The 72089-nt window shown below is 41.7% G+C and overlaps 2 protein-coding genes and 1 long non-coding RNA gene across 9 annotated transcripts in view; 1 reads left to right on the plus strand and 2 right to left on the minus strand.

Annotated features, from left to right (window-relative positions):
- Window positions 1–9468: 9468 nt before the first annotated feature.
- Window positions 9469–48934, minus strand: MTNR1A (melatonin receptor 1A). Its single transcript, XM_042933832.1, has 2 exons — window positions 48709–48934; window positions 9469–10334 (listed from the first exon to the last, which is right to left on the minus strand). The coding sequence occupies exons 1-2, from the start codon at window positions 48932–48934 to the stop codon at window positions 9469–9471; spliced, it is 1092 nt and encodes a 363-aa protein (XP_042789766.1).
- A 20988-nt stretch (window positions 48935–69922) lies between these two features.
- The window catches only part of FAT1 (FAT atypical cadherin 1), a 134721-nt gene continuing 132554 nt past the window's right edge, over window positions 69923–72089 (minus strand). For all 3 annotated transcript variants that reach the window (XM_042934340.1, XM_042934339.1, XM_042934341.1), the window contains one exon: window positions 69923–71363. In XM_042934340.1, the coding sequence (XP_042790274.1) occupies window positions 70735–71363 (629 nt within the window). In that variant the 3' untranslated portion in view covers window positions 69923–70734. The remainder of the gene's footprint in view (window positions 71364–72089) is intronic.
- The window catches only part of LOC122217410, a 25644-nt gene continuing 24339 nt past the window's right edge, over window positions 70785–72089 (plus strand). For 4 of the 5 annotated variants that reach the window (XR_006201469.1, XR_006201470.1, XR_006201466.1 and 1 more), the window contains exons 1-3: window positions 70785–70909; window positions 71007–71147; window positions 72008–72089. The exon at window positions 72008–72089 is cut by the window's right edge and continues 103 nt beyond it. This is a non-coding gene — a long non-coding RNA (uncharacterized LOC122217410). The remainder of the gene's footprint in view (window positions 70910–71006; window positions 71148–72007) is intronic. The other variant, XR_006201467.1, reaches the window with a different exon arrangement.

Here is a 72089-nt window from a genome sequence, read left to right on the forward strand (position 1 = left end):
GTTAAAGTCCCCTACTGTTATTGGGTTATTATCGATTAGTTCCTTTATGTTTTTTTTATTAACTGTTGTATGTATTGGGGTGCTCCTATGTCAGGTGCATATTTGCAATTCTTTTTTTTTTTTTTTTTTTTTTTTTTGGATTGTTCCAGAGTATCCGTCTTTATCTCTGCTTACAGTCTTTGTTTTAAGGTCTATTTTGTCCAATACACGTATTGCTACTCTGGCCTTCTCTTGATAGCCATTTGCATGATATTTCCCCATTTCCTGACTTGGAATATGCAGGTATCTTTAGGTCTAAAATAGGTCTCTTGTAGGCAGTATATAGATGGGTCTTGTTTTTTAATCAAATTGCCATGCTCTGTTTTGATTGGAGCATTTAGTCCCTTTACATTCAAAATAATCATTGATAGATTTGTATTGCCATTGTATTACTTGTTTTCTGGTTGTTTCTAAAGATTTTCTCTGATCCTTTCTTCTCTTTGTCTCATGTTTGCCAAATTTTCTTTAATTATATATATGGATTTCTTTTTCTTTATCATGTTTATTAGTGGTTTTGATATACAGTTACCATTAGGTTGTGTATAACCCTTCTGCATACAGCAGTGTGTGTTAAGATGATGGTAATTTAAGTTTAAACCCATTCTTTTTTCCTCTCCTCCCCGCACTATAGGTATATATTGTTATATTTTATATCCTTTTTCATGAGTTCCTTGACTGATTTTTTTTTACAGAAATATTCACTTTTACTGCTTTTGTGTTTTCTCTATTTATACTGTCACTTTTGATCTCTCCTTTCCAATCATAGAATCTCCTTTAAGATTTCTTGCAGGGCTGGTTTAGTGGCCACAGGTTTAGTCTTCGTCTGGGAAACTCTTTATCCTTCCTTCTATTCTGAATGATAGCCTTCCTGGATAGAATATTCTTGGCTGCAGATTTTTCCCATTCAGCACTTTGAATATATCATGCCACTCCCTTCAGACTTGCTAAGTTTCTGTTGGAAAACCTCCAGCTAGCCTTACGGGTTTTCCCTTGTAAGGTAAGGACTTCTTTTGTCTTGCAACTTTTGAAATTTTCTCTTTTATCACTATATTATGTAATTTTATTTATAATACGTCTTGATGTATAATATGTCATATGTATAATACGAATATCTGCTTTTGTTGATTTTGCTGGGAGTTCTCTGTGCCTCCTGGAGCTGGATGTCTATTTCCTTCTCCAGATTAGGGAAGTTTAGAGCTACTTTTTCTTCAAATCACTTTTCTGCCCCTCGTTCTCTCTCTTTGTCTGAGACTCCTATGACATGAAAGTTACTACATTTGATGGAGTCACTGAGTTCCCTAAGTCTGTTCTTTTTTTTTTTCAATTTTTTTAAACATTTATTTATTTTTGAGAGACAGAAACAGAGCGTGAGCGGGGGAGGGGCAAGGAGAGAGAGGGAGACACAGAATCAGAAGCAGGCTCCAGGCTTGGAGCTGTCCGCTCAGAGCCCAACGCGGGGCTCGAACTCACAAACTGTGAGATCATGACCTGAGCCAAAGTCAGACACTTAACCGACTGAGCCACCCGGGCGCCCCTCTAAGTCTATTCTTGTTTTGCATAATTTATTTTCTCTCTTTTGGGGCTCCTGGATGGCTCAGTCTGTTAAGCATCTGACTCTTGATTTTGGCTCAGGCCATGATGTTACGATTTGTGAGATCAAGCCCCACTCTCAGCACAGAGCCTGCTGGGGATTTTCTCTCTCCCTCTTTCTCTCTGACCCTCCCCTGCTTGTGTGCTCACTCTCTCGCTCTCTCAGAAGATATATAAACTTAAAAAAAAATGTTTTTCTCTTCTGTTCAGCTTGATTACTTTCCATTGCCGGGTCTTCCAGGTCACTGATCAGTCTTCTACTTCTTTCCCCCTGCCGTTCGTTCTGTCAAGTGCGTTGCCCGTTTCATTTCGTGCATCCTTTATCTCGACTGCGTTACTCTTTCTCTGTTTTAAACGTCTCACTCATGTCTCCCACTCTTTTCCCAAGTCCCGATAGGTATCCTTATGATCGTTGCTTTAAAGTCCGTATTTATCAGGTCTGTTACTTATCTCTGTTTTGCTTAGATCTCCGGCCGTGGCCTCATCCTGTTCATTGATTCCGGATAAATGTCTCCGTTTCCTCATTTGGTCTGCCTCTCCGTGTCTATTTGTCCGTGTTAAGAAATGCACCTGTGTCTTCTGCTCTTGAAAGTAGTGGCATAATTAAGTCACTGCCCTGCACTGCACTGTCTCCTGTTCACCGGAACCTGGCCCTTCAGGAGAGTGTCCTGTGCGTGTCGCTTACGCCCTGCTCTTGTGTCTGGGTCACTTATCTTTTCGGTGAAGTCATCTGCGTTGACTCTCTGCCTGCCGCGGGCTGTGCTTGCTCCCTGTGGCATTCGTGGCACCAGCCCTTGGGGGGCATACCACTGGGGAACTTGGGAGCAGAGCAAACTGAGCGCTGGGACACTTGTCCTATGCCTTATCCCCTGAAGTGCTGCAGCGGCCGGCGGCTGCACACCAGTGCAGCCAGGGGTATGCGGCTCGGCATGGTGTGGTGATTTGGCTCGTATTCAGCTATTTTGAATCGTCTCCACGTTTATTCGCTAGCTCAGCGGTCACAGAGCCCGTGGTCACATAGCCCCTTGGCAAAAACACACAGGACTCAGTAGAGACTTGTCGAACTCATTATGGAATCAAAGTACAATTCATTTTTCCATTCCCAACGAAACTATTTTTCCACTCTGTGTTAACAAACCAGATACATTTGTATCACTCACTGGAAAGTAATGGTTGGATCAGAAATGAGAGTACCTGATTACCACCAGAAAAGGCAGATTCGGTAGGCAACGTCTAAAAGCAACAATAATCAATTGGTTTTGAAACAGGCATCTTCATCATTGACCTCCCGTAATCGAAACAGAAATGTGTCCTTGTAATAAATGGTTTCCTAGGGTGAGAGCATTATTACAAATAACAAAGCACAACATCTAAATAACCCTTTATTTTTTTTAAAGCTGCGGATGCTATTCTTATTCTTGAAAATCATCAACTTTAAAGATGAATCAGTTGGCTAAAACACACAATATGCACACGTACACACTCATACTCAAAAGCGTTCTCTGATGTTAACTCTTTAATGGTAAAAAAAAAAAAAGCAAAGTAATTGCTTTTATGAATTTAAAACGTTTCTGTTCTAGAAGTGGTAAATACAAAATATGAATAAAGCTTATGAGTCTAACATCATGATATATTCCTATATGTCGTATGATGTTCCATAGTTGAACTTAAATTCCTCTCTGTCACCTTAAACAGGGTGATTGCAAATGTGACTCCATTATCCTTCCGGTGGTAGACAAGCATGAGCTGACCCCAATTAGGATTTGCCCCAACATTTCAAGAATTTGACCCAGCTAAGATCATACTCCTCTAAACATTCTAATTACCAGATAATCTCTTGGTACCCACTCAATTTGTTACTGAATTCTTACCCTGTTTATTACTGTTACATTATATGTCCACGGAGATTTTGAGTACATTTTTCTCCATTTTGGCTTTGTCCTGTATTTTACAAATCCTGTTTACATTCAATCTTTGGTTGTTCTGTAGACCTCTGCTAAAATAAATACTTATCAACAACATAAATATTGAATAGGATTAAAACCAATACCACTTCTCCTCTAAATTTTCACCAACACACAGTTTTAGGAGTTTTACAAAAGTTGTGATCAATATAGGAAAGCTGATGTTACCATTGTGTAGAACATCGCACTTTTTGTACTGTACGAGATAATTTTTTTTCTTTCTAAATTTCTTTTTTTTTTTCAGTGTATGAAATTTATTGTCAGATTGGTTTCTATACAACACCCAGTGCTCATCCCAACAGGTGCCCTCCTCAATACCCACCTCCCACCCTCCCCTCCCTCCCACCCCCCAGCAACCCTCAGTTTGTTCTCAGTTTTTAACAGTCTCTTATGCTTTGGCTCTCTCCCACTCGAACCTCTGTTTTTTTCCTTCCCCTCCCCCATGGGTTTCTGTTAAGTTTCTCAGGATCCACATAAGAGTGAAAACATATGGTATCTCTCTTTCTCTGTATGGCTTATTTCACTTAGCATCACACTCTCCAGTTCCATCCACGTTGCTACAAAGGGCCATATTTCGTTCTTTCTCATTGCCACGTAGGACTCCATTGTGTATATAAACCACAATTTCTTTATCCATTCACCAGTTGATGGACATTTAGGCTCTTTCCATAATTTGGCTATTGTTGAGAGTGCTGCTATAAACATTGGGGTACAAGTGCCCCTATGCATCAGTACTCCTGTATCCGTTGGGTAAATTCCTAGCAGTGCTACTGCTGGGTCATAGGGTAGGTCTATTTTTAATTTTCAGAGGAACCTCCACACTGCTTTCCAGAGCGGCTGCACCAATTTGCATTCCCACCAACAGTGCAAGAGGGTTCCCGTTTCTCCACATCCTCCCCAGCATCTATAGTCTCCTGATTTGTTCATTTTGGCCACTCTGACTGACGTGAGGTGATATCTGAGTGTGGTTTTGATTTGTATTTCCCTGATGAGGAGGGACGTTGAGCATCTTTTCATGTGCCTGTTGGCCATCCGGATGTCTTCTTTAAAGAAGTGTCTATTCATGTTTTCTGCCCATTTCTTCACTGGGTTATTTGTTTTTTGGGGGTGGAGTTTGGTGAGCTCTTTATAGATTTTGGATACTAGCCCTTTGTCCGATAGGTCATTTGCAAATATCTTTTCCCATTCCGTTGGTTGCCTTTTAGTTTTGTTGGTTGTTTCCTTTGCTGTGCAGAAGCTTTTTATCTTCATAAGGTCCCAGTAGTTCATTTTTGCTTTTAATTCCCTTGCCTTTGGGGATGTGTCAAGTAAGAAATTGCTACGGCTGAGGTCAGAGAGGTCTTTTCCTGCTTTCTCCTCTAGGGTTTTGATGGTTACCTGTCTCACATTCAGGTCCTTTATCCATTTTGAGTTTATTTTTGTGAATGGTGTGAGAAAGTGGTCTAGTTTCAATCTTCTGCATGTTGCTGTCCAGTTCTCCCAGCACCATTTGTTAAAGAGACTGTCTTTTTTCCATTGGATGTTCTTTCCTGCTTTGTCAAAGATGAGTTGGCCATACGTTTGTGGGTCTAGTTCTGGGGTTTCTATTCTATTCCATTGGTCTATGTGTCTGTTTTTGTGCCAATACCATGCTGTCTTGATGATAACAGCTTTGTAGTAAAGGCTAAAGTCTGGGATTGTGATGCCTCCTGCTTTGGTCTTCTTCTTCAAAATTCTTTGGCTATTCGGGGCCTTTTGTGGTTCCATATGAACTTTAGGATTGCTTGTTCTAGCTTCGAGAAGAATGCTGGTGCAATTTTGATTGGGATTGCATTGAATGTGTAGATAGCTTTGGGTACTATTGACATTTTGACAATATTTATTCTTCCAATCCATGAGCAGGGAATGTCTTTCCATTTCTTTATATTTTCTTCCATTTCCTTCATAAGCTTTCTATAGTTTTCAGCATACAGATCTTTTACATCTTTGGTTAGATTTATCCCTAGGTATTTTATGCTTCTTGGTGCAATTGTGAATGGGATCAGTTTCTTTATTTGTCTTTCTGTTGCTTCATTGTTAGTGTATAAGAATGCAACTCATTTCTGTACATTGATTTTGTATCCTGCAACTTTGCTAAATTCATGTATCTGTTCTAGCAGACTTTTGGTGGAGTCTATCGGATTTTCCACGTATAATATCATGTCATCTGCAAAAATAATATCCTGTCATCTGCAAAAAGTGAAAGCTTGACTTCATCTTTGCCAATTTTGATGCCTTTGATTTCCTTTTGTTGTCTGATTGCTGATGCTAGAACTTCCAACACTATGTTAAACCACAGCGGTGAGAGCGGACATCCCTGTCATGTTCCTGATATACGAGATAATTTTTTAAAGGATATTCCTTAGAGAAAACTAAAAAGTGGGAAACAAATTATAAAAATTGTTTTTAAAAAGAAAAGCCTCCTGTATCCCTTGGGTAAATTCCTAGCAGTGCTATTGCTGGGTCATAGGGTAGGTCTATTTTTTATTTTCTGAGGAACCTCCACACTGTTTTCCAGAGCGGCTGCACCAGTTTGCATTCCCACCAACAGTGCAAGAGGGTTCCTGTTTCTCCACATCCTCGCCAGCGTCTGTAGTCTCCTGATTTGTTCATTGTAGCCACTCTGATGGGCATGAGCTGGTTTCTCAGTGTGGTTTTGATTTGTATTTCCCTGATGAGAAGTGACGTTGAGCATCTTTTCATGTGCCTGTTGGCCCTATGGATGTCTTCTTTAGAGAAGTGTCTATTCATATGTTTTCACTCTAATGCGGATCCTGAGAAACCTAACAGAAGTCTATGGGGAAGGGGAAGAAAAAAAAAAGAGGTTAGAGAGGGAGAGAGCCAAAGCATAAGATACTTTTAAAAACAGAACAAACTGAGGGTTGGTGGGGGTGGGAGGGAGGGGAGGGTGGTGATGGGTATTGAGGAGGGCACCTGTTGGGATGAGCACGAGGTGTTGTATGGAAACCAATTTGACAATAAATTTCATATTTAAAAAAAAAAAAGGCTGCTTATGCTCAGGCTATTTGCAAAAATAATAATTTAGTAATTTAAACTGACTTGAAATGTATCTAATTCCAAATGTGTCTGCTTATTCACAGTGAAATATTTGATGATGTATCAGAGACAGTCCAAAAAATGGTCAAAATTATTATTCATTACACAACATCCAGGCTGAATGTGTTCACTTAATGAGCAATTATCGATTTAATCTCTAAGATTGGTCATCCTCCGGTATTACTTGCCAGAATATTTAAAGTCAGGTAGTTCTGCTACTTTGTCAGAAAAAAAAAAGTCCTGTTTATACATGGAGATGGTTCCTACATAAATATTTGGTAATGAAATCTACAACAGAGTAGACAAACTGAAATTATTCCTCCCTCCCCCCATCTGCAGTATCTATTAGTTGTAACCAAATACAATCACATTTTCTGTGATCATGTAGCTTACATAACAATGTGTAGTCAGTATGTCCCAAACTCCTCTGTTGCAAACAGGTATAAGAAATAAAATAACATGTTTAAAAGTGACGTTCTCTAGGGGCCAGCAAGAATCCTATGTAATTTACATTTTTCATACGAGAATACAATTGAGGTGGTCATTCCACTGGTAATAGTCAAATGATTTACTTAAATTAGAATGGTCAAATTCTTTGGTCTATCCACTTCAACTGAGTATTAGGAACTTAAATAACATAATGTTAATAATTGCACACGATTCTGGCAGTTGATTTCAGAAGACAATGATAGATGTTTTGCTCTCCTTATTCCAAATCAAATGGTCTTGTGTAGATTTTACGTATCTAGAGTCTCAGAATCCACTGACTGTTTTTGAGAAAAAGACATCCCCCCCCACCCTGTTACGACATATGTACTGTTTTCAGCCTCACAAAGCCTCCAGCCTATACACAAGCTATACACAAATATTAATATATTTAGTTAAGGACTTCCTACTTATTAATTTTACAGTGAGGAAGCCACTGATAATATTTTGAATGTTTAAAGGACTTCTACAAGGAGATGCCATTAGAGGAAATCTGAGACTTTGCCTCTGATCTTGATGAGTTGCTTTCTTATTGTCAGTGTTTGAACGAGCTACTGTTCCTATGCAGTGAAGAAAAAACATTTCAAGACTTTAAAGTTACACACCTCATTTTCTGGTGAGATACTCTACTTGGCAGACAATTTTTAAAGGGCACAGTTTCTAGTCAGCATTTTTGCTATTGTATAAGTTAAGAAACAGAATTCTATAAAGAGCAAAGGAACATACAGTTAGCAACGTAGTAATTCATCCCCAGCATCAAGATAAAAGTGTCATACACTTAAAGAAGAGTTTAGCTGCCATGGTTAATATTTTTAAGGTTCAATTATATGAAAATTGGAACATGGATTTAAAACTCATCTCTACTATTTAGTGTTGGTTCTGACTAGAACATTTACACATAAATGACTCGATGGGTAAAGTTCTAGACATAACTTACACACACACACATATACACCTACATTTGACTCCATAACCCCACCACAAAGCATGACTTAATGTTTCTCAAATATCCTTGATAAAAACAGTTAACAGAAGAACCTTTTAAAACCATTGATAGAACTTTCCAAGGAGATTCTGATTATCTAGACAGAGATTAGCAGATATATGAGATCACTTTGTGTCTTATGTATATAGTTGCAAATCACCAACTCCTCCCGTGTGACAGTTTTGTTGCAGAACTTTATAACGCTAGAAAACATGTCTCTAATTTCCTGCAAAGCACTCCAGTAACAAACCTCAAGGTGGTCCTAAATAGCTTTTTGGAGTGAATGAGAGCCATAGTTCATGAAACCATAGTTTACCTGTGCGTTTTTTCTTCTCCTAGACTTTCAGGATTATTAGAGCAATCAAATACTGAAATGAATTATTAAAGAATATTGTTTTGAAATATTTATACAAGGAAAGCAATCTGGTTCAGATATTTACTTGCCGAAAGAGATTATCAATCTAGAGCACAGTCAGCACTATACCTAAGGATCTATAGCTCTTTGATTCTTGGTACATTTTAACTAAACTCATTAAACAACTTCATAAATTACCAGCGATCAATTCAAAACAATTTGTCAGTGACATGAATAATAATCTTCAGTGACAAAATAAGAAGCCAATGTCTAATAAAATCCAATAGAATTTTGTATTTCGCTATTGCTTTCAGATACTGTGGTTATTGAGATCTGAAAAAGAGCTCTGTCATATAGTCCATGCTTTATCTAGTTGAACATGCAACACTCGAGAGAAAGAGACCGCATTTAGAATCATGACTATAGTCACCCAATGCTACCAGTGCCAAGTGAAAACTTTGCTGTGGTTTGTTGCTGATGTGTTGTCATTCTCTGATTTATTTTCAGCCTGTCGCTGTGTAATGAATCAATCATCCCACTTCTCTCTTGTTGTTCCATTTGCTTGTTTATGACTACGACACATCATTTGTTTTCCTCCAAGAAAGCTTCAAAAAGTGGAGGAAAAAAGCAAATGCTTTATGACACTCATTTGCAATAAAACTTTGCACACTGTTTCTCCACGTGAATACATTTAGCGTTTTTATTTAAAATCATTGCCCGCCCACGCCTCTGTCCCTGAACCATATTCTCCGATTAACATATAACTCTTACGTTCTGTATTTCTCTTCTTAAGCAGAATTAGAGACTGATTCAAAAGGCTGAACCCACAGAGCTCATAAACGAGAGACAACCTCCTAAGAGTGCAAGTTTTCTCGACTACCCTGTGCTTCTAGGCATCTGTCAAGAGGGAGGCAACCACGAAAATGAGTAAGACCTTGAGAAGTGTGTATACCTTGTCAGCAATGCTTTGTGTTTTAAACAGACTCCACTTTTACTAGGTTCTTGTTGGTCACTAACGGAGAGGGTTTGCATTTAACCCTATCTGTGTCATTAGAACGACACACAGAGAACATTCTGGCTGTACACAGTGAGACTATAATTCTTCTGTATTCCTTTCTGAAATTTTGGTTCAGGAGCCCATATATAATTGCATTGAGGCAGCTGTTGAAATATGCCATATAGTAACTCGCCACAAATAGCCACTCTGGGATCCTGGGTACCATGCCGGCGGGGTCGGAAGCCACGGCAAGACCAATAAAGTTGAGAGGAGCCCAGCAAATGGCAAAAAGTACAAAAACCACAAACATGGTGACAAAGTTCCTGAAGTCCTGTGGTTTCATCTTGGGTTTACTGTCAGGTTTCACCCTCCGCCTGACCCGAAGAACCAGGATCCATATTCTCAGGTAGCAGAAGATGACTATGGTCATAGGAACGAGGAAATGAAAGACCACTACCGCGATTGTGTATGCTGAGCTGACAGACTGCGTAAACGTGCAGGAGTAGATCCTCGGGTCGTACTGCAGGGTGCCGGTACGCAAGTTGGGCACGATCGCCACGAGGGTCAGCATCCATATCAGGAACACGCAGCAGAGGGAATTCCTGTTACTGTACAGCTTGTCGTACTTGAGGCTGTGGCAGATGTAGCAATAGCGGTTGATGGCAATTCCAGTGATATTGAATATTGAGCCAATGACACTCAAGCCCATCAGGAACCCGCTAATTTGGCAGTGCAGATGGCCCAGATTCCACCCGTTGTTAAATATAGATATCAGCACCAAGGGGTATGGATACACGGCTACCACCAGGTCTGCAACTGCCAGGCTCACCACGAATAGATTTCCTAAAAGAGAAAGGTTTAGAAAATACAGGTTGTTACCGATCTTGTGCGGATTGCAGGGGTTTTCTTTCACAGTTCTTTGTGCTCAAAGAGCTCTTCTTACAACTCAGCTAACCGGGCATCACGGCTGCTGCCGCATGATAAATGAAACGGAGGCCATCTTCACCCGGAAGTAAGCCCACCATTGCCCTGGTCAAATCAGTTCTGCTGTTCACAAATTCCCACGTCCCTAAAACGAGGCATATTCCATGTCAGAAACTGATGTTCTTCAAACCATTTGGTTTCTCTTGTAATTAAAAACAAAACAAAAGAAAACAAAAAACTCGAGTTCAGTATACTCGTGTTACATATTTTGTTCTGGAATAGTCTACATGACCTGAGAAACCTCATGTCCCACATTTTCCCAAGTGACGTGTGACTTCTCTAAGTTCTGAGCTTTCTGTCCCTCTAACTCTCCAGCCACCCTCAAAGGCTGCCTCTGACTCCTGTTCTTGGGGAGCAATAAATCCTTGGCCATAGTGTAACAGTTAAGAGGAAAAGGGTTCTTTCGTCAACTGTCTGGGTTAGAATATTGACTTCACCCCTTGCTAGCTGTCTCCCTGAGGCAAGTATCATCATCTCACCGGATGTCGACTTCCTCTTCTCTAAGTTGGGGATAATGATAGTACCTTCTTCATAAGGGGATGATGAGCGTGAATTGAGACAGTCTATGTCAAGTACCAAGCAGAATTTGTCACGTGATAAGCGCTCCACAAATATTGGCATTCTACAACACTCACCTCAATCCAAAGGAAAAGGGAGGAATACTTGTAGGTTTCATAAAGAACTTAAGGTCTAAAAACTAAACCCTAAATATTTTCTATGTTCATAACGCAACACATTTTAAAGTCTAAAAACAAGGAACTCTAGTCAAATTTTAGAAGATACTCTGCAAGGATGTTCTTTACTTTGGTGGCTCATTTTGTCTTTGTTTCTTACTCTTCTTTCTGCCTTGAATGGCTCCTCTCTCTCATTTTTAAAATGGTACCCATTTTTCCAAACCCATTTTTGATAGAAATGCCCAGAGCCTTTACTTATTTGCCCAACTATGGGGATAAACCTTCCTCTCTTGAAGGCGTCTAAATCACATTTTTATGCCACATTTAATTTGGATTAACTTATGATAAATTTCATTCAATAATACCTTACCGAATGCATTTAATAGGTGGTGCAGAAACAGAAATGTACAGACAGTGATCCTATAATCCTTAAGCTTAGAAAAATAAGATAGAAAGAGTACAATACGTACAGAAAAGGAATACAGTGAGCATGAGAGAAGCGGGGAGGAACATTCCAGGCAGAGTGACCTTATGTTTTGCATTTTATTATATTTGTGCACTTCACTTTGCCATATTTCCAGACTGTAGTACCCTAAAAGTGTGTCCACCTCATAAATGCATCTACAATAGTACCCACTTGGGACTTCTTGTTCAAATGCTTGATGGCAGATATTAAATTGTCATCTCCCAATACCTGAAATAAAATCACCTTTGTAGGGGAAGTTCCTGTCTGGTTAATTTTATTTCACAGTCCTCCAAAAATTGCAAAGAAGTGAAGTAAAACAGTTGTGGCTAAAAAAAAAAAAAAAAAAAAAAACACAACTCATGGATTTGCCATTTAAGTAGGAATTTCAGATAAATTGTTGTAAATACAACTTCTTCAAAAGCTGGCTATACGAGGCCAAATTAAAGCAATCAAAACAAATTTATGTCTCCCCAGAGAACAATTCCAATCGCCAGTGAAAATGTAAATTCCAACGTGGGCATGTTTTAATGAATTTTTAACTCAAAGTGGGTAATACTTTAAAAATATGTACCATATGTGAAATTCAGCTACAACTTGTCATCGAAGCAGTACATTTTTACCTAAAACGTCATGATGACAAATGGCCATAAATAGATTTATTTTTCAAGAGCCTAAAACTGAGATCATCAACCGTGTCACAGGTTTGTTTCATAGCATTCATCCTCTGCCCCAGGTAGTTCGCAGCAATTAGGCTTCTTTTTTTAAGTCGTTACATTAATTAAATCATTTGTTTAGTTTTCTTTGAACTAATCCCATTTTACCAGAGTTGGGAGAAAAAAACAATTCAGCCATAGGCTCTTTGTAGATGTGGCTAATAGTGTCTCAGCTGGAAGCTTTATCACATCTGCAATGTGTGCGTAGAGGGTGTGTGTGTTGGGGAGAAGAATGATAAGGTAAGAGTAATTAACTTAATCATGATCATCCACATTATAAGATCACCTATTTCATCTCAGCCCTGTGTGTGTCCAGATAGACCGCCATCTCTCCATTTTTGCAGACACCCAACCCTCTGTACAACCAGCACAACAACGCGTTATGAAATTTCAAGTAAGTCCTGTGAAAGGCTAGCAATTCCTCTTCGGTTGGATTTACGTCCAGCCCTTGCCCCAGAAGAACTGTAGACTCAGGGGATGTTAAGATGGGGAGGAACACTAGTGATCATGCAGGATAATTGCTACTTTTTAGAGGTGAGGAAAGCTGAGAAACGGGGAATTCAATCGGAAGAAGTCCTACCATGAATGCAAGATTGCCACGGCGCTGTTGATTTGTTAATGTCGCTCGGTGCATTTCCCTAAGAGAGTTCCTGTGGCTAGAAGTAGGTGAGGGTTGGGTAATGGGCCCTCTGGCCAGGCAGGCCCTGGCTTAGAGCCTCTTTAGGCATAATTCTAAAAAAGCATCTTAGAACCAGAATAAGGGGAAGGCAGTTACGGGTCTCTGTACCGGTAACAAGAAGATACCGCAAACAGCCTCACGATGATTAAAGACACAGGCAAACTATAAAGTGCTGAGCAAACAATCATTCTGGTGAATAAAACCTTAAATTGTAAGTGAAATGTGGCACGGATGTGAATAAGATCAGATAGCAGACAGCTGAAGAGTTGCCTTGTCTGAACCGCCTCCTTCAGCACGAGTCCGGGGACTTCCCTCTGGGAATGGCCAGAGCAAGGGGTCATCGCCTTTCTATTTATAAGTACTTCTCTTCTTCTTACCATCTTCCCACAGCTCAAGCTGTTAAGTCCATGAGGGCGGCGCCCACCTTACACATCTTTCTCCCCCTACGACAGGGCCTGGCGCAGAGTTGTGTCTTGACACAAAATGCAGAGTGGGTGTATCTTATATGGACTAAGCTGAAAGGGCATTTGCATGCAGAGCTTCAGGGTTTTCTGTTCCCCGGCAGAGACCATTGCATGAGGGGTAAAAGGTGGAAGCGAAGCAGCAGTCGAGTCCCCTGTGTGCTTCCAGGCGGGCGTACGGCCCCAGGCACTGTGGGGTCTCTGGCCCTCTCACTCCTGTCCCCGGCCTGCAGTGAGGGCTGCCGATGCAGGGGGCCCACAGCGTCTCCTGCTCCTTCTCGGAGCTCCAGCCTGGCTTGGAGGAAGGGAGACTGACAAGAGTTCAGTCCGTCCTCCTGGGTTCCAGCCCTTCCTCCAACGATCTCATTTGCCCTTTCTTTTCCTCTTGACATCCATCTTTTCTTCTCAGGTGCCTTATCTATAGACTCTAGGCTCCTGAAGGCTAATTTGATGTGTCAGCACGACCAGGGTCAGAGGATGCTCAGGGAGCTGGTTAAACATCACTTGTGGGTGTGTCTGGAAGGGTGGTTCCAGAGGAAATTAGCATTTGAATGAACAGACCTGGTAGAGCAGAGGTCCTCAGGTGTCAGCCAATCCAGTAAGGGCCTAACACAGAAAAGTTGAAGGAAAGGGAAACTCAGTCTCTCTGCCTGCCTCCTTAGGCTGGAACATCAGTCTTCTCAGTCTGTAGAATGGGATGACAGTACAGGTGCTCTCGGGTCTTGGGATTCAGACCAGAACTACACCAGCTCTCCTGGGTCTCCAGCTTATAGATGGTAGACTGAGGGACTTCTCAGCCTCCACAGTCAAGAAAGCCAGTTCTTGATAATAAATACAGTAAGCCAATATAATGTAGGGTATATAACATATTAATAAAATAGATCTATTAATAAACTAATAGAATATACTATTCTAAATAGAATATATACTAACATACTAATAGACTATTCTGTTATTTATTGTATATATCCTATGGCCTACTGCTATTTAGAGAACATATTATTCTCTGAATAGAATACATTGAACATACTACTAGAATATATATATATTCTGTTGGCTCCGTTTCTCTGACGAACCCTGGCTAATACAAGGCCCCGGCATCAGACACAGAAGCAACACCTTCAACTGAATTGTTTAATCAGCTCCCATAATTGCTCTACTCATTTTGTTTCTCAGATTGATTGAACCCTGACTGATACAAAATTTGGTACTAGGGGCGCCTGGGTGGCGCAGTCGGTTAAGCGTCCGACTTCAGCCAGGTCAGGATCTCGCGGTCCGTGAGTTCGAGCCCCGCATCAGGCTCTGGGCTGATGGCTCGGAGCCTGGAGCCTGTTTCCGATTCTGTGTCTCCCTCTCTCTCTCTGCCCCTCCCCCGTTCATGCTCTGTCTCTTTCTGTCCCAAAAATAAATAAAAAAAACGTTGAAAAAAAAATTTTTTTAATTTGGTACTAGAAGTAGACCGAGAAACTTTAAGGAGGGTTTCTCTGTGTTGGTTCTTAGCGGCCTGGATCTAATTCTCTAATGGCATTAGATTTAAAGGCATTAAAAACCTTATTTCCGGGAGCAAGGAGGACCCTGGTAGTTCATGGCATGCAGTGGCAAAAGAGTTATTTAAATTATCACCTGTATTCATCTTCCAAGGTGAAGAACAAGTTGGTGCATCACCCTCCTACCACTAAATACACACACACACACACACACACACACACACACACACCCCTAATTTTGACACGCTACACCAATCCGTTTACTGAGTAACCCAAAAAGCAGGCAGTTTCGAGTAGAGCCGAGAATAAGAAAAGTCTCTGAAAGCTATTCTACCGTTGGACTCATATGATCCACTGGTGTTTGAATTGTTTGTTGTAGATCTGGAGATGTAAGGCTCCCTTACCAGGCCTACAGGAGTGACTTATAACCATAGACTCAACATTTTGTGACAAATCTATGCCTTCCTTTGCAGACTAGAATTCCCCTTTAGAGAAACAGTCATTGGCTTGCTCCTCAGCATTAGCAGAGTCTGAAAACTTGACCACAGATGACCAAGTGACCGTGTGATCTGAAAAATCTCTTATGGACTTCGTATTGTCTGACCCACTAAAATCAATCAAGTTGGCATGCACCGTATAGAACAGAAGTGGTGTAGACAAAACCTGGCCCAAGCATGTATTGAGGGCACAAGGAAATTTCATGAGCAAGTGTCACAGATGCGTGTGGCCCACATTCCTACCACATTGCCCCCCTTTTCACAGCCTCCACCTATGGCCTCATGAGGAGTCCCCTGTGGTCAGTTAATAAGGAAGGAAAAAACTCCTGGCATGCTTTACTGATGGTTTCTCGTGACATGCTAGTCCTGTCCCAAATTGGATGTTGTAGCACTACAGGCCAACTATATCCAGTGAATAGAACTTTGAACAGAACTTCAAACTGCTTGTTGATTTTGCCTGGAAACAGAGATGGCCTCAGGCACACACTTACCCTGATTCATAGACAGTGGCTAATGGTATAGTGAGATGGTCAAGGACTGGAAGGAACAGGTTTAGAAAACTGGTAACACAGGAAGCCGGAGAAAGAGTAGGAACACAGGCCTCTCAGAATGGGCAATGAGTATGAAGACACGTGTGTCCCATACAAAACTCACCAGAAAGCAATCTCAGCAGAAGAGGATCTGGGGTATTTTGTTTGTTTTTTTTGTTTGTTTTGGGGGGTTTTTCTTTTGTTTTTAGCCAGAAGAGGATCTTTTTTTTTTTAATTTATTTTTTAAATTTACATCCAAGTTAGTTAGCATATAGTGCAACAATGATTTCAGGAGTAGATTCCTTAATGCCCCTTACCCAAGCCCATCCCGCCTCCCACAATCCCTCCAGGAACCCTCTCTTTTTCTCCGTATTTAAGAGTCTCTCATGTTTTGTCCCCTTCCCTGTTTTTATATTATTTTTCTTTCCCTTCCCTTATGTTCATCTGTTTTGTCTCTTCAAGTCCTCAAATGAGTGAAGTCATAAGATATTTGTCTTTCTCTCACTTACTAATTTCACTTAGCATAATACCCTCTAGTTCCATCCATGTAGTTGCAAATGGCAAGATTTCATTCTTTTTCATTGCTGAGTAATACTCCATTGTATACATATTCCACACCTTCTTTATCCATTCATTCGTCGATGAACATTTGGGCTCTTTCCATACTTTGGCTGTTGTCGATAGGGCTGCTATAAACATTGGGGTGCATGTGCCCCTTCAAAACAGCACACCTGTATCCCTTGGATGAATACCTACTAGTGCAGTTGCTGGGTCATAGGGTGAATCTACTTTTAATGTTTTGAGGAACCTCCATACTGTTTTCTGGAGTGGCTGCACCAGCTTGCATTCCCACCAGCAGTGCAAAAGAGATCCTCTTTCTCTGCATCCTTGCCAACATCTGTGGTTGCCTGAGTTGTTAATGTTGGCCGTTCTGACAGGTATGAGGTGGTATCTCATTGTGGCTTTAATTTGTATTTCCCTGATGATGAGTGATGTGGAGCATTTTTTCATGGCTTGGTTGGCCATGCAGATGTCTTCTTTGGAGAAGTGTCTATTCATGCCTTTTGCCCATTTCTTCCCTGGATTATTTGTTTTTTGGGTATTGAGATTGATAAATTCTCTATAGATTTGGGATACTAACCCTTTATCTAATATGTCATTTGCAAATATCTTCTCCCATTCTGTCGGTTGCCTTTTAGTTTTGCTGATTGTTTCCTTCCCTGTGTAGAAGCTTTTTATTTTGATGAGGTCCCAGTAGTTCATTTTTGCTTTTGTTTCCCTTGCCTCTGGAGACATGTTGAGTAAGAAGTTGCTGTGGCCAAGGTCAAAGAGGTTTTTGCCTGTTTTTTCCTCTAGGATTTTGATGGCTTCCTGTCTTACATTTAGATCTTTCATCCATTTTGAGTTTATTTTTGTGTATGGTGTAAGAAAGTGGTCCAGGTTCATTCTTCTGCATGTCGCTGTCCAATTTTCCCAGCACCACTTGCTGAAGAGACTGTGTTTATTCCATTGAATATTCTTTCCTGCTTTGTCAAAGATTAGTTGGCCATACGTTTGTGGGTCCATTTCTGGGTTCTCTATTCTGTTCCATTGATCTGAGTGTCTGTTTTTGTGCCAGTACCATACTGTCTTGATGATTGCAGCTTTGTAATACAGTTTGAAGTCTGGAATTGTGATGACTCCAGCTTTGGTTTTCTTTATCAAGATTGCTTTGGCTATTAGCAGTCTTTTCTGGTTCCATACAAATTTTAGGATTGTTTGTTCTAGCTCTGGAAGAATGCTGGTGTTATTTTGATAGGTATTGCATTGAATATGTAGACTGCTTTGGGTAGTATTGACATTGTAACAAGACTTGTTCTTCCTATCCAGGAGCAGAGAATATTTTTCCATTTTTTTGTGTCTTCTTCAATTTCTTTCATAAGATTTCTATAGTTTTCAATTTTAGATTTTTCACCTCTTTGGTTAGATTTATTCCTAGGTATTTTATGGTTTTTGGTGCAATTGAAAATGGGATCAATTCCTTGATTTCACTTTTTGTTGCTTCATTATTGGCATATAGGAATGCAACTGATTTCTGTGTATTGATTTTGTATCCTGCAACTTTGCTGAATTCATGGATCAGTTCTGGCAGTTTTTTTGGTGAAATCTTCTAGGTTGCCCATATAGAGATCATGTCATCTGTGAAGAGTAATTTGGGTGCCTTTTATTTCTTTGTGTTGTCTGATTGCAGAGGCCAAGACTTCCAATACTATGTTGAATAACAGTGGCGAGAGTGGACATCCCTATCTTGTTCCTGACCTTAGGCGGAAAGCTCTCAGTTTTTCTCCATTGAGGATGATATTACCAGTGGGTCTTTGATATATGGCTTTTATGATCTTGAGGTATGATCCTTCTATCCCTTCTTTCTTGAGGGTTTTTATCAAGAAAGGATGCTATGTTTTGTCAAATGCTTTCTGTGCATCTGTTGAGAGGGTCATGTGGTTCTTGTCCTTTCTTTTATTGACGTGATGAATCACATCGATTGTTTTGTGGATTCTGAACCAGCTCTGCATCCAGGTGTAAATCCCACTTGCTTGTGGGATAATTTTTGAATAATTTTTTAATGTATTGTTGGATCCAGTTGTCTAATATTTTGTTGAGGATTTTTGCATCCATATTCATCAGGAAAATTGGTCTATAGTTCTCCTTTTTAGTGGGGTCTTCATCTTGTTTTGGAATCAAGGTAATGTTGGCTTCATAGAAAGAGTTTGGAAGTTTTCCTTCTGTTTCTATTTTTTGGAACAACTTCAAGAGAATAGGTGTTAACTCTTCCTTAAATGTTTGCTAGAATTCTCCTGGAAAGCCATCTGGCCCTAGACTCATTTTTTGGCAGATTTTTGATTACTAATTCCATTTCTTTACTAGTTATGGGTCTGTTCAAATTTTCTATTTCTTCCTGTTTCAGTTTTGGTAGTTTATATGTTTCTATGAATTTGTCCATTTCTTCCAGATTGCCCATTTTATTAGCGTATAATTTCTCATAATATTCTCTTATTATTGTTTGTATTTCTGCTGTTGTGGTTGTGATCTCTCCTCTTTCATTCTTGATTTTTATTTATTCGGGTCCTCTCCTTTTTCTTTTTGATCATACTGGCTAGTGGTTTATCAATTGTTAATTCTTTCAAAGAACCAGCTCCTGGTTTCATTGATCTGTTTTTTGGGTGATTTTTTTTTTTTTTTTTTTTTTTTTTGTTTCAATAGCATTGATTTCTGCTCTAATCTCTATTATTTCCTGACTTCAGCTGGTTTTGGGTTTTATTTGCTCTTCTTTTTCCAGTTCTTTAAGGTGTAAGGTTAGGTTGTGTATCTGAGACCTTTCTTCCTTCTTTAGGTAGGCCTGGATTGCTACATACTTCGCTCTTATGACTGCTTTTGCTGCATCCCAAAGGTTTTGGGCTATGGTGTTATCATTTTTGTTGGCTTCCATGTACTTTTTAATTTCCTCTTTAACTTCTTGGTTAGCCCATTCATTCTTTAGTAGGATGTTCTTTAGTCTCCAACTATTTGTTATCTTTCCAAATTTTTTCTTGTGGTTAATTTTGAGTGTCATAACATTATGGTCTGAAAATATGCATGGTATGATCTCTATCTTTTTGTACTTGATGACAGCTGATTTGTGTCCGAGTATGTGATCTAATCTGGACAACGTTCCATGTGCACTGGAGAAGAATGTATGTTTTGCTGCTTTAGGATGAAATGTTCTGAATGTATCTGTTAAGTCCATCTGGTCCAGTGTGTCATTCAAAGCCGTTGTTTCCTTGTTGATTTTCTGTTTAGATGATCTGTCTATTGCTGTAAGTGGGGTGTTGAAGTCTCCTACTGTTATGGTATTATTATCAATGAGTTTCTTTTTGTTTGTAATTAATTGATTTATATATTTGAGTGCTTTCACATTTGGCACATAAATGTTTACAATTGTTAGGTCTTATGGGTGGATAGACCCCTTAGTTATCATACAATGCCCTTCTTCATCTCTTATTACAGTCTTTATTTTAAAGTCTAGATTGTCTGATATAAGTATGGCTATTCTGGCTTTCTTTTGTCTAGAAGAGGATCTTAATGACACAGCCTGTGTACATTGATCTTCGTTCAGCCACCACTGTCCCTGACCACTAGGCTCACAAAGTTATGCACCGGAAACAGAAGTTATTAATGGGCCCACCAACATAGAGTACTCCTCATTAAAATGACCTGGTTATAGCCACTGCTGACCTGGTGTGTCAGCAACCTGTAAACGGCAGAGACCAACACTGATATGGCACCATTCCCCAAGAATATCAGCCAGACAATAGCGGTAGATTGATTACATTGGACCACTGCCATCATCAAAGGGGAAGTACTTTGTTCACAGTGGAATAGAAGCATATTCTGGATCTGGATTTGCCTTTCGTACCCTTAATTCTTCCACCAAGCTGACATTCATAGACTTACAAGATACCTTTGTCTTTGTTTATGGTAAAAACACTGCTTCTGATGGAGGAACTCAATTTACAGCAAATGAAGCAAGGCATTGCGGTAGAATGCCTTGTGAAGGTTTAGTTCCAGCCCCAGCTGGATGAGCCTAGGGTGTCCCCCAGGGTGTAGTGTGTGTTCTAAATCAGTGACTGGATTCATGGATCAGAAAATCAAGGGTGGAAATGGTCATTTTTCTTCACATAATTATCCTAGTGATACCCTAGCAAAATATTTGCTTCCTGCCCTCACAACTATAGGTTCTGTTCTCAAGTCTTAGCTCCCAAGAGAAGAATGCTCCACCAAGAGACATAACATTGGTTTCCCCAAACTGGATGTTGAGACTGCCACCTGGCTGCTTTGGGCTCCTCCTCCCAGGGAATCAATAGACCGTCCTGAAGGGGGTGAATAATCCTGATTTTCAAGGGAAAACTGGGTTGTTACCACACAGTAGGAGCAGTGATGTGTGTGTGTCTGCAATGCAGGAGCTCCCCTGCAGTGCCTTGGTTTTGCCACACCCTGTGATTAAAGCCACAGGAAAACCAAGCATCCCAATGGAGGCAGAAATGCCAATGTGGGAAACTTTGAGAAGGAAAGTTTGAGTCACCTGACAGGCAAGAAATCTCTCTCCCTAACACTGTATAAAGTTTGGGCCTTGAGTTTGTCCTCATCAACATGTTTCTACTCTAGCTATCTTGTTACTAATTTGGTAACAATTAAATCTGTGCAATGATGTAACCTGCAGAGAATTCTTTTGCTTATGTGGACCCTCTTCAAAATGCTGGCAGGGGGAGCCCATTACTATGGCAGGCTGGTCTCTGGGTTGTTTGTTACCTCTTCTCTATGTCACAGGCCTTGGAGTAGATGTTGCCGATATCTTTTTCAAGTCCCTCTGCCAGGCTGGTAGGTGCCCTTATCCCTGGAATTTTGATGAAGTTTGGGTGCTTCCATTTAGTTGCAGCTACACCCTTCTCCAGAGAATTGCCCTCAGTTGAGTAGACAATGGATGACCAATTGACAATGGAGTACAAAAGGCCAGCCCCTTCACCTTCAATGGCTACAACTCTGTGGTTGGATTTACATCCGGAGGCCTCAGCTTCTCAGATCAGGCCAAGTCTCCGTTTGACCTGAGATCCTTTCCTTGCTTGCCTCTCCCTGCCCTAGTCAGAGTCCTTCACCCACCACAGGTCTCTCCCGAGAGCACTCCCTCAACAAAGCAGGAGCAGCGAACATGCCAGCTCCCTCTCAGGTTCTGTTTCTAGGCAACCTGAGATAGACGTTCAGCTCTGTGATGCAGTTAGGTAGTTTTCTACACAAGTCACCCGCTTCTAAGATAAAAAAAAAAAAAGAAAAACTACTTACTATGCTATCTTACAGAAACAAACCAACCAGCCATATTGGGTAGAGGGTCCAGAGTTTAAATGCTTTTTGGTATTGCTTATTTTTTTTAAGTTTATTTATTTTGAGAGACAGAGAGAGAACATGCGTCCTCCTGAGCGGGGAAGAGGTGGAGAAAGAGGGAGAGACAGAGAATCCCAAGCAGGCTCCACACCGTCAGCACGGAGCCCGACGTAGGGCTCCAGTTCACTAACCATGAGATCATGACCTGAGCTGAAATCAAGAGTCAGATGCTTAACGGACTGAGCCACCCAAGTGCCCTGGTACTGCTTTTCAATCCTTTCATCCTTGTTATGTGTACACGTTTCCAACATCAAACCAGCACATGACCCCGCTCATGTGCATAGAAGTCTGTCTCCCTCTAAAGACCTCTTGAGGTCCAGGACTGTGACTGCACGGTGCCTGGCACGTAGCACATGATCGGGAACAGTTTTCTGCGTGAACAAACCTCACTCATGCAAAGGTAGAAATTAGTTCTTTTTTTTTTTTTTTTTGGCTCTTATTTGCCAAGATGTTGGTTTTCTCAACAGGCCAGTATTAGCCTGGAGTTGGACTTGGAAAGCAAGATTAGAGACCCCCTGAGTTATTGTTCATAATTAAAAATATAAAACCCTGGCTGTGCCTGAATTGTGCCTAACATCAAAGAGATAAAGACCAGTTTAAAGAGCGAAAAAATATACTTTGGCTACTCTTGAAAACATTTTTCATTTGTTTTACGCAGCAAATCCCATAGACTCACATCTAAGAAGTCTGGCTTAAAAGAAGAAGCTATCTATTTTGCATATCAAAGCTCACAGGCAGTGCCTTACATTCTTAGATTTCAAAGGACTATATTTGAGAAACTTCTCTTTTCAGATTATTGGAGGCAGTGTGGACCGTAAGTTTAGAAACAAAAACATCAGCATTCAGATCCTGGCTATGACACCTGCTAACCACCCTCGGGTAAGTCACAGCTTCCCGGAGCCTCTGGCTCCTAATATGTAATAAATCAGGGTAACAATGACCACAGGGAGGAGTTGAGAGAGCGCATAGAGCACATTTGGCTTTGGATATTTATTCCTTCTCTTCCACCGTGATGAAAACCACGTGTTGTGCTTCACAGAAAGTTCCTCCCCGGTCAGAAAGCCCTGGCTGAGGTGGCCTCTCTCCCGGCAAGGACTCCTCTCCCAATCCCTGCCGTCTTGCAGGGCTCTTCCTGGACACATAAGCCTCCTTTTATCCTTCTGGCTACCAGCCCTTTCCTCTCCCCTCAAAGGTATCCCCTCTCTTGTCTTCCCACCTGCTTTCAACTCACCTTCCTGTAACATCTGGCTTCTACCCACACCGCGTTGCTGAAACTTCTCTCCAGTCATCAGGGGCATTCTTTTTTTTTTTTTTTTTAATTTTTTTTTAACGTTTTATTTATTTTTGAGACAGGGAGAGACAGAGCATGAACGGGGGAGGGTCAGAGAGAGGGAGACAAAGAATCTGAAACAGGCTCCAGGCTCTGAGCTGTCAGCACAGAGCCCGACGTGGGGCTCGAACTCACTGACCGCGAGATCACGACCTGAGCCGAAGTCGGCCGCTTAACCGACTGAGCCACCCAGGCGCATCAGGGGCATTCTTAATGAGCCTTCAGTCAGCCCTCCTCCTCCTTATGGTCCTGACATCTAATACCCTGTCCACGTAAACCGTCCATATACAACCCTGTGCGAAGAGTGTAACATACTATGCATGTGATACCTGATCACACCTTAGATTTTCGCTGTCTTGCTTCCTTGACCCCACTTGCCTCCCTGGCTCTTGACGCTCTGTCTGCATCTCACTGTGTTCCCGGCCCTACTCCTTACCTTGGTGGTGACTCTTTAACACTGGAAACTTGAGTTGATCGATGGAGAGTGTCTTGGCTGTTCTGTTACCACACAGTAATATATGTAGTAAAAGAGACTAAGAAAACTTCCGCATATCATAAAGCGACATAACCCTCGAGCTGTAGTACAGTTTTCAATTTTTAAAAGTGTGAAATCCTGCCAAGAACTCTCCTCATTTTCTAGATCTCATTACTCTTTTCCCAGAAGGGTGGTTTGGGGAGATGTTTGTCATATGTAAATATCCACACTACAGTCCCATTGATTCGGCCTTTCATGTATAAGCTAAACACAAACTACCGATGTCAGCGGGGAGCCTGGGAAGATGGCGGAGTAGAAGGGCCCTGAGCTCACCCTGTCCCACGTTGACAGCTAGACATCATCCGCATCCAAGTTCGTGACCTCTGGAGAGCGACCTGAAGACTGGAAGGGCAGACTCCGCAACTACACGTAGAGAGGAAGCTGCATCCGAAAGGTTGGGAAGGGCAGAAAGGTGGAGAGGGGCTGGCTGCGGGAGGGAGGGAGCCACCTGCATGGAGAGGGCAGAGAGGGCCGCTTCCCGGCATAAACATGGGGCCACCTGAAGGGGGCAGGGTTGCACACACGTGTGTACCTCAGCACAGGCCTCAGGGCAAATTTGGCGAAAGCCGTGCCCCTGCCCCACCCGGCCACTGCTGCGTGCCTGGCGGCACCCCCTGCCCAGACGCTGGGGGCACAGCTGTCTCCCTGCCCCGGGCCCAGCCGTGTGCTCGACAAACAGCCCCCAGCCACCACAGCGCTGCAGAAGATCTGGCCTAGGACGAGTGGCCCAACGTGAATTTTGCTACCACCAGTGCCCCGTTCTCAAGGTCCCTGCAGACAGGCACCCTCAGAGCTGGCCTGCCTGGGTCCCGCTAATACCACACAAAGCAGACAAAACCAACAACTGGCAAAGAGTCCGTGCGGATGACTGCACGGAAAGGAAAAGTGACTCAGACACAGCAGCAGGGCATAAGCAACACACACGGGACACTCTCCTGAAGTGCCAGGTTCTGGTGAACAGGGGACGCTGCACTGCAGGGCACTCGAGGACCTCTTCTTCATAAAGTCACTACTTTTGAAAGAGAAGACACAGCTGCCTTTTTTTTTTTTAACAGAGAAATAGGCACGGAGAGGCAGACAAAAGGAGGAAACAGAGAAGTTTATCCCAAATGAATGAACAGGACAAGGGTACAACCTGAGATCTAAGTGAAACAAATATAAGGAAGATGCCTGATAGAGAATTTAAAGCACTGATCATAAGGATATTTACCGGAGGAGCACTACTTACATTAGACAAAATAGGTTTTAAAACAAAGACTGTAAGAAGAGAAAAAGAACACTATATAATTATAACATAATCTTCAATAAAAAGAACAATTGTGAATATTTTTTTAATATAATATTGTCACGTTAGCTAACATACAGTGTATACAGTGTGCTCTTGGCTTTGGGAGTAGATTCCCATGACTGGTCACTTACGTACAACACCCAGTGCTCATCCCAACAAGTGCCCTCCTCCATGCCCATCACCCATTTACCCCTCTCTCCTCCATCAACCCTCAGTTTGTTCTCTGTATGTAAGAGTCTCTTATGGTTCGTTTCCCTGTTAGTAACTATTTTTTCCCCTTCCTTTCCCCCATGGACTTGTGTTAAGTTTCTCAATTCCACATATGAGTGAAAACATATGATATCTGTCTTTCTCTGACTGACTTAGTGCACTTGGCATAATACCCTCCAGTTCCATCCACGTTGTTGCAAATGGCAAGATTTCATCCTTTTTCATTGATGAGAAGTACTCCATTGTGTGTGTATGTATATATTATATATATTACACATATATATACACATATATATAATATATATAAAATATATTATATATATATATATATATATATACATATATATATATATATATAAAAATAACCACTTCTTTACCCATTCATCTGTTGATAGACATCTGGGCTCTTCCATGATTTGGCTATTGTTGATAGCCCTGCTGTAAACAGGGATACATGTGTCCCTATGAATCAGCACTCTTGTATCCTTTGGATAAATTCCTAGTAGTGTTATTGCTGGGTCGTAGAAGAATTCTATTTTTAATTTTTTGAGGAAACTCCACCCTGGTTTCCAGAGTGGCTGCATCAGTTTTCATTCCCACCAACAGTGCAAGAGGATTTCCCTTTCTCCACATCCTTGCCAACATCTGTTTCCTGAATTTTTAATTTTAGCCATTCTGACAGGTGTGAGGTGGTATCTCATTGTGGTTTTGATTTGTATTCCCCTGACAATGAGTGATGTTGAGCATCTTTTCATGTGTCTGTTAGCCATCTGGATGTCTTCTTTAGAAAAATGTCTGTTCATGTCTTCTGCCCATTTCTTCACTGGATCATTTGTTTTTCAGGTGTTGAGTTTGGTAAGTTCTTAATAGATTTTAGATGCTAACCCTTTATCTGGTATGTCATTTGTAAATATCTTCCCCCATTCCGTCAGTTGTCTTTTAGTTTTGTTGAGTGTTTCCTTTGCTGTGCAGAAGCTTTCTAGCTTGATGAAGTCCCAATAGTTCTCTTTTTCTTTTTTTCCTTGCCTTTGGAGACATGTTGAGTAAGAAGTTGCTGCATCTGAGGTCAAAGAGGTTGTTGCCTGTTTTCTCCTCTAGGGTGTTGATGGTTTCCTGTCTCACATTTAGGTCTCATCCATTTTCAATTTATTTTTGTGTGTGGTGTAAAAAAGCGGTCCAGTTTCATTCTTCTGCATGTTGCTGTCCGGTTCTCCCAGCACCATTTGCTAAAGAACTATCTTTTTTCCATTGGATACTCTTTCCTGCTCTGTCAAAGATTAGTTGGTCAAACATTTGTGGGTCTGATTCTGGAGTCTCTATCCTATTCCATTGGTCTATGTGTCTGTTTTTGTGCCAATACCATACTGTCTTGATGATTATAGCTTTGTAGTACAGGCTAAAGTCTAGGATTGTGATGCCTCCACCTTTGGTTTTCTTTCTATTTATTTATTTTTGTGAGAGAAAGAGCATGTATGGGGGAGGACTTGAGAAAAGAGGGGAAGACGTGAGTGAGACCCTTAACACAGAGATAAGGAATATCATAGCAGGGATAAAGGACTTAATAAATGCAATGAGAAACATGCCTGATGGAATGAATAGCAGGATGGAAGAAGCAGAAAAACAAGTTAATGACCTAGAAGACACAGTAATGGAAAGTAATCAAGCTAAATGGAAGAGAGAAAAAGAATTACACAAACTAAGTACAGACTTGGAAAACTCAGTGACTCCATGAAACATAATAACATTCATGTTTTAGGAGTCCCAGAAGAAGAGAGAGAGAAAGATAAGGCAGAGAAGTTATTTGAAGAAACAGTACCTGTAAACTTCCCTAATCCAGGGAAGGAAACTTCCCTAATCTGGAGACATCCAGATTCAGCAGGCACAGAGAACTCCCATCAAAATCAACAGAAGCAGGCACCAAGGCATATTATAATTAAATTTACAAAATAGAATGATAATAAGTTTTAAAAGCAGAAAGACAAAGGAAACCCTTAACTAAAAAGGGAAAACCCGTAAGGCTAGCTGGAGATTTTTCAACAGAAACTTAGCAAGTCTGAAGGGAGTACCGTGATACATGCAAAATGCTGAATGGGAAAAATCTGCAGCCAAGAATACTCTACCCAGGAAGGCTATAGTTTAGAATAGAAGGAGAGATAAAGAGTTTCCCAGGCAAAGACTAAAGGAGTTCATGACCACTAAACTAGCCCTGCAGGAAACAGTAAAGAGGACTTTTTGAATGGAACGGAGAGACCCAATGTGACAATATAAAGGTAGGAAACATAAAAGCAGTAAAAATGAATATTTATGTAAAAAATCAGTCAAGGCACCAACAATAACATGTACCTAAAATGTGGGGAGGAAAGGAGAAAATAAAAGGTTCAAACTTAAATGACCATTGGCTTAATATAGACTGTTATATGCAAAAGAGGTTGTATACAAACTTAATGGTAGCCATATATTAAAATCCACTAATAAATATGCAAAGAATAAAGAGAAAGGAATCCAAATATATAACTAAACAAAATCCACAAAACATGAAAGAAATACAGGAAAGGATCAGAGAAAATCTTCAGAAACAACTAAAAACAAGTAATAAAATGGCAATAAATACATGTCTATCAATAATTACGTTGGATTTAAATGGACTAACCACTCCCATCAAAAGACAGAGTGACAATGGATAAAAAAAAAAACCAATATTTATGTGCTTCCTATAAAAGAATCATTTTAGGGGCGCCTGGGTGGCTCAGTCGGTTGAGCATCCAACTTCGGTTCGGGTCACGATCTCGCGGTCCGTGAGTTTGAGCCCCGCATCGGGCTCTGGGCTGACGGCTCAGAGCCCGGAGCCCGCTTCCGATTCTGTGTCTCCCTCTCTCTCTGCCCCTCTCCCGTTCATGCTCTGTCTCTCTCTGTCTCAAAAATAATAAACATTAAAAAAAAAATTTTTTTTAAATAAAAGAATCATTTTAGACCTCAAGTCTCCTGAGATTGAAAGTGAGGGGATGGAGAAATATTTATCACACAAATGGAGATCGAAAGAAAGCCGGAGTAGCAATACGTACATTAGACAAAATGGGCTTTAAAACAAAGACTGTAATAGAAAATAAGAACACTATAATATAATATAATATAATATAATATAATATAATATAATATAATTAATATAATATAATTAATATAATATATCTTCAACAAGAATATAAAAGAATTGTAAATATTTATTTTTTAATGTTTATTTTTGAGAGAGAGCATAAGTGGGGGAGGGGCATAGAAAGAGGAAGAGAGAGGATCCCAAGCGGGCTCTGCACTGTAGGCACAGAGCCCAGCGTGGGGCACAGTCTCACAAACTAGTGAGATCATAATGTGAACGAAACTCAAGAGCCACATGCTTGACTGACTGAGCCCCCCAAGCGCCCCACAATTGTAAATATTTATACACCCAACATAGAAGCGCCTGCATACATAAAACAGTTGATGGCAAACGTACAGGAACTAATCGATAGTAACACAATAATAGTCAGGGACTTTAACGCCCCACTTACATCCATGGACAGAGTATGTCCACGGAGCATCAACAAGGAGACAATGGGTTTGAATGACACTCTGGAACAGATGGATTTAACAGATAATTTCAGAATATTCCATCCTACAACCGCAGAATACACATTCCAAGCGCACATGTGCACATAGAGCATTCTCCAGAATGGATCACATGTTAGGGCACAAAACCAGCCTCACCAAATTCGAGAAGATCAAAGTCCTACTATGCCTCTCCTCTGACCACAAAGCGATGAAACTAATAGTTACCTGTAAGAAAACAGTCTGAGTGGACCACAAATACGTGGAGGTTAAATAACACGCTACTAAACAATGAGTGGGTCAACTGGGAAATCAAAGCCAAATAATGAAGTACATAAAAACAAATGAAAATAAAAACACAACAGTCCAAAACCTCTGGGATAGAACAGAGGTGGTTCTAAGTTTATAGCAATACAAACTCACCACAAGCAGCCAAGAAAAATCTCAAATACACAACCTGACCTTAAGCCTAAAGGAGCTAGAAAAAAGGAGTTAGAAATGAGCAAAACCTAAAAGCAGCAGACAGAAGGAAATAATAAAGGTTAGAGCAGAAATCAATGATATAGAAACTAAAAAAAAAAAAAAAAAAATCAATGAAACCAAAAGGTGGTTCTTTGAAAAAAATCAGTAAAATTCATAAACCTCTAGCCAGACTTAGCAAGAAAAAAAAAAAAGAGAAAGTACTCAAATACTCAAATAAATAAAATCACATGTGAGAAAAGGGAAATAACACCACAGAAATAAAATCATAAGAGAACATTACGAAAAACTGTATCCGAACAAATCGGACAACACGCAAAAAATGAACAAATTCCTAGGAATGTAAAAACTCACAAAACTGAAACAGGAGGAAATAGAAAATTTGAAAAGACTGATAACCAGTGAAGAAATTGAGTCAGTAATCAAAAAACTCCCAACAAACAAAAGTCCAGGAGCAGATGACTTCACAGGTGAATTCTACCAAACATTTAAAGAGGAATTAATACCTATTTTTTTAAACTACTTCAAAAAATAGAAAAGAAGGAAAACTTACAAATTCATTCTATGAGGCCGGCATTACCTTGAACCAAAACCAGATGAAGACACCAATAAAAAAGAGAATTACAGGCCAATATCTATGGTGAACATTGATTCAAAAATTCTCAGTAAAATACTAGCAAACCAAATCCAAAATACATTTAAAAAATCATTCACCATGATCAAGTGGAATTTACTTTAGGGCTGGAAGTGTGGTTCAACATTTGCAAATCAAACAAGACACATCACATCAATAGGAGAAAGGGTAAAAACCACATGAGCCTTTCAATCGATGTAGAAAAAAAAGCATTTGACAAAGTAAAACATCGATTCATGATTAAAAAAAAAAAACAAACTCAACAAAATAGGTTTAGAGGGAACATACCTCAAGATAATTAAAGTCCGGCTATGAAAAACCCACAACTAACTCATTCCGAATGGGGAAAAACTGAGAGCTTTTCCTCTATGGTCAGGAACAAGACAGGGCTATGTACTCTCACCACTTTTATTCAGCATAGTATTAGATGTCTTAGCCACAGCAATCAGACAACACAAATAAATGAAAGGAATCAAAACTGTTAAGAAGGAGGTACAACTTTCCCTATTTCCAAATGACATGACGCTCTGTATAGAAAACCTAAAGACTCCAATAAAAAACTGCTAGATACAAAAGCACTGTATGGAAACTGGTTGCATTTCTGTACACTCAGAATGAAGCAGCAGAAAGAGAAATTAAGAAAACAATTCCATGTACAATTTCACCCAAAACAATGATACCTGGGGAATACATCTAACCAAAGTTGTGAAAGACCTGTACTCTGAAAACTCTAAAACACTGATCAAAAAGACTGAAGATAACAGAGAGAAATAGGTAGACATCCCATGCTCACAGATGGGAAGAACGAATACTGTTAAAATGTCTATACTATCCAAAGCAATCTGCACATTTAACGCAATCCCTATCAAAACACTAGCAGCATTTTTCACATAGCTGGAACAAAGAAGCCTAAAATTTGTATAGAGCCGCAAAAGACCCTGAATAGCCAAAGCAATCTTGAAAAAGAAAAAGCTAGACGCATCAAATTTCTAGATTATAGGTTATATTATAAAGCTGGAGTAATAAAAACTTGAGGGTGCTGGCACAAAAATAGACACGTAGATCACTAGAACAGTATAGAAAGCCCAGAAATTAATCCACAATTATACGGTTGATTAACTTTCAATAAACCAGGAAAGAATATCCAATGGGAGAAGGACATTCTCCAACAAATAGCGTTGGGAAAACTGGACAGCAACAAGCAAATGAACGAAACTGGACCACTTTATTATACACAAAAATAAATTCAAAATGGATTAAAGCCCTAAATGTGAGACTTGAAACCATAAAAATCCTAGAACACAGGCAATAACCTCTTTGACATCAGCCATAATAACATTTTTCTAGTCGTGTCTTCTGAGGCAGGGGACGTAGAAGCAAAAATAAACTATTGGAACTCCATCAAAATAAAAAGCTTTGCACAGCAAAGGAAACCATCAACAAAACTAAAAGGCAACCTACAGAATGGGAGAAGATACTTGGCAAACGACATATCTGATAAAGGGTTAATATCCAAAATATATAAAGAACTCAACACCCAAAGACTAATAATCCAATTAAAAGATGAGCAGAAGGCATGAACAGACGTTTCTCCAAAGAAGACCTCTCAGATGGCCAACATGAACAGATGCCCATCATATCTTACCATCGGGGAAATGGAAATCAAAAGTACAACGAGCCACCACCTCATCCCTGTCAGAATGGCTAAGATCAACAACCAAGAAACGACAGGTGTCACTGAGGATGTGGAGAAAAAGGAACACGTGCACTCTTGGTGGGACTGCAAACTGTTGCGGCCACTGTGCAAAACAGTGTGGAGATTCCTTAAAAAGTTAAAAATATAACAATTGCACCACTGGATATTTACCCCCCAAATACAAAAACACTGATTCAAAGGGATGCATGCACCCCTATGTTAATAGAAACATTATTTACAATAACCGAAGTCTGGAAATAGTGGAAGTGCCCATCAGCTGATAAATGGATAAAGAAGTGGTATGTATATATATACATACATATATATGTGTATATATACATATATGTATGTATATATGTATATATGTGTGTGTGTGTATATATGTATATATATATATACACATATATATATATACACATATATATATACATATATATATATATATATATATATATATATATATATATATATATATAATGGAATATTAGCCATGAAAAAAAGTAATGAAATCTTGCCATTTGCAACATGGAAGGGGCTAGAAGGTATAATGGTAAATGAAATAAAGTCAGGCAGAGAAAGACAAATACCGTTATGATTTCACACGTGTGGAATTTAAGACACAAAACAAATGAGCAAAGGGAAAAAACATGAGAGAGAGAGGTAAACTGAGAAACAGACTCTTAATTATAGAGAACAAACTGATGGTTACCAGAGGGAGAGGGGGTTGGGGGATTGGTTAAATAGGTGATGGGGATTAGGTAGTTCACTTGTCGTGTGGAGTCCTGGGTCATGTATGGAAGTGTTGAATACACTATATTGTACACCTGAAGTTAACATAACACTGTATGTTAACTGGAATTAAAAACTTAACCAAATTACTGATGTCTACACCATTATTTATATTACAAAATCAAGAATAAAACTTTAAACACAAACAACTTTAAAAACATATTTTAACCACATTAACCGGCAATCAAAAAAAAGCTCGGGTTCACTCTGAGATCGTAGTCTTTATTTTCTTTATCTTGAAGAATTCTGTGAAATCTCAGCTTATAAAAGCAAATCAATGGCACTTAGTAATATTTCTAATTAGACAAGAGCTCTAAATTGCTAAATTCCAAACAAGAATTACTGTCATTATTTAAACAGGAACAATCATAGTATCATCCTATTTATATGCTAAAATGGGAGGAAAAATGAAATAAAAGCTAGTACTACAAAAGTATAAATTAAGATTCTCATAAAGTTCATTTTAGAAATTCAAAATGTGACTCTCTTTTTTATGTTCTTAGAATTTAAATACTTAGGGGCACCTGGCTGGCTCAGTCAGTAGATCATGTGACTCATGATCTCAGGGTTGTGAGTTCAAGCCCCACGTTGGGTGTAGAGATTACATAAAAATAAAATATTTTAAGAAACAAAAAAGAACTTAAGTACCTAAAGTAGTGTTAAGTATTGTACTCTGCCTTAGAAATAAAAATACATTCACCTGTCTTAATTCTACCCAAGTACTAAATAACAAAGAATTTATTGTGTTTCCCAGGATGTTACATTTAAAGCACAATGAACTTTAAGTTTAGCAATCCTGTAATCCTTACAGCATTAGTACTGTCCTGAATTAATAAGTGAGGAAATTAAACAAATAAATTTCCCAAGGTCACACCCATTGGATGGCAGGGCCAGGATTTTACTCCAGGTTATCTGGTTCCACAGCCCACATTCTTCAGAGGGAACGTACTACCAAAAATAATTGAGTCTATAAAGAACTAACTTTCCACAGATAAGGAATGTTTCATATATAAAGTATTAAATATGAAACAACTTTATATACGTGTAACCTCCCTCTACTCTATCTCTAACCTGTTTTGTAAACAAGCTTTTAAAAAACTTACGTGGTAAAGAATTTAATACCTGCGCACGCACACACACACACACACACACACACACACACACACACACAATGGACTATTACTCAGCCATCAAAAAGAATGAAATCTTGCCATTTGCGGTGACATGGAAGTAGAGAGTATTATGCTAAGCGAAATAAGTCAATGAGAGAAAGACATACTGTATGATTTCACTCCTAAGTGGAATTTAAGAAACAAAACAGATCAACATGTGGGAAGGAGGGGGAAAAAGAGAAGAAACAAACCACAAGAGAATCTTAATGATAGAGAACAAACTGAGGGTTGATGGAGGTGGGTGGGGGATGGGCTAGACGGGTGATGAGTATTAAGGAGGGCACTTGTTGGGGCGCCTGGGTCACTCAGTCAGTTGAATGTCCATCCTTGGCTCCGGTCATGATCACATGGTTCACGAGTTTGAGCCCCACATCGGGCTCGCTGCTGTCAGCTCAAAACCCGCTTCATTCCTCTGTCCCCCTCTCTCTCTACCCCTCCCTCGCTCACGCTCTCTCTCTCAAAAATAAATTAAAAAAAAACAAACATTTAAAAGGAGGGCACTTGTTGTGATGAGCACCAGTTGTTGTAAGTGATGAATCATTAAATTCTACTCCTGAAACCAAGATTGTACTGTGTGTTAACTAAATAAAAATAAGTAAAATAAAAAGCTAGAAACAAAGCCTGTTATCCCTTTCAAGATTATAAGAGAGTTTTGTATTTCTAAATATGTTAAGAAAATTAGAAAAGAGGAAATAACTAGTTATTGGCTATAATATTATCATCTTCCCTTTAATAACTATGTCAGGAAAGGTTTTAAAATTTAAGTTAGCAGGCAAGTTCTCAAACCTTCTCCAACAGGTGTTTTTTCAGGCTGTATCACTTTCTCCAAAATATATGAGCCAGTGTATTATTCGCAAATTGCTAGGCTGTGTCTCCGTTACTGACAATTACTCGGAGGTTCTCGCCTTAATTCTGCCCCTTGTGTGAACTCACTTTCATATTTCCCTATTTATTACCTATTTTTTCATCCTGAGGTAACGTCTTTTATTTATTTATTTTTAATTTGAATTTTAGCTACACCATGAATAATTTAAATTATTTTAAATTTTTTAAGATTTTTCATTGGAATAGAGCTGACCTACAGTATTATATTAATTCCATGTTTACAAACAACTCAGTGATTCGACTTTCCTGTACATCACAAAATGCTCACCATGGTGAGTGGAGTTAGCATCTGTCAGTCAAGCAGGATCTTTTTTTTTTTTTTTTTTTTGAGAGAAAGAGAGAATGAATACAGGAAGGAGGGGGAGAGAGGGAGGGGAACAGAGAATCCAAAGTGGGCTCCACGCTGACAGCCAACAGCCCGTGTGAGGCTCGAACTCATGACCGGAGCTGAAGTCAGCCTTAACCAACTGTCACCCAGCTGCCCCTAGGCAGGATCTTGTAAAACATCTCATGACTACTTCAGGCTTCAGCTGCCATCTAACCAGCCAACTTGCAAATTTCTCTTGAAAAATTTTTCTGCTATATAAACATGTTTCTAGTCTTACACCTCTGTATGCCAGGTCTTAATTTTTATTTGAAAATAAAAGAATTTTAAGTGCCCGAATGAAAGCAACCTCTTTGGAAGTAGGATCCAAGCTTAGCATGTCGTCTTGTATTTTGACAAACCAACAAGTATTTGCTGACAATTTATATTCTGTCTTAAACTGTAGGTATGCAATAAATATTGACTTAAATGAATATTCAATCCAGTAAGTTCCAAAAGCGCTCACTGCCAGAGCAGGCAAGCATCCTTTTAAGCCGGAAGTGCCGCAACTCAAATTCAACCTAAGTAGCCTGAATAATATTCAGCACCAAGTAGATTTGTTTGTTGTTCTTTTCCTTGTCCCCTTTTTCTAAGACGAATGCCTTCAGTGTGATTGCCAAAAGTGGATAGCTCTGTAGAAGAATAAATTTTAGGACATCTCAGTCGAAAATCCAAAAGTTTATTCCACACTTGCAGTATCATTGAACTTCACTGAAATTTCTTGCATGTCACATACAGCCCCCAGGTGTCATGTAAACTTGGTCAGCCAACCTATTTGAAAGGTGAAGAACTTAGGATGCCGATTAAGGAAGCATCTTTACAAAGGCGGGGGTAGGTGACACTGGTGTTACCATGCGGAGTTCTAAGCACGAACAACTGCTTCTTTAAAAACAATCCATTAATTGCCTCTGGTAGCCTAGAAAGGTGCTGAGAGCGTGCATATTTCTTATGTTAGAAAATAGAAATAGAAAATAGGGCATTTCGCTCAGCTAGGCAACTTAAAACCGCTTAAGGGAGGAAATTCAAGCCACCTTAGGAAGATCGTCCTATTCACCTCAAATATTCCAATTATCATTTTTAAAGATACTAATAAAGAATTAGAACAATGTCCAGAGACTCTATGGAGATTTAAAACGACGTCCAAAGCAGATATTTTTCCAAACGGGTATTTTTTTTAATTGACGTATAATTGACCTACAATGTTGCATTAGTTTCTGGCACACAACATAGTGAGTCAACACCTGTATCTGTGATGCTCTGCTCCCCACAGATGTAGCTACCGTCAGTCACCATACACTAGTGAAATACCATTGAATACGTTCCCTTTGCTATACCTTTCATTCGTGTGATTTATTCATCCCATAACTGGAATCCTAAACTTCCCATTCCCCTTAACCAATTTGCCCATCTCCTATCTCCCTCCTCTCTGACAACCACCGATTCTCTGTATTTATGGGTCTTTTCTGTGTGTGTGTGTGTGTGTGTGTGTGTGTGTGTGTGTGTTGGGCGATTCCACATATAAGTAAAATCGAATGGTATTTGTCTTTCTTTAACTTACTTCACTTAGCATAATACCCCCTAGGCTGACTTATGTTGTGGCAAATGGCAAGATCTCATTCTTTTTTATGATTAATATTCCATTGTGTGTGTGTGTCAAATTCTTTATCCACACATCTATCGATGGACACTTCAGTTGTCTCCATATCTCAGCTGTTATAAATAATGCTACAATGAATATGGGACATAGATCTTTATAGGCTGGTGTTTTTGTTTTCTTTGGGTAAATAACCAGTAGTGGAATTATTGAATCATGGGGTATTTCTATTTTTAATTTTTGGAGGAACCTCCATACTGTTTTTCACAGTGGCTGCACCAATTTCCATTCCCACCAACAGTGCATGAGGGATTTCTTTTCTTTATGTCCTTGCCAACACTTGTTATTTCTTCTTCTTGATTATAGCCATCCTAACAGATGTGAGATGATACTTCATTGTGGTTTTGATTTGCATACTCCTGATTATTGGCGATATTGAGCATCTTCTTATGTGTCTGTTGGCCATCTGTATGTCCTCTTGGAATAATTTCTGTTTATGTCTTCTGTCCACTTTTTATTCAGATTGTTTTTTTTTATATTGAGTTGTATAAGTTCTTTATATGTTTTGGATATTAATTGCTTTTTGGAGGTATCGTCTGCAAGTAACTTCCATTCAGTAGGTTGACTTTTAGTTCTGTTGATGATTTCCTTCACTGTGCAAAAACTGTTTTTCTTTTGATGTACTCCTACTAGTTTATTTTTGCCTTTGTTTCCTTCACCTGAGGAGACATACCTAGAAAAATGCTGCTATGACCAGTGTCAGAGAAATGACTGCCTGTGTTCTCTCTAGGATTTTTATGGTTTCACATTTAGGTCTTTAGTCCATTTAGAGTTTATTTTTGTGTATGGTGTAAGAAACTGGTCCAATTTTATTCTTTTGCATGTAGGTCTCCAGTTTCACAGCACCATTTATTTGAAGAGACTGTCTTTTCTCCACTGTATATTCTTGCCTCCTTTGTCATAAATTAATTGATCATATAACTGTGGGTTTATTCCTGGACTCTCTGTTCTGTTCCATTTATCTTTGTGTCTATTTTTATGCCAGTACCATATTGTTTTGACTCCTACAGCTTTGTAGTATATCTTGAAATCTAGGATTGCGATGCCTCCAGCTTTGTTCTTCTTTCTCAAGATTGCTTTGGCTATTCCGGGTCTTTTGTGATTCTATACAAATTGTAGGACTGTTTATTCTATGTGGAATAATAATATGGCATTTTGATAACGATCGCATCGAATCTGTAAATTGCTTTGCGTAGGGCAGATATCCTCACAATATGAATTCTTCCAATCCATGAGCATGGTATATCTTTCCATTTGTTTGTGTCATCTTCACTTTGTTTCAGCAGTATTTTATCATTTTCAAAGTACAGATCTTTCATCTCCTTGGCTAAGTTTATTCCTAAGCATTTATTCTTTTTGGTGCAATTGTAAATGGAATTGTTTTCAATTCAGATACTTTTCCAATCAGGTATTTTAAAAACAGAACCATCAAATGTTGGTAAGAACTAAATGCAGGAGGTTTAATTTAGGACATTTTATCTTTGGTTACCTTTCAGAATAGCCAAGGGAAAAATGATTGTGAAAGCTAGCAAAAATAACCTCCATCATATCCACGATTAATGCTGAAAGTTGCTCCTTTTTATGCAATGAATAGGTGGAGGAACCAAAGATCAGATCCAAATTTAATCCTGTAGACCAAAACTCAATGACATATTTAGGAGTCTTAATCCAGTTTCCAGGCAATTCTGAGGATTCCTTTGGCAAATTTGGATAACATTTGGGGTTCGATAATAAAATACTACACAGACCAGAAAAAAAATCAGAAAAATTTAAACAGTAGCCAAGCATGCAAGAGAAAAAAAATCAATAAAATGTCTTTACAAATAGAATATTGCCTTGAATCAATAATTTTAAATATCGTGAAGAGCTGTAGGAAGAGAATGTCAACAGTACAGAGAAGAATTCTATCAGATAGTGAATTGTGTTAAACATTGACTTTGTTAGCTTGAAATCATTTTCCACGTCTGTACATACATTTAGGTTATAAGTTTTTGAATGATAAATACTTGTCTGAGAAAGTTATTGTAGCTTGCAGAGGTGATTCATTTTAAATTAGAGAATGGCTTGGATATTGAAATAATCAGCCTCTCAAAGGTTGGATATTGAAACAATCAGAATCTCAGTCCTACATGCTGCAGGGGGATAATGTTTATTATGAAAGGGAAAATGGACACCTAAGAGAATTTATGCAATTTCCATAATGTTGCCAAAGAGAATTCAATCCTAAATCTTTAGTTTCTGACTGATTTCACTTATCATTCATATTGTCCACTTAAAAAAAATGAGCATTAAAAAAAATAACATAGGGGCGCCTGGATGGCGCAGTCGGTTAAGCGTCCGACTTCAGCCAGGTCACGATCTCGCGGTCCGTGAGTTAGAGCCCCGCGTCAGGCTCTGGGCTGATGGCTTGGAGCCTGGAGCCTGTTTCTGATTCTGTGTCTCCCTCTCTCTCTGCCCCTCCCCCGTTCATGCTCTGTCTCTCTCTGTCCCAAAAATAAATAAAAAACGTTGAAAAAAAAAATTAAAAAAAAAAAATAACATAAAAAGTACTAATTGTAGAATACAATACTAATACATACTAATAGAATACATACTAATAGAATACATACTAGAATACATACTAATAATAACATAATAGCATTATTTCTGTAGTATTTTATAATTTCAAGGCGATAGGTAGGTGGATGGGTGGATGGGTGGGCCGAATCTAAATCTATTCTCCTAGCATCCCTGTGACACAAGATGGGGAACTAAGGCTTAAACAGATTGAATAACTAGACCCAACACATAGTACAAATAAAGGTATCGCAGATAGAAAGGACTCAGCCTGGGTCTTCAGATTTTAATTCCTGTGCCCCTTCCGCTGTTCCGCACTGGGATGTATGCTGGAGTAAGAAATACTGGTCATTTATCTGTGAATTTGGAGTTTCAGGGTTGTTGTTTTTTTTTTTAATCTACCTGAGGAGGTCTATATAAGAACAAATAAAAGAAAATGTGGGGAAGTGCTTTGAAAATTGAGAATTGCTCTATGTGCACAAGTACAAAGCACTAGACCTCCTAAATAAGAGGTTATTTTTATACTTCATCTGCAGAAATCAGATCAAAATAGCTGTCTGTGAAAAGTGCACCGCACACAACAATCTCACAAGTTGCCTACTTTCCTTTTCTCAAGCTTGAAAAACGTTTCACACCTGAATTAATAAATTTGCAAAATAAAATTGTAGGATTGAAAATCTAAATGCCTTTAATAATAGGGGTTAGCTTGATAAGGGCGCTGGAAAATACTCCTGTTTTAAATGGAAATGTTCATCATAAGATGACCAGCAGTTTTTGCAAAATCAGTTATGGATGAGAACAATATAAAAGAGGCTTTACTTTTATCACAAAAGGTTTAGATTTTCATTTAAGACACCGGAGCTGAGTTTTGAGGAATACTCTGGATCTGTTCTAATTGCCCATGTCCCAGAAGTCAGACATTTGTTAGAATTCTATTTACTTTATATCTGAATTCTCTGGATATTAAATGAATCATAGGACAGCATCACTTTAAGGAAGAAGAGACTGTAACAGGCAAAATGAACCTTTATGAAAAAAAGATTTCTGAAAGGAGAAACTGACTCAATAATATTGTCCAAAATGTATTGGCTTTTGTTTGTTTTAATGTTTATTGAGAAAGAGAGCACACATGAGCAGAGGAGGGGCAGGGAGACAGGGAGAAAGAATCCGAAGCAGAATCTTGGCCGTCAGCACAGAGCCTGACGTCGGGCTCAAACCCACGAACTGCAAGACCGTGACTTGAGCCGAAGTCGGACGCTTAACTGAGCCACCCACGTGCCCCCAAATGTATGGTTTTTATTTTTATTGTGGGATTGGGGCGTTTGGTTCATAAACGGATATTTTGTTTGATGTTTTGGGCTTTAAAGATCCCACAGAACACTGGGTTTTAAATCACCAGTAAACTATGAAACTAGCCACCTTCAGGACCCCAGTAGAGACATCCCAAACTGATTTTGCAGGAGAGATTGTCTGATTCTTTATCCTGTAACACGGTGAAGGGCTTCCTTCTATCTTTGAACACCTATCTATCTTCCTTCCATCTTTGAACACCTAAGAGTGACGTGCTCACTCACGTGAACCCCCCCGTTCTTTAGACGTGTGTTGTCAGCAACAAGCGGCCAGGCTGGCTGCCAACCTAGCCTGTTCCTCCTAAGTGGTTACATTTTTGAAGGCGTCACTACAGGCCTAGAAGAGCCAGTCCAGGTGGTCCAACCAGAGGCCAGAAAGCTCCCCCAGGGGGACTGTTCACGCCCATACCCCGTGGGTCAGTTCATCATAAGTGTCCCCAGTGCATCCCACCCAAACTCACAAGAACCTGCATAAATCCCAGGGATCCAACCTATTGTCTCTGTGTAGTCGGTTACTTCGTTCTCTGCCAAGAAGGGAGAACTACTTGGGAAATGTCTAAACCTCGGGAGCATTTCTTGGTAAATAAAACAGGGAAACTAGATGTTCTGCTGAGATATTTTTTAGCAGATAGGAGACGAATCACCTAGACAGTTTAGGACAAGTGAGACATACTTTCATCATAACACCGTTTCCTAGTTCTGCGATGCCTGTTATCACTGTATGTTTACATAACATTGCACTCACAATTCTTTTTTTAATTTTTTGTAATGTTTATTATTTTTGAGAGAGCGAGCATGGGAGGGGCAGAGAGAGAGGGGGACAGAGGATCCAAAGCGGGCTCCATGCTGAGAGCAGCCAGCCCCATGTGGGGCTCGAACTCATGAACCGTGAGATCATAACCTGAGCCAAAGTCAAATGCTCAACCGACTGAGCCACCCAGGAGCCCTGCACCCACAATTCTTATTGCTAGTCAATCTCATAACATTAGAATGTCCAACTTCACAGTGAGTTTAATCACCATATGAAAAAGGATACTAGAAGCAGAAAGACTCAGATTTTGTCCCACCCCATCATTTTGCTGATGTGAAAACAGTCTGGGGAGATGGTGATTTATCTGTGATCGCAGATCCATTCAGTAAAGAAGACCTGGAGTCCAGGTTCTAGATCAGTTCTCTTTACAGGCTCCTCCCACACTTCCCTGTAGGATCCAGTGACAGGTTTGTCCCCAACACAGGAGTACTTGACTATAAGCACATGCATATACTTGTTTGCACCCCATATGTGATGACAAATCCACCTCTATCATCATGCCTTGCCCCTGAACTTTCTCCTGACATTTGAGTTAATAAGGGAAGCTTCCATATGCCCCTTCCATACCACCTGTCCCCATTCTCACAGGATCCCAAGCGAGTCAGAACTTAGAACAAGGCGGATTGCCCTCAGGAGCTCATGAATGGCAGGTGACCCAGATATTCTGAGTTTTATTTCAGACATATTACTCCTTTGAATTATTTTGCATGGTAGCACAGAAGCCAAAATATAGATGAACTTTTCTTTTAAGGCATTTGTAAGGGAACTTCTAGAATATGATACATTTGTAAGTTCAGGACTATCTTTTTTTCTGATGCAGGACACAATTAGGAAACAGATGCACATGTGACCTCTTTGAAGAGATCAAACCTAATGATGGTGATTAAAAGACATTGAAGAACAGAGTCAGAAACCGTGGTGGAGAAGAAAAGAGAAAGCGAAGGAAGAGAAGGAAAGAGAGCAAAGAGAAAATGACAGCCAGGGATACAGTGAACAGAGTGGTCAAGGGCTCAATCAAGGTAGCTGTGAACACCTTCAATGGGACCTAGCCAGGAATACTGGTGAACTGATGGTGAGGGTGGCCAAGGGCACTGGGGGAGGCAGTGAGCCTCAGCTTTCCTTATCTGAGCAAAGGATACAAACAAAGAGTCAAGTTCAATACAGGCAACCAATTGTTTGTGGATGGTAAAAGAGAAAACATTCACGTTGGCGGTTTCCAGTACTTAGACTTGGCATAAGTTCTAGTTCAAGCTGTGAATAATAATAATACTGCCATCTCTCAACACCCTTATTTCATTTCCAAAAGTGACGGTCATGTGTGTATACATAAGGAAAAATATATTAAGCTGCGTATTTATGTTTTGTGTACTTTATTGTCTGCGTTATGCCTTGACTTCAAAATAGTGGGTTTTTTTTTTTAATTTAATGTTTATTTTAGGTGGGGAGGGGCAGAGAGAGAAAGAGACAGAATCTGAAGCAGGCTCCAGGCTCTCAGCTGTCAGCACAGAGCCCGATGCGGGGCTTGAACTCACAAGCTGTGAGATCATGACCTGAGCCGAAGTAAGACACTTAACTGACTGAGCCACCCAGGCGCCCCTCAAAATAGTATTTTTTAAGTAGGCATGCCTGCCTAAGACTGTAAGAATCTTAAAAACAGCCCTGGGGCATCCAAGGTTTGCAGCTTCTCTGAGTAGAAACGCAAGAAGGATAGAGACAATACAGGCCTGAAAGAAACCAGTGCGTTCAGTCTTGTACCTAACAGGAGTTACACTCCAGCAGAGAACACAGTGCTGATGATGATCTAGTCTTACAGTCATTCTGGGAACTTTTTAATTTGTTTCTTTTTTTTTTTTTTTTTTTTTTTTTTCAACGTTTTTTATTTATTTTTGGGACAGAGAGAGAGAGCATGAACGGGGGAGGGGCAGAGAGAGAGGGAGACACAGAATCGGAAACAGGCTCCAGGCTCCGAGCCATCAGCCCAGAGCCTGACGCGGGGCTCGAACTCACGGACCGCGAGATCGTGACCTGGCTGAAGTCGGACGCTTAACCGACTGCGCCACCCAGGCGCCCCTAATTTGTTTCTTTTTATGATACTGACAGTTTACCCCACTGCGTACCAGATTTAAAAATAATAGTAAACTCCTATAGGCAGGTATCTTTCTAAAATAGTATGGTGCTGTCTTCTTAAACAGAATACACCTGCTGTTTCAGGAGGAATTAATGGTGAGCAGAGTTCTTCTTCACAACATTCCCTCCAGAGATTGTGCTTTTCAGTTTTTCAGACCTGTTGTTAATGAGTCAGTTTCAACCCATGCTGTTGGCCGCGTGTGTTGTTCCTTTAAATGTGTCAGTCATCCTCCTAATTTATGGCTTATAATCTGGACACGAGCCTCAGCGCTCTACGGTGCTGTAAGAACAAATCAGGGGCGCCTGGGTGGCTCAGTCAGTCAAATGTCTGACTCTTAATTTCAGCTCAGATCGTGATCTCATGGTCCGTGAGTTCAAGCCCTGCATCAGGCTCTGTGCTCATGGTGTGGGGCCTGCTTGGGATTCTCTCTGTCCCTCACTCTCTGCCCTTTCTCTCCCTCTCTCTCAAAATAAATAGACTTAGTAAAAAATTCTAAGAACAAATCAGCAATCAGGGAGTGTCTGTTATTTGCTTCTTTCCATTTACTGGCTCTATTCTAGATAGGTTAATTGCCAGATCACTGAATTTTCAATAGGCAAGATACTAGACTTTTGCTTTATTTTTTTTTTTAGTAAAAATTTAAAAAAAAATTTTTTTTAACGTTTATTTATTTTTGAGACAGAGAGAGACAGAGCATGAACGAGGGAGGGTCAGAGAGAGGGAGACACAGAATCTGAAACAGGCTCCAGGCTCCGAGCTGTCAGCACAGAGCCCAACGCAGGGCTCGAACTCACGGACCGCGAGATCGTGACCTGAGCCGAAGTCGGCCGCTTAACCGACTGAGCCACCCAGGGGCCCCTAGTAAAAGTTTTTTTAAAGCATAATATACATAGAGGAAAGTATACAAATTGTAAGTTTAGAGTGCATGGTTTTTAACAAGTTTTAACAAAAAAGACTTAAGGGTTTTTAATACACCCTCGTTAGCTATACCTAGAAAAAAAGAACACATAACATTACCTACTTCGTCCTTTTCAAAGTATGCATCATTTTCCACATGCGATGTGTCCTCTCCCATACGCATGGTCTCACTAGGTAACTGCAACAATTGTGTGAGGCTAAGAGATGAGAGGTTTTCTGTACTTGACAAATGGGGACGGTGAGGCTTGGATAACTTACCTGATGTCTCAGATCACAAAGTAGAGAGCAACGATCCTAATCCTAGTGTCCCAGGGCAGGACTCTTCCCATTACTAGGCTGTGAAATTGACTCAGAAGATGGAACGTGGTGGTACCAACTCTAGTCTCACAGTTTGGACAGGAGAGAGCTGCACCCCAGCAGCTAAGAGCCTGGTGGGCTTTTGGAGCCCGTGTCCGCTCCGACTGACCAGTGCCCCTGAGATACGGCTGTGAAACATTTTAAACTTCTTCTCGGGGAAGTCACCTGTCAACATACCCTCTTAGGCGAGGGAGGGGCGTAAATTAAGCCCGCCATTATACCAGATTTCCAAAGGAAACGTCAAAGCTGCAGATGCCTTAGTTTTCTTATTTCCTTACCTCATTTCTTCTGTTCTCTTCTTTGAGTCTTATCTCATTAATACCAACACAATAATTTAACTGAAATGGGAGAATTGAACAATCATGAGAACTTTTGATAAGCATCCTATAACTCCTTGGACTCAGCGCTCTCTCTCTCTGTTTCAAAATTACCAACCATTCTAGAAAGCCTCAAATGGTTAGAATTGCAGCAGTGGTACAAGTGAAGAAACAAAATCCCAATTATAAAAATATGACAGGTCTAAAGCTTTGCAAATGAAAGCTCACAACGGGTCTCCCGGCTAGCCACAGAAATGCAGTGTGCCCTAGGCGGCCTTATTGAAAACTTGCTATTGAATACAAAATACAAAGTAGTGTGGAAGGCACCCTTTGTACAACTATTTTTCACAAAACAGAAGAAGCTGAATTGTTTCAGGCATGTGAGTGTTTTTTAAAATGAAAGTTCTTGCAAGACCCAAACGTCCCCAATGACGTAATAGTTGCTATCAGCAAGGCAGAATGAGCTCTGGGGACAAGCTCTGTGGGTTCGATACCCCGCTCCACCGTGTGCCTAGAAGTGCACACGACCAATCTGTGTCCTCAGTTCCTCCCCTGTGAGGAGGCCAAGGGTAGCACCCTACTACAGCGCTTCCCCAAGGATTCAGTTTACGTGGCTTTCAGAACTGTGTCTGGCCCACAGAAAACTGCTTTTATTGCTAGGAGGGAAGGAGCCTCTTTTGTGTCTGTTTTTGCAAGGAGACAGGAATGCATGCAACGGGTCAGAGCAAAAGTCCAGTTATCAAATCCTAATCCAAGAAATTAAAGCAATCACTAACACAATGAGGAGGCTGCGAAGCAGATTAACCTACTATAAGCAGAGCCAGCACCCCCCAGATCCCAGAAATAGAGGGAACAGTGGAGACTGGCAAGAAATCAGCCATGATGAGAAAGCAGGCTTCCCCCACTGCTTTGCTCCTGGGGATGACAGGTAATTTTTTTTTTTAAGATTTTTTCTAATAAGACCTTTTAAAAATTTTTTAATGCTTCTTTTTGAGAGAGAAAGAACGTGACAGTGTGTGCGCAGAGGAGAGGCAGAGAGAGAAGGAGACACAGAATCTGAAGCAGGCTCCAAGCTCTGAGCTGTCAGCACAGAGCCCCCACATGGGGCTTGAACCCAGGAACTGTGAGATCGTGACCTGAGCCGAAGTCGGACTTAACCAACTGAGCCACCCAGGTGCCCTTATTTGTGTTTTTAGATTTCACATTTAAGAGAGACTATATGGTACTGGTCTTTTCTCTGACTTATTTCAGATAGCATAATGCACTGAAGGTCTATCCATGTTGTCACAAATGGCAAGGTTTCATTTGTGTGTGTGTGTGTGTGTGTGTGTGTGTGTAACTTCTGTACATATGTATGCATGTGTATGTATATATATGTGTTCATATATGTATGTATATATATAGTACATCTTTCTCCATTCATTGTCGATGGACACAAAAGTTGTTTCCATATCTCGGCTATTGCAAACAATCCCCCAGCGAACACGGCGGTGCCGGTATCTTTCTGAGTTAGCATTTTTGTTTTTGCTTGGCACGGAACTGCCGGATCATCCGGTTGTTCTATTTTTCATTTTTTAAGGTTTATTTATTTATTTTGAGAGTGAGAGAAAGTGTGAGTGGGGGAGGGGCACAGAGCGAGGAGAGAGCGAGAATCCCAAGCAGGCTCTGCACTACCAGGCAGAGGTGGGGCTCAAACGCACGAACGGTGAGATCATGACCTGAGCTGAAGTGGAACGCTTAGGCAACTGAGCCACCCAGGTGCCCCTATTTGTAATTTTTTGAGGAACCTCCATACTGGTCCACAGTGGCTGCCCCGATTTGCATCCTAACAATTTACAACAGTGCACAGGGTTCCCTTTTCTCCACATCCTCACCAGCCCTTGTTATCTCTTCCTTTTGATAATAGCCATTTGATGGGGGTGGAGCGATACCTCATTATGGTTTTGATTTGCATTTCCCTGATGGGTTACGTTGAGCATCCTTTCGCGTGTTTGTTGACCATCTGGATGTCATCTTTGAAAAAACTGTCTATTCAGACCTTCTGCCTGTTTTTAAATCAGATTACTTTTTTGCTGCTGAGGTGTATGATTTCCGTATATGTTATATATATCGTATTATATATTCCGTATATACATTCCATATATATTATATATATCGTATATATATTATATATATCGTATATAATATTTTAAGTATTAGCCCCTTATCTAACATGGATCGCCAATAGTCTCTCCCAGTCACCAGGTTGCCTTTTCATTTTGTTGATAGTTTCCTTTCCTGTGCAGAAGCTTTTTAGTCTGATGTAATCCCAGCTCTTTATTTTTGCTTTTGTTCCTCCTCCTTTTGGTGTGAGATTCAAAAAATCATCACCAAGACCGATGCCAAGGAGCTTACTGCCTATGTTTTCTTCAAAGAGCCTCTTCTTGAAGGCAGAATTGCTCTAGTTTAAGCCCAATCGTATGTGAAATGAGGTTATTCAATGGACTAACTCAAATTCACTTTGTGTTAGCAGGTGATAATCAAGTTAATTCTTTTTCTAAAAAAGATTTTTTTTTTTTTTCAGAGAATGTGAGCAGGGCGGGGGGTGGGAGGTAGAAAGCAAGAGGGACAGAGGATCTGAAGCAGGTTCTGTGCTGCCAGCAAAGAGCCCCACGTGGGGCTCGAACTCACGAACCAAGAGATCATGACCTGAGCTGACATCAAGGGTCGGATGCTTACCTGACTGAGCTTAAACCATTCACTGTCGCAAGCATTATAGAGAAAAAGGGGGCCCTCCCAGAGGGCAGCTAAAGAAAATTAGAGTGTGACCTACTACCTTATTAGAACAAAAAATACTGCTTTTTGACAAACATGTAAGTAAGTGCAAGGTTCTTTCCCCTCCCCACCCCCACCTCCAGAAAGTCAGCCTCCAGCTAAAGAGCTAAGTACCTCATCACTTAAACATCTGAACACCCCCTGTCCTATGCAAGGCCGTCCATGGTCTCCCACCCAAGATAAACCAATTTCAGTTCATTGCTTGGACGATAAAGCAAGTTAAACTCAAACACAAAATTAGCTTTAGGTAGTAGATTATATGTAAATATACTCTTTTCTGTAACAATTTCTTTTAAAATGGCAACAAGTTTACATTCTAACTTGGAGGAGTAATAACCTCATTTAGGGGCCTTCATGAGTCTTTGTCAATTGCGTGCCCAAAACTGAAAACTACTCCTGACAACAAAACTAAAATAATGGCATTATCATTTCACCAGCTTTTATATTTTCTCCTATTTTAACAAAGTTGGGAGGAACAATTGGTAAACTCATTGATCTGATTGGCAAGGACTTCTTGAGGAACTTTCTGCAATCTCTCAATCCAGTAAAAGCTCCGAAACCGAAAACCGTACGGTGGGGGTTTCCCCTAAAATAAAGAGGATCTGACTCTGGTCGAGTTTTCTACCCCCTTGGGGACTTCAGACTCCCTGTTTTCTTGGAGGGGAGGGGATAGAGAGAAAAGAGAAAACTTACACATGCAGGTTAAAGGAAAAGTAAAGTGACAGGCTTCTGTCCCTTTGGGGAAAAATTAAGCCCCCAGTTTGTAAGAAAAAACGCACTTTTTTAGAAAAAGCTAATGGACAGCTGGGGCCGGGGGGCTGCGTTCCGGAAAGTGGCCAGAAAGGAGGGGAGGCGGCCGTCGGGTGAAGGTTGGGGGGCGGCCGGGCCCCCCGCCCCGGAGCCCCTACCTGCGTTTCTCAGCTTCTTGTTCCGATACACGGACAGGATGACCAGGAGGTTGCCCAGGACGTCCACCACGATGGTGAAGATGAGGGTGAAGGCGAGCGCGCAGGCCAGCCAGGAGGGTCGCGGCCGCGCCCCCTCCCCGCCGCCGGGCGCCCGCTGCGAGGCGTTGAGCAGCGCGCTGCCGTTGCCCTTCAGGGTCCCGCCCGGGGCGCCCCACGACCCTGCCATCGCGCCTGCCCTCGGAGCGCGGCGCGGCGCCACCCGGCCCGCGGCTCAGGGTTCCTCCGGGCCCTGCCCGCGTCTACCTACGCCCCATCCCGAGCGCTCCCCCGCGGCCGCCCTGCCCGCTCCCCCGCTTCCCCGCCACCTGCAGCCCGGGGACACAGGGCAGCCGCCCGGAGGCTCCTCGGTCCCCCGGGGCTCAGCCCGTGGCCACAGCGCCCCCGTGCGGGCTGCCTGCGCCGGGCCGCCCGAGCTCCAGCCTGGCGGCGCGCCCCGCGAAGCCACAGGTGGAAAAAAGTCAAGGAACTTTCTCAAGTGTTGCACCATTCATGGAACAGAAATCATCTTCCCCAGCTCCTCTGCCCCCCGTACTGCAAAGGCAAGCCAGAATTTTCATAATCTTCCCCCCCACAAGCTACTTTTATTTTGATCTTTCTTGAACATTGTAAAGGTTCAGTAGGTCAACTCTGTCTCCTTCAATTAAAAATAAAAATAACTTTTCCAATTTAAAAATTCCAAGTTCTCAGCCTCAACCTCTGTGCGTGCCTCTGGTTGCTGCCCCGGTGGAGAATCCGGACACTGGAAATGGCCCCTTGAAATGGCGGGAAGATTCCACCGGGAGGGCTGATTCAAAGCAAGTGTGCACTTTTCGTTTCGATTTCAAACGTCAGCGGACTGAATGGTTTCAGAGTAGCCGCAGTCTTGCTTCGGCAGCCGCTTTTTCTCCAGCTGACTTCTTCCAGGAGTGGTACCGATCCTAGCCGTGTGCTCTCTCCCTGTAGACGTCCAAGATTAGGTTTGGCACATACTCACCCTCGAGCTTTTAACAAGAGCTTCACTCGGGGCGCCTGGGTGGCTCAGTTGGTTAAGCGTGGACTCGACATCGGCTCGGGTCACGATCTCCTGGTTTGTGAATTCAAGCCCCACATCTGGCTCTGTGTGGACAGCTCCAAGCCTGCTAGGGATTCTCTGTCCCCTGTCTCTCTGCCCTCCCCCCTTCATGCGTGCTCGCTCGCTCTCTCTGTCTCTCGCAAAAATAAATAAAACTTAAAAGCGTGTAACTTCACTTGGCCATTGAAGGTGTCCAGGCAATCTGCAAAGTCCTAGGTTCCAATCAATTCCATGGCGTTCATGAATGTACTTGTTCGGGAAGTAATTTACAGACTTGGCTCAAAACACAGCCCTTACCCTCCAAATGGCAGGGTGTGTGTGCTATGGGGCATCTGTGAGCTACAGAAGTGATGTGCAGGAAGGGCAGCATTAAGGAAGGAACTTAGAACTTAATAGGCACATTAAATAAGTTGAGTAATGGAGGTTTTTAATTAATTTAAATTTTTAAGTAGGCTCCTTGCCAGATGTGGGGCTTGAACGCACGACCCTGAGATCAAGAGTCAGATGCTCTACCAGCTGAGCCCCCCAGGCATCCCAATAAATGTTAGTTTTTAGAACAGTTTTCGACATACAGCAGAATTCAAAGTACAGAGATTTCCCAGATACCCCCATCGTCTCAGATGCACAGCGTCCCTACTGGCTACAGCCCACATCACCGTGATACATTTATTGCAATCTGTGAACCCACACTGACTCATCGTTGTCCGAAGTCACAGTTGACAGTAGGGTTCATTCTTGGTGGTGGACATTTTGTGGGTTTGGACGATTGGATAATGACACGCATCTACCATTGTTATGCGTCCACTGCCTATGAATCCTCTGTGCTCGGACTCTTTTTCACTCCCTGTTCTCTTCCCTCAAAACCACTGATCTTTTTAGTGTCTTTAGTTTTTGCCGCTTTCAGAATGTCCCGTAGTTTGGTATCGTATGTTGTGTCACCTGGCCAGGTTGGTTGGCTTCACTCAGTAATCTGCTTTTGGGTTTCTTCAATGCCTTTTCGTTGCTTAACAGCTCATTCTTTGTAGTGCAGAATACTATTCCATTGTCTGGATGTCCCACAGTTTACTTATCCATTCGCCTAACAAAGGGCTTCTCCATTGCTTCCCAAGTTGTGGCTGTTGTGAATAAAGCTGCTATAAACATCCACGTGCAGATTTCTGGGTGGACAGAGGTTTTTAGCTCCTTTGGGTAAATGCCAAGGAGCACCATTGCTGGAGTGTATCTTAAGAGTATGTTTAGTTTTATAACAGTCCACCAAATTGTCTTCCAAGTGGCTGGACCATTTTACATCCCCCGCCCCCCCCACCTGGCCAGCAATGAGCGAGAGTTCCTGTTGCTCCAAATCCTCATCAGCATTTGGTATCCTCAGTGTTCCAGATTTGGACCATCCTAGCAGGTCTGTAATGTTATCTCCTCTCCTCGTTTTAATTGCAGTTCCCTAGAGACATAGGATGTTGAAAGTCTTTTCATATGCTTCCTCGTCTGAATGTCTTCTTTGGTGAGGTGTCTGTTCAGGTCTTTCGCCCGTTTTTTAAATTGCATTATTGTTTTCCTCACTGTTTTTTTTTTTTTAACAAAATCTTTTTTTTTTTTAAGTTTATTTATTTAGAGAGAGAAAGCAGGATAGGAACAGAGAGCGAGAGAGAATCCCAAGCAGGCTTTTTACACTGTCAGCATGGAGCCCAATGTAGGGCTTGATCCCATGAACCAAGAGATCATGACCTGAGCCAAAATCAAGAGACGCTCAACTGACTGAGCCCCCCAGGTGCCCCTCACTGTTTTAAGTATTCTTCTTGTATTTTAGATAACAGCCCTTTATCTGATGTGTCTTTTGTAAATATTTTTTTTTTCTTTTTTTTTTTTCTTTTTTTTCAATATATGAAATTTATTGTCAAATTGGTTTCCATACAACATCCAGTGCTCATCCCAAAAGGTGCCCTCCTCAATACCCACCACCCACCCTCCCCTCCCTCCCACCCCCCATCAACCCTCAGTTTGTTCTCAGTTTTTAAGAGTTTCTTAGGCTTTGGCTCTCTCCCACTCGAACCTCTTTTTTTTTTCCCCCTTCCCCTCCCCCATGGGTTTCTGTTACGTTTCTCAGGATCCACATAAGAGTGAAAACATATGGTATCTCTCTTTCTCTGTATGACTTATTTCACTTAGCATCACACTCTCCAGTTCCATCCACGTTGCTACAAAGGGCCAGATTTCATTCTTTCTCATTGCCACGTAGTACTCCATTGTGTATACAAACCACAATTTCTTTATCCATTCATCAGTTGATGGACATTTAGGCTCTTTCCATAATTTGGCTCTTGTTGAAAGTGCTGCTATAAACATTGGGGTCCAAGTGCCCCTATGCATCAGTACTCCTGTATCCCTTGGGTAAATTCCTAGCAGTGCTATTGCTGGGTCATAGGGTAGGTCTATTTTTAATTTTCTGAGGAACCTCCACACTGTTTTCCAGAGTGGCTGCACCAGTTTGCATTCCCACCAACAGTGCAGGAGGGTTCCCGTTTCTCCACATCCTCTCCAGCATCTATAGTCTCCTGATTTGTTCATTTTGGCCACTCTGACTGACGTGAGGTGATATCTGAGTGTGGTTTTGATTTGTATTTCCCTGATGAGGAGGGACGTTGAGCATCTTTTCATGTGCCTGTTGGCCATCCGGATGTCTTCTTTAGAGAAGTGTCTATTCATGTTTTCTGCCCATTTCTTCACTGGGTTATTTGTTTTTCGGGTGTGGAGTTTTGTGAGCTCTTTATAGATTTTGGATACTAGCCCTTTGTCCGATATGTCATTTGCAAAGATCTTTTCCCATTCCGTTGGTTGCCTTTTAGTTTTGTTGGTTGTTTCCTTTGCTGTGCAGAAGCTTTTTATCTTCATAAGGTCCCAGTAGTTCATTTTTGCTTTTAATTCCCTTGCCGTAGCAATCTCTTACTTGACACATCCCCAAAGGCAAGGGAATTAAAAGTAAATATTTTCTTCCATCCTGTGGCTTATCTCTTCATGTGGTTGTTCACAAAGCAGAAGTTTGTAATTTTAACGAGGTCTAGCCGACCAATTATTTCTTTTATGGATTATGTCTTTGGTGTTGTATCTAAAAAGTCTTCTCCACATCCAAGATCATTAGGCGTTCTCAGCATTGTGTTCCAGAAGTTTTAGAGTTTTGCATTTCACACTTGGTCCGTGACCCATCTGAGTTAATTTTGTGAAAGGCAGAAAGTCTGTGTGTAGATGTGCACATGGATGTCCAGTTGTTTCCGTACCGTTTGTTGAAAAGACACTGTGATGAGGGGCCTTGAGGCAAGCTGAGGGCCAAGCCCAAGCCGGCATTACCCACCCCACAGGCGGGATATGTGTGACATTCCTCAGGCGCTCCTGGCTGCCCAAGGACAAAGGAAAGGACACAAAACAAATGGTTGAACTGATAGAGATATTTACAAATATCTCAGTAAATGACAAGAAAAAGGCAATCTGATCAATAGCCTAACCTCTAAAAACCTGCAGACTCCGTGTCCTGGGGCCCCTAGTATCACCCTCCCCTCCATAGTGAGGTGGGGAACAAAGGCAAGAAGGAAATGGCAGGTAAAATTAAATTTCCTTGTAACCTGCAGCCTCATGACAAATACTTGAGGCAAATCCAGAGTAGAATGTTTCTCCACGAACCCCCTTCTGTCCTGATGTTAATGTCTTTCGAGAGGGAAAGCAACCTTAGCTTGACAAAAGCAAGGCCTCAGGTATCTTAAGAGTCCTCTTTAGCATATCCAAGTCCCTCTGGAGGCTTCGCTTTTGTCTTTACCTCCCCAATTCCACAGTATGTAACCAGTCAGTCTTCACAAGCCCAGTGCAGCTCTTCCTGCCCATGAAGAGCTGTCCCCGTGCTTTAATAAAATCACCTTTTTGCACCAAAGACGTCTTCAAGAATTCTTTCTTGGCCATCAGCTCCGAACCACCCCACTATCACCCCAAAACTTCCACCAACTGTACTGCCTTTGCTCTTTATCAGGGTCAGTTGACTCTATTTGTGAGTCTGTTTGTGCGATCTCTATTCTGTTCCATTGATCTATGTCTACTCTTTCACAATCCCATACTCTCTTGATTACCGTAGCTCTACAGTAAGTCTTGAATGCAGGTAGTGTCATTCTTCTGACTTCGTTCTTCTCTATTAATACTCAGCTGGCTGTTCTTTGTGCCTCTCCATATAAATGTTAGAATCGGTGTGTCCAAAGACACAAAAAGCTTGCTGGGAATTTAATTCACATTGCATTTCATCTAGAGGTAAAGGTGGGAAACTGACATCTTGACAATATTACGTTTTCTAATGTATGAACACAGGCTATGTCTCCCATTTTTCAAGTTCTCCTCGAGAGCTTTCATCAGAATTTTACAATTTTTCTCATGTAGATCTTGTACGTATTTTGTTAGATTTATACCTAAGTATTTCATTTTAAGGGGTGATCATGGAATGGTGATGTTTGTTTTGTTTTTGTTTGTTGGCTTTGTTTTTTGTTGTCATTGTTTTGGTGCAAAAAGGTGGTTTTATTAAAGCATGGGGACGGGACCTATGGGCAGGAAGAGCTGCCCTGGGACCATGAGAAGAGACTGATTATATACTTGGGAGTTGTGGGAGGTAAAGGCAAGGGGAAGTTTCCAAAGGGATTTTCAGGTGCTAAAGAAGACTGGAGGCCTTGCTCTTGTCAAGCTAAGGTTGTTTTTCCCTCTACCAAAGCATTGATGTTAAGACAGTAAGGAGTTCCTGGAGAAACGTTTTACTCTGCCTGCCTCAAGTATTTGTCAATGAGCTGCAGGTTATAAGGAAATTTAATTTTCTCTGCCATTTCCTTCTGCCTTTGTTTCCCACGTTATTTCCCCCTGAACAATTTTGACCCTTAAATCTTTAAGGTTGCTGAGGGTGGAAGGTCTTCTCTTCTGTAACCTCTTCTTGCTAGATAGGGACATAGCGATGTCCCTACCTGTGGGTCAACATTGGTCAGTTGGGGACTTTATATATATAGGAGTTACCACAGGCAGAGGCAGCCAGTCAAAGGTAGACAACATATGTGAACCTCCTTGAGTAGAAAGGATCATCTGTCAGCTAGAAGTTATGGAGGTGAAGGAGTCTTGGCAACAGGCAGGGGGACACCAGAAAAGACAACCAAATAAAGTTAATATGATGAGAAAGAGAAGCCTAAATAGACAATCTTTCAGAGTTAATCAGAATTTTCCTCATGTCCTTTACAAAGGTGGTTTTTTTTAAGTGTTTATTTTTGAGACAGAGTGCAAGTGGGGGAGGAGCAGAGAGAGAGAGGAAGACACAGAATCCGAAGCAGGCTCCAGGCTCTGAGCTGTCAGCACAGAGCCCTACGCGCGGCCCGAACTCACAAACCGTGAGATCATGACCTGAGCCGAAGTCAGACACTTAACCAACTGAGCCACCCAGGCGCCCCTCCTCATGTTCTTTATTGTCATTTGAAGAGAAATTCAAGGTCTTGCACTGTGGTGGAGCCCCTCCCTAAGGAATCTGGTGGAATTCTTCTCAGTACAAGGGAAGGCGACGTGCAACATGGCCCAGTCAACTCCTAGACACGTATGCACAGCTCTGACCCGACACTGTAACTTGCTTGGGCTGTGTCCATTCAGGCTAGATGTGTCACCAAATATGGGAGACAGAGAAGTAGAAATTTCCTAAAAGGCTCCACCCCGCTCTGCTCGGGGCTCAGCCTTATGGGGGGGGGGGGGTCTTAGCCCACTGAGCCCATGCCGGCACAAGTAAAGTTGCTTCCTGGACAAAAAGCCTCGGCGTCCTGTCTCCCTGTGCGAGAATCTGGCTACGCCACAGGCTCACCACAGGAATAAAAAGGCGCATTAGTTTGCTCATTGGTTTCCTGCGAGGGAGGTACAGGTTTAATTCTTGATGGAGGAGTCCGTGAGGAATGTCCTAATTTTATTGCAGGGGAGTATGTAATATGACCTGGCAGGGCCCTTCCATTTGGGATTAAATCCCCTGCTGTATTAGACTTCCAATCAAATAAACCAGGTTTCCTGGGTTTATATGGGGTGGGTTGCTATTTCAAACTTCGCTTGTTCACTACTGGTACACAGGGAAGCAATTGACTTTGTACATTAACCTCATATTCTGCCACCTTGCCATAACAGCTTATTAGCTCCAGGCATTCGTGTGTGTTCTTTTGGGTTTTCTACCTAGACGATGGTGTCATCTGTACAGTTTTATGTCTTCCTTCCCGATGCGTATGCCTTTTATTTCCTTTTCTTGTCTGAATTGAATTAACTAGAATTTCCAGTAGGATGATGAAAAGAAGTAATAAGAGGTCGCATCCTTGCATTGTTTCTGATCACAGTGGAAAAACGTCTGCTTTTGTACCTTTAGATATAACGTTTGCTGTAGATTTTTGGTAAATGTTCTTTATCAAGTAGAGCACATTCTCTCTATTCACAGTTTACAGACAGTTGTTATCATTAATGGGCATTGGATTTTGTCAGATTCTGTTTCTGCATCTACTGATACGATCGTGTGATTTTTCTTTTTTAGCTTATTGAAGTGTCAGATTATGTTGATTTTCTAGTGTTGAACCAGGCTTGTCTACATGGGATTTATCCCACATATATGCTATAAATTTCCCTCTAAGCACTGCTTTCAGTGTATTCCACAAATTTTGATAAGTATTTTTGTTTTCATTTAAAATTATTTTGCAATTGCTCTTGAGATTTCTTTTTTGGCTTCTGTGTTATTTATCTGTTTAATCTCCAAGTATTTGGAGATTTTCCAGCTATCTTTCTGTCATTGATGTCTGGTCTGAAAACAGATATTGCATGATTCCTATTCTTTTCAATTTCTTGAGGTGTATTTAATGACCCAGAATGTGGTCTTATGACCCAGAATGTGGTCTGTCTAGGTAAGCATTCCCTGTGACCTTGAGAAGAATATGTAACGTGCTCTTGTTGGATGTCTATAGATGTTAATTACATCTCGTTGACTCATCATGCTCTGAACTTCAAACATGTCCTGATTTTCTGCATGCTGGATCTGTCCCTTTCTGATAGAAAAAATGTTAAAGTATCTGCCTAAATAGTAGATGCATCTATTTCTCTAGTTTGATCAGTTTATGCCTCATGTATTTTGAGGTTGTGTTGTTAGGGGCATACGTGGACAAATGAGCCCTCTATCGTTATGTAATGCCCCTCCCTATCCCTCCAAACTCTGAAGCCAACTCTGTCTAAAATTAATGTAACTACTCCCGTTCCCTTTTGATTAGTCTTAGCGTGATACATCTTTCTTCCTCCCTTTAATTTTGATCTATATCTGTCCTTATATTTAATGTGAGCATTGTTTTAGACAATTTATAACTAATTGGGTATTATTTTTTGATCCCTTCTGGCAATCTCTTTTAAGTGGCATATTTAGACTGTATATGTTCAAGGTGATTATTGATACAGTCGGATTAATATCTACCATGGTCAGTATAGTTTTCCATTTTTTGCATTTCTCCTATGTTCCTATCTTTGTCATCCACTCTTTTGTTTTAGTTGAATGTTTTATATGACTCTATTTTCTCCTTTCTTAGCGTATCAATTCTTTTGTTTTTAACTTTTTAAACATTTATTCATTTTTGAGAGAGAGACAGATAGATCATGAGCAGGGTTGGGGCAGGGAGAGAGGGAAACATAGAATCCAAAGGAGGCTCCAGGCTCCGAGCTGTCAGCACAGAGCCCGACACGGGGCTCGAACTCACAGACTGTGAGATAGTGACCTAAGCTGAGGTCAGATGCTTAACTGACTGAGCCCCCTGGGCACCCCAATTCTTATTTTTTAACTTTTTTTAGTGGTTGTCGTAGAGTTTGTAATGTACATTTGTAATGAATCCAGGTCCACTTTCAAATAACATAAAACGACTTCATGGGTGGCACAAATACTTCATAATAACAAAATATTTCTAATTTCTCCCTGTCATCGTCGGTATCATTATTGTCGTTCATTTCACTTAGACATAAGCATACAAAAGTATATATGTGTATACAGCATACATAATCAAATACATTGTTGCTCTTCCAATTTTGAGCAAACTGTAATGTTAGATCAATTAAGAATAAGAAAACGAAGTTATTTTACCTTTATTAATTCTTGAATACCCTTCCTTTCTTTATGTAGATCCAAGTTTCTGACCTATATTTTCCTTCTCTCTAAAGAATGTCTTTTAACATATCTTGTAAGGCAGGTCTACTGGCAATAAATTCCCTCAGCCTTTGTTCGAGAAAGTCTTTATTTTGCCTTTGCTTTTGAAGGATAATATTTCAGGGTACTGAATTCTAGGTTGGTGGGTTTTTTTTTCTCTCAACACTTTCAATATTTCCCTCCACTCTCTTTTTGCTTATATGGTTTCTAAGAAGTCAGATGTAATTGTTACATTTGCTCGACTATATGCAAAGCATTTTTTTTCCCCTCTGACTTTTTTTTCCCCTTATTCTTAATTTTCTGCAGTTTGAATATAATATGCCTAGATGTCGGTGGGGCGTGGTGGTTGGTTGGTTGTTGCTTAGGGTGGGGAGGGCGTTTGTGTGAGTTTGGATGCATTTATTCTGCTCGCTGATCTCCAAGTTTCCTGGATCTGTAGTTTGGTGTTTGACATTCATTTGGGGAAAACTCTCAGTCATTATTGTTTCAAATATTGTTTCTGTTTCTTTCTGTCTGTCTTCCCTTTCTGATATTCTTATTACATATATGTTATAATTTCTGTAGGTATCTTACAGTTCTTGGACATTTTGGGGCTTTTTTTTTCAAGAATATTTTTTCTCTTTGCTTTTCCATTTTAGAATTTCCTCTTGTCATATCCTCAAACTCCGAGATTCTTTCCTTAGCCATGACCAATCTAATGATTGCATCAAAGACATTCTTCGTTTCTTAGTGTTTTTGGTCTCTAGCATTTCTTTTCTTTTCTTTCTTAGAATTTCCATCTCTCTGCCCACCTTATCCATGTGTTCCTACATGTTGCCTACTTTTTCCATTAAAATCTCTTAGCATATTAATCATAGTTTTAAAACATTTCCGATATGATAATTCCAACATTCCTACTATCTCTAACTCTGTTTCTGATGCTTCTTCTCTTCAGACTGGATTTGCCTTTTAGTATGCCTTGTGATTTTCTGTTCAAAGGTGGACATGCTCTATTTTATCCACTAGAGAAAAGGATGCTCTATTTTATCCACTAGAGAAAAATGGTAAATGGGCCTTTAGTAAAAAGTGGTAAGGGGTGGGGGAAGGGGGAGTATTCTGTAGTCTTCTGATTAGGACTGTTAGTGACGCTGTCCCCCTGGACTGTGAACTTCACCAGTGGTTCTCACTTCCCCCAACCTTTGGTGGGACAGAATGGCTGGAAGGGATTGAGGATGTGTATTTCCTTTCTGCCACGTGGAAGTCTAGAGCTAGCTGGAATTGGGTATTTCTCTTCCCCCCCCCAGGAAATGAGGCTTTGGTAAAACCCCAGCAGTTTAGGTTCTGGTTAAACCGATTCTCCCGAGGGTGGGCCTTGTTAAGAAGAACAGAAAGCTTTGGCATGTTTTGAAACATTTTTTCCCCCCCTCATCCTGCTGGCATCAGTAGGGAAGCACAGAGATACTCACCGTGAAGAGCTGAAAGGACTCCCGGAGGTAAGCTCACATAAGTGCGGAGGCCTCTGTAATTGAGTCCTTCTGTAGTTCTGAACTCTCAGGCTTGTCCACACCAAGTCTCTAGCAATGACACTGTGGGTCACATCTTCCTGTTCCAGCCTGTGGGCTTCTGCTCCGCTAAGTTGCGATTCTCTATAGCCGCCCGTCTCTCGAACTTTGGGGGCAGCAGGAACCAGGTAGAGTTGCTGATTTTCCATCTTTTATAGGTTTTTACTTGATGTTAGAACGGAGCGGTGGCTTCTAAGCTCATTATATGCTGGAAGTAAATAAGGATTTACAAAAATAATTTATTACGACCAAATGGGGTTAATTGCAGAAACTTAGGGTGTGTAGAGTATTGACATATGTTAATGTAAGTTACCATACTGATAAATCAAAGGAGATAAACTACATGATTATCTTAACACAGGCTAAAATGGTATTTAAAAATTCCCTGTTCATTCCCAATTTGGTAAAGTTTCCATAAACTTTAACGAGAATGGACACCATAAAGGATATTTCAAAATAATGTCTATCGTAGACTTAAAAGAGAAATAGTAATTTTCCTCTAAGTTGAGCAGAAGAGGGAGTGCCTGCTAATAACATGCCTATTTAGCATTGTACTGGATGGTTCTGATGATGAAATGAGATTAAAAAGAGAAAAAAGTAAAACTCAACATTTGCAGACGATAGGAGTGTATGTACCTTGTTAAATGACAGGAAAAATGAAATAGTACCCAGAATAGAAGATCTGATATATAACAGCAATCCATGTAAAATTACTGGGAACTGGCTTAATCAGCAGTATGCAGGCCAGTGTGTAAAATTCTTTTAAAAACCTCAAAACTTTGCTAAGACTCATGAAAGAAAACACAAAGGGAAAGACACAGTATTCCTGGACTGACATCTTGAAAACGAATGTCCCTTACGCTTTTTGCCAGCCAACAAAAAGACCAATAGAGATTTTTAAAAATGACGAAATTCCTTGAAACAAAGTGTAGCAAAAAAGGATTTGAATGAGTGGGCGAGGGTGTGAGTTGCCAATGTTAAAATGTACATTAAAAGTCACAATAACTGAAAGAGTATGAGCGTTGTCGATAATTGAAGATCACGTAAGACATAGGTTTGATGAAGTTAACATTTCACATCAGTGGGGGAGGATTATATTATGAAAACAAAGATTCATTGTAAGAAAATGTAAGTAAAAACTAGGGGCGCCTGGGTGGCTCAGTCGGTTAAGCAGCCGACTTCGGCTCAGGTCACGATCTCGCGGTTTGTGAGTTCGAGCCCCGCGTCGGGCTCTGTGCTGACAGCTCGGAGCCTGGAGCCTGCTTCGGATTCTGTGTCTCCCTCTCTCTCTGCCCTCCCCCCACTCATGCTGTCTCTCTCTCTCTCTCTCTCTCAAAAATAAATAAACAATAAAAAATTTTTTTTAAGTGTAAGTAAAAAATGTAGATACATGTTTATGTAACCTTGGTGAGAAGAACTCTCTGACGTGGAAAACAAGAGAAGACAGAAAATACTCATAACCATAGAAAGAACAGTAGTAGCGACCATTGGCTGCACACTATCATGGTCCAGCTCTCGTAAAAGTATCCTTCGTGCGTTACCTTCCACAATCTGCTAGGGGTCCTAAAAGCTGGGGCATTTCTAGTATTTTATGTATGAGAAACATACATGAATGGCTCCGAAAGGTCAAGTGGTGCGCCAAAGGCACGCAGCTAATAAGGGGTAGAAGCAGAATTTGTCATTTCACCTCTTTGATTCCAAAGCATCGACTCTCGTTACTGAGCTACGGTAGTGTTTCTCCGTCATGACAGATTTGTCTGCAAGAAGGTTAAAAGTTCTTATATTTTAAAAAAAAAATGCCATAAATAAGTAAAAGCTAGATAGACCATGGAAATGGTTTGCAACATATCAAAGGATTAATGGCCTTGATTATATACAGAATTTTTTCAAAAAAGAAAAATGATAGACATATATTTAAAGGACATAATTAAAGAATTAAAAACTAAAAATATATATGCAACCTCTGTTTTTTTTTATTAAAAATTTTTTTTAACATTTATTTATTTTTGAGACAGAGAGAGACAGAGCAGGAATGGGCGAGGGGCAGAGAGAGAGAGAGAGGGAGACACCGAATCGGAAGCAGGCTCCAGGCTCCGAGCCATCAGCCCAGAGCCCGACACGGGGCTCGAACTCACGGACCGTGAGATCGTGACCTGAGTCGAAGTCGGACGCTTAACCGACTGAGCCACCCAGGCGCCCTGCAACCTCTGTTTTAGAAAACAAAAATCAGAAGTATGGGCAGTTGCCATTCCAGCTATCACTTTTGAAAACAGTACAAGAAATCACTAGTACTAAGTGTGATCAAAACAATACTAAAATGTGAGGAAAAGCATTCCTGTGCACTACCTATAAGTCTTAAAACTGCATACCCTTTGACCCAGTAATGGCACTGTTAGAAAATAATTGGTCGCATGTTCAGATGTGAATGGACATAGGGTTGTTTGTCCCAGCACTGTTTGTGGTATTTAAAACCTAACCCTCAGGGCACCTTGGTGGCTCAGTCAGCTGAGTATCCGACTTCGGTTGAGGTCATGATCTCGTGGTTCGTGGGTTCGAGCCCCGCGTCAGGCTCTGCGCTGACAGCTCAGAGCCCGAAGCCCGCTTCGGATTCTGTGTCTCCCTCTCTCCCTCTGCCCCTTCCCCACTCACTCTCTGTCTCCCTCTCGCTCTCTGCCTACCACCGCCCCCCCACTTGTGTGCACACGCTCTCTCAAAAATAAACATTTTAATAAAAAAAGAAAACCTAAACCTCCTATAATTGGGTCTTTCATAAACTCATGCAATGAACAGATAAATCTAATGGCACAGATGGCCGTCTCTCTCCCACATAGTGGGGGTGCATATGGAAAACCCCCCAGTCTTTCTGGCTGGGGATGAGGCAAGGGAAGCTGGAGAACCACGAATAGGCACAGAATGAGAAATCTCTGGAAGGAATGAGCCAGAGCAGGGATCCTCAGACTCTGACTGCCCCGTCAGAAAGCGAGCAGTGTCCGAAACCACACCCGTGAGGAGAACACTCACAGCAGCCCCAAAGTCAGGGTCTCACTTAGACTGGAGTGGCCACCCTTCAGTCACGCCCACCGCTCCTTGGAATCCAGCCAAGTTTTCCGAGGCTTCCCTCGCTTGGCCTTTCCGGCCTTGACCTTCCTAACCATCCTTTCAGCCAGTACACCTGGTCCACTCTCCAACCCATGAACTTTCTCTGGTTCCTCATCGTGTTACCCCCTTCGCCCTGTTTCCCACGTGTGCCTTCTGAATGGAACACCCCTTCTACACCCTTTTCGGGACTCGCTCTGATCCTCCCGTGAGGCTAGTCCCCACGTGTTGGTTATGCTTTCCTCCTTTGCACTCCCGCCGTTCACTGCGTCTCCTCTGTCCTATTACCACAAGCCCTACCGTACCTGGTTTCTTGCTGGAATCCCACCGCAGGACCGTGGAGCCAGGCTGGTGGCTTGTTCTTGGTCGCACCCCAGGACCGCACGCGTTGTCTGGTGTTCAGAAGACACCGACAGTTATTTGTTGAATAAAATGAGAGAGTCAGTGAATCAATGATTGCCTGGTGGCCTTAAGATAACATAATTTCCATGAAATTATGCCTTTCATCATATTTGGAAACTTCTAATTTATCAGAAAAAAATGGCTATTTGTCAGACTAATGGGTTTTTAATGCATTTGTCACCCTCAAGTCATGAGACATTTTCTCCGTATTTCTCTGGTCAATGGCAAGAAGGAGGAAGTGTATTTTTTCACTCAGAGAATTTTTGTGTTGCATTTTAATAGATTAGTTAATATGGATTTTATCTGCTTGCCTGTTATAAGAAAACCATTACAGTTAGGTGTTCTGGAAGATGTAAAACAACAGAAGAGTTGACATTTTATTTAGGGTATATATACTTGCACTAAATGTACGTGTATCCTAATTTCATGAGCTAAGTATACCATTAAATAATTTTTTGCCATTACTTTGTGTAATTTGCAAGCTCTCATTTTCATACTAATACAGGTGAAATTTTGCTGGCAGAAGCATATAGTTTATCATATATTTATTATATTCATTATATATAAGAAATATCAGGGATAGTCAAAGTTTTCATGGCGGCATGTATAAATATGTGTGACAAAAGTAGTAACGTGACTATTTATCACGGTGGTGGTTATAAAATAACCACCACGTTTTTGTTTTTGTTTTTGTTTTTGTTTTTGTTTTTACCCCATGATTTCTGCTGGAAATCTGCCTTCTGACTCAGAGGCCCCACCTGCTGACCCCAGGGGATACAGGCTGGGGACCGCAGGCTGTTTCTGGGGTCTTTGGTGGGCAAGACGAGAACACAGAAAAATCCCAGTGAATTCATGATCAAGTTCCAAGGTGTGTATTATAATACTTCTAGTAGATGAAGTATAAAGATGGATACAACTTAAAAAATAAAAATAAAAAATCGAGGCTACTTTTCTCCAAATTGCAGGAATATATAAGGACTTAGGCAGAAGAGATGGGTGAGGTGCCACTGGAACAAGAGCGGGAGCCCATTATCGGATGTGCCGGGAAGGCAATGAGGTCGATGCGGAAGAACGGCAACTCGGGCCGTCAGTGCAGAGTGGTGGAGAGGGATTTGGTCTGCAAGTTACGGTGAGAAACTGCCTCCGTTTGTTTCTCTCAAACTTACTTGCCACGCTTTGAAAAAATTACTGAACCTAAGAGCTAAGTACCTTAAAGCACCTGTTAGTTATTTGCTGTCCTCTAGGGAGAAGGTGCTCCGGTCAAGGATAAATATTTGAATATTGCCCGCTATCCTCAAATAAAATGATGATAAAATGGGTGTAAACAAGCAGACACAAGCAAAATTCCCCGTAGCCAGTGGTCATTAGGAATTTTCCTGCTGGTGAACACAATGGAGTCTTTGTGGAGGCGGTGATGGGCTCAGCGCGCACTCGGGGTGGCACTGAATGGGAGCTTCTCTCGGCAGGGCCAGGACCCCAGCGTAAACACCTCCCCAGGGGCCTCCGCCCCTTTGGTCTAAGTCGGAACCCTCCGAGCCAGTATTTGCGGAGCACGTGTGAGAAATGTCAGGAAGTCGGAACACGCGTAACCCAGAAAGCACGATCGTGTCCACGAGGGTTCGGCGCACGAACCAAAACAGCATTGGCAATGGCCGCGAGCGGCGGGGGCCGCCTGCCCGGGGAAGGGGACTCGGTCAGCGGAGCTCCCTGCACGCAGATGCTTTCATGGGTGACTCGTGACGGCACAGTGACACAGCCCGGCGTCCCAAGTCCGTTGCTCCCCTTTCCACCTCTGTGGCCGCGTTCACATCTGCAGCCGGGGTGGGGGCGCATCCACCCGGCCCCGGCCGCCGTGCCGCTCACGGTTCCTGTCGCCAGGCACTGGCGCATCAGCGACCCGCCGGGGAGAAGCCGTGTTCGCTGCGACGTCCTTCACTGCTCATGACCGACAACCGATCCCCTGGGCCCCCAGTTACCGTCACTGCTGAGGTTCTACAGACGAACAGGACAGAGATCACGCCTCTGGAGTTTCGAGTTAACGTGTAGAGAACTCGTAAGTAACTAGGAAACGTTTCTGATTTTGCTTTCCCGTGACCCCACGCGTGTAACTCTTCTTTGAGCCACTGACCTGTTCTAGAGCGTTTTTGGAGTTGGGACAAAGAGCGCAGCACCTCATAGTTCAGTTTTTATTAAATAATATGTTGCTGCATTGGCACACAAGCCTCGACCACACTGGAAGTTTTTTCCCAAAGGTCACATGATTGCTCACAAGGAAGTTCTGCTCACTTTTATGAGCCCAGGGGCCAGCAAAGGGTGGACTGAACAAATATTAATGCAACTGAGAAAATCAATTGAACCAAGTGAATGAACGAACGAACGAAGGAATGAGCGAATGGTTGGATGGACAGACGGATGAATGGAGACGAGGGGCGGTGAGTGAAGAGATGCACCCGACCCCGGAAGCACTACTATTTGGACCCCAGGTGAATGCAGAGTATATTTTTGTTACATGCAGCAGGTGGGAGAACAAGACACAGGAAGCTGTAAACTTGACCCTGAACATTCTCCTCTCATTCCTAAGACGGTGGGGGGGGACTTGATCTTGTTCATCATCCAAACCTGATGCTTCTGGCATTGGCGGACTGGAGTGGATTCTCAGAAACAGCTTTTGGGTAAAGGGACAGCAGAAGCGGCACCTTGTGACTCGGCTGCCCCCACGTCACACATCCTCCCGTGTGGAACGCATTTAGCAAAAACAACCAAGGTCCGAAGACCAAAGCTGCCCTGGATTGGAGGAGGTTGGTCCAGTGACAACAACCTGAGCAGGAAGCTTCTTGGAATCGTAGCACCAAGAAAATGAAAACTTGCCCACGATACGTTTTAAAAGGCATCTATTAAATGCCAATTTGAAAACGGGGATGGCGGCGAGGGAGGAAACAGTAACGGCAATGAAAGCATTTGGTGAGCGTCTTTGTTCCGAGCTTTGCCGTCTGCCATTTGGTTCGTCTCAGACACGCTGTTCACAAAGGTCTGTGGGAAGCAGCTTGGAGACCAGAGTCAGGGCTTTGAATTTCTGATCTTTGGCATGACATTCGGAAAGTTAGGTTACACCTGGGTTTCCTGATCTGGAAAGTGGGGTGATAATAAGGGGGGGGGGGGTCCCTGGACGGATTCAAGGAGTTACCAATTGCAGAATGTTTGGCATGGAATGAGCTCTCCTACGAACACTCGTCCAGACGGTTAGTGTACATTCCACGTAATTCCTGGGGGGTACTTATTAGCCACACCTCCTTTTCAGTTAAGCAGTTGGTTAACGTCATACAGCTAGTAAGTGACAGGGAACACTTTCCGCCTGAGGTCTGTGGGTCAAAAGCCAGCAGTTTCCGCCTCCCACTGATGCCTGAAGGCACGGGAATTTACAGGTGTACCCTGAGGGCCCATGGCTTTAAAAAAGAGCCCTCCGGTCAGCGGAGTTCAACTCCACCTGAAGGTCGCACAGCTCCCTAGGCAGGGGTGGGGACTATCGGCCAGTGCAGTCACGGAGGCCCCACCTGAGGAAGCCAGGCATCTGCCGGGTGTGGCGGCCAGCGGTCTTGGTGACGAGGATAAACTCTGGTGTCAGACCCCCAAGGTCAAATGGGGCTTTACCACTTGCCCGCTTTGTCGTCACGGACAAATGTCTGTTTCTCTGACATCAACGGCACCGGTAAGAGACACTCCCAGACGTGATGGTTGCCAAGGATGACGGAGCCAAACGTCACACGACAAAGCGCGGCTCGCTGACCCCAGTGTTCGTTGCTGTGGTTAATCTAGTAGAGAACCAACCTAGGTCTGTCATTCATATTCATCGTGAGGCCATCTCCAGAACCACGGCGTGACTAGAAACTATGGCCCAGAAATTAAAGGTAAGACCATGGTTTTCACTGATCTGAGGGTATTTTTCAAATTTGTGAAGTTCCCCATTAGAAGTAAAAATTCAACCTTTTAGATGATTCTTAAAAACAATTTCAATCCGGTAGGAGCTTTTTAGTTGGAGAAACTTTGTGCGTTTTTTAAACAAGTTCGAGAGAGACCCAGAGAGCGTGAGTGGGGGAGGGGCAGAGAGGGAGAGAATCCCAAGCAGGCTCAGTGCTGTCGGTGAAGAGCCTGACAGGGGGCTCGATCCCACGAACTGTGAAACCGGGACCTGAGCCAAAACCAAGAATCGGATGCTTTCACCAACTGAGCCACCCAGGTGCCCTCAACCTTTGTGCATTGTAAACATTTGGTTTAATTGAAATTATGCATGAAATTTTATTTTGTTCCACCCTAACTTAAAGCATCTATTTAAAGTAGAATTACCCTTGAAAGGAGAGGAAAATACTCATTTGCAGTAAATATTTAAAAACGTAAGTCACAAGAGCATCTCTGAAAAACCTTTGCAGTCCTCATTTGCAGGTGGGCTAATATTCCAAAGTTGGCAAGAAAGTGGAGCTGTGCCCTAACAGGCACGAGGAGGTTGACCCTCCTTCTGGGTGGACGATTTGTGCCTCTTCCCGGACCGTCCCCTTATCCGAAAACCGTTAGGTTTTGAATAATGAACTGAAATGAACTGAAGCAATCATCATTAGACATTTTGAGAATTTATTTTTGAGAGAGAGAAGGCAGAGAGATGAGGGGTCGGGGGGAGAGGGAGAAAGAGAATCTTAAGCAGGCTCCATGCCTAGCTCGAAGCCCGACAGGGCTCGATCTCACAACCTGAGCTGAAATCAAGAGTCAGACGCTAAAGGACTGAATCACTCAGGTGCCCTGAGAATTTTTTTACCCGAGGCAACTAACAGCTCTGGTTTATTTTTTTATTTTAATTGTATAGGATGTTTTTTTTAATTTTAATATAGGAAACTTATTGTCAGATTGATTTCCATACAACACCCGGTGCTCATCCCCAAAGATGCCCTCTTCAATACCCATCACCCACCCTCCCCTCCCTCCCATCAGCCCTCAGTTTGTTCTCAGTTTTTAAGACTCTCTTATAACAGCTCTGGTTCAGAATCACTGAGTTCCTATGTGTCCTCCCTCCTACAGACCCTGCACTCGTAGCTCTAAGATCTGTTTGGTCCAAATATTACACGTTTTCTGTCTAGCATCATTTGAGAACATAGCTTCTTCCAGGGTCACGCTTTTGTATAGCACGGGGACAAGTGCATTCGTTGCCTAAGTGTTCACACAAACAGGTTTTCTTGGGAAAGAAAATACTTGTCATTCTTTTCAAGTGGCTCATTCTGTTTGCAGTAGAGGCAGTAAACTGCTAGTGAGGAAATTAAATTCCGACAAACAACTGTCTCAGCCGGCCCACTAATTGCAATTGAACCTAATGCCTCTGAGGAGGAGCAATCAGAAAGTACACTGAATGCTGGTCTGCAAGGGAGCGGCCCACATTGACCTTGAGAAAGTTACTGAGCGGATTCAGTGGGCTGGGCGAGGGTGGGACAGACCGGAGGCAGAGAACGGGGCGCGTCGGGGGAGTTTTCCGGGTGTTGCCGCCCACAAACCTCACAGTTACCTTTGTAGGAGGTCACTGAAAATCGAATCGAAATGAAAGCCGATTTTACGAAGATCCAGTTCCTGGCTAGACTTTTATTTTCCACAGCAACAAATGCACAGGAAGAGGAGAGCGAGCAGGATTACCCAGAGTTCTGTCTCCCAAAGCTCTGGTGCACCCAGACTTTGACCTTGCAGCCCTCCGGGCCGCTGGGAGGAGCCCACGCATCACCTGGGCATCACCTGGGCATCACCTGGGCATCACCTGGGCATCACCTCAGGCGGCCGGCCCCTCTGGGTTCAAGCAGCCTCCTCCCTCGTGCCGTCTATACCCTCAAAGTGGGACCAGCTTCTGCATGCGCCATGACAGGGAAAAGACAAGGTAGGGAATTTTTGTCTTTTCACGTAGAATAACCTATGGTAGGTGACCAAAAAAAATGTGTTTTGGGTAAGTTCATGAAATAGTCACAAATTTTACACAGTGAAAGAAAAATGAAGGCAACTGTTTCAGAAAAAGTAGCAAAGTAAATGGAAATGAACCTCCTAGACCGCTTGGCTCAGCAATGAATATTGACATCGCCAAAACAATGAAAAGCGTGTTCGTGGATTAATCCAAAAATTATGGTGTAACTCAGTGGGGGTTGTTTAGGTTACATGGCCTTATGCAAACATCACAATCAATAAGCGATTCCTAAAAAATACTAGTGACTCTCGGAACAATATACAGACCCTAACACATGAACAGGAAAATGAGAAAAACAGCTGGGGATTGTAAGTGGTTACAGCAGAGGGTTTGAGTTTGCTGTTTGTTCAATTATACCTATTTTAGCTCTTTTGTTTATACATATACATATATATGTATCATTTGATAAAATGAGGCGTTTACTTAAAGGGAAAAAGTATCTTTCTAAAGTTCTAAGAAAGCTTGATTCTTTGTCGTTCATATCACAGTGGTTGGCACACGGTATTTGCTGGATGGATGGATGTCGCTGTATAAAATACACATGGAAGATTGTTTCTGCTAGATGTCCTAGGTGAAGACCCTAGAAGCATTTAAATTATAACCATTAACTAGTGAAAGAAAGGCATAAGGGAAAGCTTTCTTGTAGTTGGCAAATACGTAAAAAGGGTGCGGTTTTAGTTACACCTGGATTTCTGAGCGGGCTCCAGTAGCCATGTACTGCCACCTAGCGGCTACATCTGTAGGTACAGCCTGGTTGGGCAGGGTGGAACCTTCCACAGTTAGGGCCACCAAAAGCCAATGTGGTTTTGTCTTTTCATCCATCCGTCCCTGTCAGTTCGTTAACTGACTCCCAAACAAAAGCATAAATACAGAGGAAAAACAGGCAGTAAAGCTCAAATATTTTATTAATAATTTATTGTCAGTAAGAAAGACTGGCTAATGGTAGTTTTCAGTAAAAACCTTTACAAGACCATCGCATCACAAATATACAGACACTATAAAAACTGTGTCATGATGGTTTTGGTTCTAAACAGGTATGCGGAAGGTCCCCATTACACTTTCCAATAATGAAAAATGTTTATAGTTCTAAAATACAGTCACCCATTTAAGACGTGTTCATGTATACAATCTTTCCTCATCCTATGTACAGCTAGAAACGAAGGACTATATTGAAATGTCTTCATGAAATGTCATACCTCAATGGAAAAGGACATATAATGAAACCCTGGTTATATTGAAAAATCAGGGTGCTAGGTAATGACACTAACACCACCAAAATTCGGTCAAAAACAAATGCACAAAAGGTCTTGAAAATCTAGTTAAAACTATGAAAAATCAAATCTGTACAAAACATTTACAAAAAAAAAAAAGGAAATTAAAATAATCAAATCTCTATAAATACATGAATCATGCTAACAAGATGAAAGGACTGATTTTCGTTTCATTATTTTTAACAGACGGATGTAAAATGCAAAAAAGATGTTCAGAAATGGACCTGTCACCCAATTACAGTAGGTTGGGACGCTGGGAATGGCCACCACGCCAGGCGGTGCGTGACTCCGTGCGGCCATGCCCACCCCAGCTCGCCAAAAAAAAAAAAAAAGCGCTTAAGCACTTCTGCAGAGAACGAGGCAGAAGATCGTTTACGGAACGATCTCGGGCTCGTTCAAGTCCAGGCACTTTGGGGGGAGTCGGGGCGTCAGACCTGCGTGTGTTGCTGCGCATCCAGCGGAGGCACTGTCACCTCTTCGAAGTGGCCGTCGTCTCCGCTCTCATAGTCACTCATCATGACCTCGGACTCCACTTCACAGCACGCCGACACATCAGAGCAGGAAGCCGTGGAGGGGTACACAGACAGGGGCATGTTCTCTACGGTGGGGGCTTCAAAGTTTCTTGGATACCCTGGAGGGCAGGGGGCATAGGGTTCTCTACACGGACCGTTGTCACCAGTGCCTGTCTTTTGAGGTTCAGACAGATCGACGGGGTAGAAGTGGGGCAGATACTGATTCAAGTGGAACCTCTGCCGGCTTCTCGATGAAGAACCCAGACTACCAGCAGCGGGCATGTCTCTCGGAGGGTGTATGGATTCGAACTGATCGCTGAACTCCGGAGGTAAGGGGGGCAGTTCGTCTGGCACAGGGAAGTCTTCCGGGGGAGGTGGAAAGTCACTCTCAATGTCGTAACCTCCAGGGTAATAGTCCGTATCGATGGCATTCGGATCTGCCGAGTACAGGGGGGTCTGCTCATCGATAACCTCATAATTGGGGAATTCTTGTATATCCGGCAGGGGAACACTCGGCATCCAATCCGACGTATCCCAGTGATACCCTTGGTAGACAAGAAAACAGATTTCAGTGTCTTTTCTCCCCCAGCGTCTGTTACACTGAGCTCTTTTTCAACGTGCAAAGGCAGTATCTTTGCTTTGAGGGCCTCCCTGCTACCCAGTGACCCAAAGCTCTGCTTCAAAATGGGGACTCAGAGCTTCCTGTAAGTACCTAACGTTCAAGGAAGCGACACGAGGCTGAAGAGAAGCCGTGTGCTAGCGTCTAGGTTACGTGCACTCTTGCACACGCGATTCCAATCAGCCCTTCTGCTTTCCTGGTCACAGAGAACCCACTGCCCTATTAGTTCAGGCTCAGGACACCAGTAGGTAAGTTTAGGCCCTCAAAAAACACTAAAGCAACTCTTTAGAAGAGCCAAGGTAATTTTAAACATGGTAAAATTTAAAAAACAAACTTCCTCTACAATAATATAATGACCTTTATATTAGAGACTGCACTGTGCTCAGCCCTAAGAAAAACGATGAATTACATTAATCTAGGTACCAAAGCATGCCTTCAAATCAAGCAAAATGCAATCAAGCGCTGAAAAACAGAACCCCATCTTTGATAGATTGCAACAGTCAGTTTTGTTACTTTCACAAGGCCTAAGGATCATTTTAGACTATATAAAAGGTTAATTACTCTTTTCAGAAACCTCCCCACTGGGGGATGCCCCCCCTCCCCGAGGATTACTGAACTCCTCTGCCAGGCAGGCAAGGCAGTGCACGTTTCA

Source organism: Panthera leo, chromosome B1 (genome assembly GCF_018350215.1).
Source record: "Panthera leo isolate Ple1 chromosome B1, P.leo_Ple1_pat1.1, whole genome shotgun sequence".
Taxonomy (NCBI): Eukaryota; Metazoa; Chordata; class Mammalia; order Carnivora; family Felidae; genus Panthera; species Panthera leo.

Bases quoted from the DNA above. Each gene is read 5' to 3' on its own strand.
- MTNR1A (XM_042933832.1), bottom strand. From the start codon at position 48,934: ATGGCAGGGTCGTGGGGCGCCCCGGGCGGGACCCTGAAGGGCAACGGC. The intron at 10,335-48,708 runs GTAGGGGCTCCG...TTTCTCTTTTAG, and splicing joins CAAGAAGCTGAGAAACGCAG to GAAATCTATTCGTGGTGAGC.